The sequence below is a fragment of the Artibeus jamaicensis genome, unplaced genomic scaffold (assembly GCF_021234435.1).
Source record: "Artibeus jamaicensis isolate MK-2021 breed Jamaican fruit bat unplaced genomic scaffold, CSHL_Jam_final scaffold_1689, whole genome shotgun sequence".
Lineage (NCBI taxonomy): Eukaryota > Metazoa > Chordata > Mammalia > Chiroptera > Phyllostomidae > Artibeus > Artibeus jamaicensis.
In genome coordinates this window covers 12,728,382-12,800,224 of record NW_026522029.1, presented here as the reverse complement: position 1 = coordinate 12,800,224, position 71,843 = coordinate 12,728,382, and the positions used below count along the sequence as shown (strand labels likewise).

The 71,843-nt window shown below is 47.8% G+C and overlaps 1 protein-coding gene across 1 annotated transcript; it reads left to right on the top strand.

Annotated features, from left to right (window-relative positions):
• Nucleotides 1-33,093: 33,093 nt before the first annotated feature.
• On the top strand, nucleotides 33,094-67,165 carry PLPPR4 (phospholipid phosphatase related 4). Its single transcript, XM_037153073.2, has 7 exons — nucleotides 33,094-33,250; nucleotides 50,721-50,906; nucleotides 56,459-56,588; nucleotides 58,788-58,983; nucleotides 60,537-60,594; nucleotides 61,345-61,518; nucleotides 63,390-67,165. The coding sequence occupies exons 1-7, from the start codon at nucleotides 33,173-33,175 to the stop codon at nucleotides 64,716-64,718; spliced, it is 2,151 nt and encodes a 716-aa protein (XP_037008968.2). The 5' UTR covers nucleotides 33,094-33,172; the 3' UTR covers nucleotides 64,719-67,165.
• The last annotated feature ends 4,678 nt before the right edge of the window (nucleotides 67,166-71,843 follow it).

The window sequence follows — 71,843 nt, the reverse complement described above, 5'->3', positions numbered from 1 at the left end:
GGCAACCACACTCGCTTCGCTCCGGTCCAGAAAGGAACGGGCCGCCCCCATCCCCGGCCCCACCGTGGACGTGGCAGTGAGGGGAGCGCACGGAGCGTCAGTCCATCTCCCGCCAGAATGACGCCTTCAGGAGTGGACACGGGACGCGGCTCTGCGGAGGGAAACCCTTTGCACCCCGGAGAAAGGGACTCTATTCTGTGGGCTGTGCAGAGAGAAGCCTGGGGTTATTGGCGGTCATTTTTCCCACCGTGCACGGCCAGCTCACGATCGTTTAAGTTCACCTTTTCCTTGTGGCTGATGGCGTTGAATGTGTTTAAAACAGGCCGATTCGCCATCTTTAGGACCTCCTTGGTGAGCATCCAAGCTTCTGCCCATTTAAAACAGCCTCTTTATTTTCTTACCACTGAAAATCGAAACTTCTTCATATATCCTGGATATATGATTTTAATTTCCTTCCCACTCATAACTTAGTTTTTAATTCTCTTAAGAGTTTCTTTCACAGAGCCAAAGATTTTCATTTTGATGGGATTCCGTTTATTTTTTTCCTCCTTTTATGGTTCATGCTTTTGATGTCATCTCTGAAATTGTTTCCCTAACCCAGGTCGCAGAACATTGATGTTCTCTCCTAAACCCCTTGGGTGATTCTAAGACAGAATTAAGTCGGAGAAGCAATGCCACTGTTATCCAGGAAGCTCAGGTTCCACAAAAGTCCATGAAAAACCCCAAGACTAACCGTTGGGGGAATTCGGACGTACACAGGGTGTACGTGGCCAACCCGGGAACCAGACCTTTGCAGACAGGCCTCCACAAAGCACTGAGGAGCTTCCCAAAGCCAGACGTCTTGGCTCCCCCAGTAAAAGTCCATCCTAAGGAAAAGGGTTGATGCCTGCCTGGAACTGAAGACGAGGAGAAAATGCCAGATGTGAGCTTTTAAACGGAAGCCGCTAACGATGGCATCACAGTAATTCATACATGTAGGGAAATGACCTCACGAAAGACAGTTCCTAAATGTTTATGTGTATGAGTTCTCGCCACAGTGTAAGGGGCCAGATACTATTAACATCCACATTTATAGACAACAGAACAGGGAGACGAAGTTCAAGATCCCTCAGAGAGGAAAGAGCAGAGTAAGGACTTGAATGTAGGCACCAAAACCTCTGCTCTTAACCGCTGAACTATGTTTTTCTAACATACTCGGAAAAGGAGCAGATTCAGAAGATATTTCGGTCAACACTTAATGGTTTCTAAAAAAAGGTTCTGAGAAGGGCCAGCGCCTCGCATGGAGCTGAGCACGTCAAGGTGATGGATAAAAACTGGCTTACTGACCGAAGGGCCCTGTACCCCCAGCCCAGCTGGGCATCACCGCCCACGCTTCTGTTGCAGCCCTCCAACGGCGCTGAACTCATTTCTTACTTAGGTGCTTCGCGTGATGACTGATGACCTTGTTCGGACTGGGGACTAGCGACCTACCGCCTCATCCAGAGCTCCCAGCAGGATGCCTTGGGTGGAGCATGAGGGTGACTGATGTCAAATGAGTGAATGCAAAAGCACATTCTGAAGTACTTCGTGAGCAATGCTAGAGCTCACCGTGTGTCTAGCCGTGACCCCATCCAACATGGTCCAGCCAGCTTGCATTTCTACCCCCTCTCATCAACAAAATGAATGCAAATGTGAAACGCATCGCTAGTGATAAGAGGTGAAGAGAAATGGGCACACTTATTATAGTGCACAATTGTCAGTGTCCCATAAATTGAAATAGGACTTTGGTCCTCCCAAAACCTGCATGTTGGGGTTTTTCTGTCGTGTGGCCCCATCCTCTGAGTTCTGGTAGAGAAATAAGGTTCCCTGGGAAAGTCAGGGCTCAGGGGAGGATTCTCGGCCCGGGCAGATATTTTCACTCCCTTCGCATTGTGTCTGACAAGCAGCAGACACTGGACCTACAGTGGTGGACAAAACGTGGTGACCAGGTGGAATGAGACATCAGGGGAAATTGGGTGTCGTTGTTTCAGTTGCCATGACTGACTATTTCAGGAAGTTCGTGTAGAAGCATTTTCCCAAGGAGAGTTTGTGAACAGTACTGGTCCCAGCCATAGAACCCACCTTATGTGCGCCCACAGTAGGTGGGGCCGAGTGCTGCCCAGAGCATGTCAAGTTCAATTTCCTCAACAGCCCTAAGGGCTCCGAATTGTTCTCTCCACTTCACAGACATGGAAACTGAGGTTCCGTGCCACGCAGCTCATAGTGGAAGAGCAGGGTTCAAAGCCCTGTCTCCTGACGCCAGGGTCTGTTGGTGTAACACATCGCCTCCTTGCGGAAGGAGGACTCGCCACCGTTTTCCTAGGCGCAAAGGCCACGTGGAAGCTCTTGTCACTGTGCCTAGAACATGTGGAACAGGTGACCGAGTGTGGAAATTGCTTTCTGTTAAAATCCATGCATTTCCAGCGACTATTTCACGAATGCCTCTTGACAAGTGCTGCCTTTGGTATTTGCGTAGCGTTATGCCAGACCACGCTCTGCGGCCGAGCAAACGCATTCCCGTGAAAAACACGCATTGAACTCTCCAGAGGCAACGGAAACCGCAGGCTATTTTTATCCTTTTGCTGGTGAGTCGAACACGGAGGTTTATACTTCCGCTGATGGGCAGAGGAGCATAAATATCCTTCCCCTTTCCAGCCCTTTTCAGTGTATGCTGACATGAAATCAGGGGTGGTTCTCTGACAACGGGAGTGATTGGGTGTGCGATGTCCAGAGAAGCCTCTGTGAGCATTTTGTGGGTAATAATGAGGAACAGTCTCTGCCCCCCCTTTGTTTGTGCTGACAGTTGGAGGTACTCAGGCCACGCCGACCCCCCCCCCCCGCACTGTGTGCTTCATGCACCTGCAGCAAAACTCACCTCCCAACATGCCTGGTGGTGTTCCAGGTGTGTTTGTTACCTATTGCTGCTTAACTCATTACCCCCAAATCCCAGTCTCCCAACAACACGCGCTGTCTCCTACTTAAGGTCCAGGAATCTGGGCACGGCCGGCTGGGTCTGCCGTTTGGCATCTCTTACACACGGCTTTCAAGGTGTCATCCCGGCTGCTGTCATTTCGAGGCGAGACTGGGGACGGAATGGCTTCTAGGCTCCGTGGAGGGCTGAGGCAGGCCTCCGACAATGCCCTTCCAAGCTCACCCACGCCCTGGGGCTGCGGGCCAGCTCAGGTCCTCACTGGCTGCGGGATGGAGATGACAGTTCCTTCCCACACGCCCTTCTGCACAACAGGACAGTTTGCTTCCCCCAGTGCGAGGTCTCCAAGCAAGACAGCAAGCAGTGGTGAGCAAGATGCAAATCCTTCCTAGTCTTTGTGTGACCTGAACTTGGCAGCATCATCACATCCCTCTCACACTGCTCTTGCTCCTTCAAGTTCAGGCACTAGGTCTGTCTGGCTCCCACTCAATGGGACATCAACAATTACTTCCAAGGGCTCGAACATCTATGACCTCACAAGGTCATAGACAAATGTTATTCTCATCATCACTTTGGCCAGCAACAGCGTTAACAACTTACACTTCCAGAGTAATTTACGTTTTCCGAAGTGTTGTATCAAAGCTTTCCATGTTAAAGTCTGGAGACATTCTATCCACAGATGATAATGCGCATGTGTGAAATTCAGCCAGTGGAATCGACAGATGTCCACGAATCTGAAAATCGCTTATGTCCTGTGTCCAGGAGCGGCCAGTAAGCAGTAGTGACTTCATGCTAATATGATGCAAACGAGCGCTGGTGCTTATATACACATCTTTTGTTTAACAAATGTTTGTTTATTTTTGGAGAGAGGAGAAGGGCGGGAGAAAGAGAGGGAAACATCGAATAAATGGTTGCCTCTCACGCACACCCCAGCAGAGACCAAACCCGCACCCCGGGCCTGTGCCCTGACGGGGCGGGGGGGGGGGGTGGAACCAGCGCTTCACCCTTGGCCCACTGAGCCACACCAGTCAGGGCCCGTATATGTCTCTCTGTCATAGAGACGACTTAACTGAAAGTCTGTGACCCTGGAACTCACCTAAGCCAACTTGACCTCAAGGTGGTTAAACCAATGACCTTGACCTCATCAGCCCCAATCAACTGACTGCTTGATCCTAAAGTCAACAGTGCCTGAGGACATAGAGGTCATGTGGCCTCCGGGGTAGTGACCACTAGTACCAGGATGTAAAAATGTGAAAATGATCAAGAACAGGGTTTGTAATTATATTTTCTTCAGGAAAATATTTCCTAGGCCTCGTATGTTAAAATCACCTGGATGCTGTGGAACCCCAGATTTCATGATGAATCTGCCTGTCTCCAAGGAAACAGGACTGATAACTCATACCAATCAAGGGACCTGGACAAAGCCACCACGGTCAGCCAGGCCACCAGAGTTTTGAAGAAGTTCTGCCTGGTGACCCTGCAAGGGGGTGACGTGTCACAAGGGGTCCTGAGCCAAGGTTTTTGATGCTCTTCCACTTGTGAGCACTGTAGCCGCTGCGAGATGCAGCTTCCTCGCGGTGGAGTAAGGAGGACCCATGGGGGCCTGGGATGTGCTTCCCAGACCCCCCACCACCGGCCCGGCCAGACGCCCGGCTGCCGGGCTCTGAAACCCACAGCTGCGTGTGCCCCGGGCCGTGCCTCCGGGACGGACCCCGTTCCACTGGGTACGGTCCTGCTCCAAGGAGACACCGGTGTCCTTTGCTGGCAGGTTTGAGCTGTGACACTCCCCAGCTGCCTTGCCAAGGTTTCCTCCCTCTTTTCTTGCAGCCACAGACCCAGACGCAGCCGGTTGCCGGCTGCTGGCCTTTGCCAGCGCCCTGTGTACAAACCACATTTTTGTGCTTCTTGTAGTCGGACGTCCTGACATCTGGGACCTTGCTGACCCTGGACAGACGGCCCCTCCCAGGGTCAGCCAGTCCCTAAAGATGACAAACAACTTGCCTTTCCTATGCAATCCGACCAATCCGGAAACACACACCTAACCATCTCATCCCTGGGCTCTTATGTTCCAGGCCATGAGCCTGGGCCCGGGCACCTCCAGGCCAGGTACCAGACACATGGAGAAAACCCCCGAAAGTATTCCAACCAGCCAGAGGCAGGACTGCAAGTGCTGCCTCTGCCACTAACTCCTGTATGAACCACAATAGGCACTGTGCCCACTGACCCCTCAGCGGCTCCCTGACCAGCCCTGGGGCTCTCACCTGCGCTGTGATGCGCCCCCTGTCTCTGGGACCTGTGAGGATCGGGTCCAGGTCTGCATTTTCGACACAGCTGATTAAAACAAATCCTGGGGACCCGTCCAGCACCCTCCTATGCCCTTCCACGCAGAGATTGTCCCTACTTACACCCGTGTGTATTTAATTCCCCCCTGGCTTCTCTCTGTCTCTCGGAGGACAGGACCCGCACACTCTGCCCGCTAAGGATGTCACAAAACAGTACTCCGAGCCATCAGTGAGGGAGGGGCCTGCAGGATGGGCCAGGCCCGCACCCTACGGCCGCTGGGCAAGGGGACAGCTCCATCGTGCCTCAGCTTCAGATTGTTCCAGAATAGGAAATTGTACTTTTGTAAACGTTCACGCAAAACGGGGAAGGGCTGACCGTGGCTCCGGGCCACCACGGGCTCAGCAGAGAGCAGGAGTGTGGGATTCCAGGCCGAGGGGAAACCAAGGCCAGGCAGGCAGGCATTCAGGAACAAATTCAACCGAGGAGGTGTGAAGACCTAATCGGTTTCCTTAAGTGATGCATGAGTGGGAGCGCCCCATCCAGCACCCAGAAGGGCATTCCGAGGGGCGGTGCAAAATGGGGGGTTTTCATAGGAACAAGGGAGCTATTAACAAAGCAAAGAGGTTACTTCCGGGCTGGGCCGGCTGACTTCTCCACAATGAGAAGAGAGAAAATACAGTTTGCCAGTCCGAGCAGTGTTTGAGTTAGCATTGCACTGGTGGTGATGAGCGCCGCACTAAAGTTATATAGTTTATCATGAAGAATGGGAAGTATGGATCACTCCTTTAGTTTCGTAGAGTTACGGGGTAACGATGTTGGAAACCAAATTATGATTCCAGGTGACTGATTTTAAGGGGGCATGAGAAAGAACACATTTTTCACTTACTCTCTCTTAAACCCCCGTTAAATCAACTTCCTTGCATTCTCAAAAGCTGAAAGGGCTGGCAGTTTTACTTCCCCTCTCTGATTAAGAAAAACATCACATGTACATAGTGAGGTTACTCCCCTTAGAGCAGGGGTGGGACCAGCTGGTCTGCTTTGGCCGTTGCGACCTCTGTTTTTAAAAGCCCCCATTGGTGCATCGACTCCTGCCTAAATCAAAACTGAAAGCCAAACCAAACTCTCCTCTAAAAGCTGAATAGTTTCTGTCCTCAACAGACAGGTGCGAACACTCAAGTCAGCTACGCCGTACCGTGTTAAGTCAGGACTGCACATGAGGCATCAGCCATGTGAAATCTGAGTGAGCCCGGGTCACTGGCAGCCATTTTTTTCCTTTCTCTGTCGGCCCCCAAAGCCAGATAATAGATCTGTTAACTAATTGTATTATGTCCACGGTAGAACACGTTGCCAACCGCTCTAATAGGCTGATTTATTTTAATAAATTAATTATCTCAAAAAATTCCCATCTCAACTACCTTGATATTCAGTCTCTTTATGGGAAGGGTTCGGTGGGTGACCCGTCTCTGCCAAGGGATCCGGCACGGGCTGGGCACAGTGGTGCGGCAGACGCTGGCTGTTCTCTGTGATGGTCAGGGATGCAGAACACGCTGGTGCTTCTTTAGGAAGCTCCAAATCGGTCCGGGGATACAGCACACGGAACAGACCTGCAGTACCAGACACACGTCCCATTTTATTCCTTCTGGAACTTACCAGAGCACTGCTTCATTGCTTTAAATTAGTCATTATTTAAGGTAGAGGTAGAGGAGTCAAACATGGAAGACTAGCGAGTGATGTCTATGAAGGCTCTGAATTGCTTAGATCCTCTCAACAACAGTAAGAAGTCAAGGGTGCCTTGATTAAAAGGCCCAGTTGATATTGAGGGGGAAGGATTAATACATGAAGAGGGAGCGAAATATAATTAAATTTGGGATGGACTTTATAAATGAATAAGAATCAAAGTGGTTCACAGTCAGGAAATAAGGGGACAAATGTGCTCACATTTTCTGACGCCCCACCGAAAATAATTTGGAAATGCAATATTGTCTTTTAAGACGATTGGTAACCTAATACCCGCTCACTGCTTGAAGCTTTTGCTGAGTGAACCTGATACAGGATAGCACCAAGCAGCAGAGGCCCCGCCCTTTTCAGACGGACGTGTATCCATTTCATACTAAGAAATCCAAACCAGGTCAGAGGGCAGACCTTCACAATGGCTGCCCCCTTCAGAACAGTGTTTCCCATTCAGGGGGGCTTTGCACCCACCATTCATGCTGTAATTCCATGCAGCTGCCCCCCAGCTTCATCTCATGGGGGGGGGGGAACCAAGATTCCATGGCGGCGATAGCCAAGTCAGGCAGAGTTGGAGGTTGGGCTACGGTAACCCGATCGCGAGTTATGATACCCACACCGCCAATTATCGCTTGTCTGGTTAAATGCTTTTAACTGAGCACCCGACCCACTGGTGTCGTGCTGTGACGTGAGACAGGCAGGCCCCGGGGCAAGGCTGTCTCTGAGCTCATTTCCAGTGACCCCTGGGTTTATCCTCACAACAAGACTGGAAAAAAAAACCAACAACAACATAGAATCCCATCTAACAAGTGGCGACTTTAACACCTGTCGCCGAGGGCTCTGTGGTGTGATTGAATTGAGTTTTTAAAAAACTAGTTGGAAGAAATATCATTTTGGGGGGAAAAGAAACCTTTTTCTGAAAACAGCTTCAGAGAGTAATCACATCTGGTCCTTTTGAAATAAAAGTCATATATATTCACAAGGTACAGCCATCAAGAGTTCAAGTGAAAAGGACCCTTCCCATAGATCTAGGTTTACTCTTGTGAAAATCATACACGTACACACACACCCCTCATTAACTGATACCATTTAACTGAATCTCTTTGTGCGCAGTGAGGCCGAAGTACCTGAAATGACCTAAGATTCCAAAATGCTAAGGCAAGAAGCTGCTGCCCCCCACCCTTCTCCAGGACCCACACTTGGCTGCAGTGGGAATATGGGGCTTCCTGGCACACCCCCCAGCTGCAGCTAGGCACGCAGCCCCCCCGCCACAGACCTGAGGCTCAGCATAACCCCCAAGAGACCCCCGGACATTAGGCACCTTGAGTCCGCAGCTGTTCGCGCCAGTGTGAAAGCAAATGAAAAATCAGAGGCTTCCTTCTCGCTGCTGGGCACGGAAAAGACATTTCTGTCCCCGAGTTTTTCTTAGAGCTTTAACCTGGGAAAACTTGTCATCGTAAGCACTTTCTCCTCTTTTTGAAATACATAGAAATCCTTCCAAAGACAGACGAGCCCCTGACCAGCTCTGTGATCCAGGACCGAGTTTCGCAAGCACCTGGGGACTACCTCTGTGAGGTGTCCACATCAAGGGGGTCAGCACCCCCGTCCGCCAGTTTCTCAGGGAGGGGAGGGGCCCAACTTCAGGGGGTGCCTTGCTCCGGGTTGCAAAACTATTTATACTCATAAACACACGAGAAGTTTGTTTTTCCTCTGGATAAGCTAATTGGCAAACGCAGACGGTCACCTGGTTACCAGATAACCGAGGACAGCTGCGTGTGACCAACGCTGCGGTCAAGTCCTCTTACTTGAGGATCATGACTGCCTATCTCAGAGACCTGTTGACCGTTTCCTGCTTGGGGCAGAAGCTTTTCTATGTGACATCATCCCACTTGTCTGTGTTTCCTTCTGAGGCCTGTGACTTTGGTGCCATAGCCGAGGAATCATTGCGCAGGACAACATCAAGCTTTTCCCCTCAGGTTTTCTTCTTCTAAGGGTTTTACAGTGTCAGGTCTTACCCTTAATTCTTTAATCTGTTATGAGATGATTTTTGTGGATGGGGTAAGATGAGGGGCCAATTTTATTCTTTTGCATGTGGATACCCAATTTTCTCAACACGATTTAGTTTAAAAACTATCCCATCCCCGTTGGGCACTTTGGTCAAAGATCACTTGACCGTGCAGGCGTGGGTTTGTTGCTGGGCTCTCTATTCTAATTCACCAGCCTCTCTGTCTGTCTCCACACCATGCCAGGCCGCTTGGATGATTCCAGCTTTGGAAAATTCAGGAAGTCAGGAAATTGGAGTCCTCCAGATTCCTTGGTTGTTCTGATTTCTTTGTTGTTCCGTATGAATTTTACAATTGCTTTTTTTTATTTCTGCAAAATATGCTAGTGGGATTTCTATAAGGATTGCCTTGAATCTGTAGTTTGCTTTGAATAGTTTGAACATTTTAATAATTCTCCTCAAGCCTTTCCCAAAAAGTTGAAGAGGACCCATTTCCAAGTACCCTTCTCTGCATTACCAAGGCTGACCAAGGTATGACAAGAAAAGAAAGCTACAAGCCCCTGTCCCTGACGGACAGAGATGCAGAAGTCCCCAGAAAAGTGCCCACGAACTGAGTTTAGCAGCACAGCGGAGGAATCCGCATCATGTTAAGTGAGGTGCACGGCTGGGCTTCAGGGAGGCTCTGCCGTGTGTAGTCAGTCGGTGTGATAAACCCCAGCAGCAGAAGGAAGAGGTAAAAACCACACGATCGTTTCGACAGATGCAGAAGGAGCAGGTGGCAAAACCCAACACCATTCCCTGATAAAAATACTCCACAAACTGGCAGTAGAAGGAACTTATCCCAACACAGGAAGGTTCATCAGTGGAAAGCCTACAGCTGCTACCACACCTCCACAGTGCAAGGATGAAAGCCTTCCTTCCAGGAGCAGAAATAGGCAAGGATGCCACGCTCGCCAATTCTAGTCCACACAGCTCTGAGCGTCCTAGACAGAGCAGTTGTCAAACAAACAAACAAATAACAGCATCTCACGGAGAGAAAAAGAAACAAAATGACCTCCGGAAACAAACGGCATCGCCTTGTATTAGACCGGCTGAACATGCTACAAAAGAACCATCGGAACTCATAAACTCAGCAAAGTTGCAGGGCACAGAATCAACAACAGAAACACTTGGTTGCATTTCTATATATTAACAACACACTATCCAAAAAGGAAATTAAGAAAGCAGTCCATTCACAATAGCATCAAATATATACATAGACACACACGCATATATATGGTAATTAACTTAAGGAGGAGAAAGACTTGTACAGATGAAAACTATAAAGCGTTGCAGAAAGAAATTTAAAAAGACACAAATAACTGGGAAGATGTGATCTCCCTTCTGAATGGTGCGTGCTGGTCCCCTCTGTGCTGGTTAACCCCAATCTTCAAACATGAACTTAGCCAGTTCAGCTCTGAGCAGCCAGGTATATGTTAATGGAATCACTTTGCAGTTGCCAGTAGATCCGAAAGCAACCGCCTGCTGGGATGAAGCTGGTTAGGTGGGTGGCTTGATGTGGAACAGAGACCCGGAGGAGGCACCATGGAGACAGAGAACAGACAGGGAAATAAGGAATCTGGAGAAGGTACAGCATCTTAGCAAGAGAACTCATTGGTCGGGTTGAGGCTGCTGAACACACTGAAAAGACTGCAGAAAAGCAAGATTTTTCAGGACATTTTGGACCATGGATTCAAAGAAAGGAATAACTAATTCAGAGGTGTCAGGGGCAGGTTCTGAGAGTCCCCCAAAGTTTGAACTGGGTGTGATCACTGGAGCCAACGTGGAAACAGGCCTGAGCCACCAAGAAACAGTGACAGGCGTTGGCTAACAGCGTAAAAGGAAAACCTTACATAGTAACAGCAACCGCAAGAATACTGTCCATCAAAAAGGTGCCTGCCTCCCTGGACTTGATGCATGAGGAATCTCTACGGCCACTACACATTTCTGTCCTCTGTCCAGTTGGTTGAGGTGGTGCTGATTTCCAAAAGTCATTCCCAAGGAAGACAGAGGCCCTGCCCTCAGAGCTGAAGAAGCCAAGTGCCCTCAGTCCCAGAGTGATGCTTTGAGAAGGGACCGGCCACCAAGGCAAACACTCTCTGGGAAGGAAAGGCGATTTCAGGCCTGGTCCCCACCATCCATCACACCATATCTGTGTCCATGGTCCCCATCACCTTACAGGAATGGGGAGTGCGGGGACAGGGGATGAAAGCCAGCCTGTGCTATCACCAGTGCTGATAAGGAGGGGACACCATGTGAGACACAGTGACATGGGGACAACAGCGGCAGTCAGGATCCTTGTCTCTCCTCCTACTGCTGAAGAGGCAAACAAAACTGGTCCTGACTCTTTAGCTTCTCTCACTGCTCTTTCCAGAGGGCTCAGTGAGCCAGGGAGGAGGGCAGGGGCGTCACTTACAGAAATCCTGTCCCGCAACAGTACTTGCCCCTCAAAGTCAGACCGTTCATCTGACTTAGGAAGCTGTGGAGGTAAATACTAGATGACCAAACCAATGTTTGTTGTTTATGTTTGCGACAAACTGAAATCCACTCACAAAAGGGCTTTCTAGCTTGTTACAAAGAGCAAAAACACTGATAAGCAATTGAGTTTCTTAGGACTTACAGATATCATCTGACTTCCCAATTTCCCACAAGAAAAGGCCTTAGAGAAAACACGAGCAGTCATCCTCAAGAGTCTCCAGCTGGGCTTTAGTGCTCATTTTAGCTGCCTGCCTATTTCCAAAGTTCCCGCGGCAATGATTTATGTCCCGAGGAGACAGCCCTTGCAGTTAGGAGCTCTTGAAGCAGTGTAAGTGAGGCTGAGAAAACAGGTAACTTCTTTGGCCCGTGGGCTCGGGAACTCCGCCGGCATTTCTCACATGCTGTTCGTAGCCACGCAGAGTGGAGCGTGTAACGTGTTAAGCTCTCTGGGCCCCGGCCATGGGTCTCTGCAGAAAGAACTGCCCTCCTTTTTAGGCGTGAGAAAAAGATATCGCCGTCCTTGGAGAGGACATTTCAGTGATAGTTTCAACGTGCAGAGGAAAAGCTCCATGTTTGCCGCCTACTGCCCTGCACCATCTCAGACACTCAAACGCCCATCCTGAGCTGGATGAGCAACGGCCAGCTCCATCCTGCAGAGAATAGTCAGGAAGCAACCACGTCTCCGCAGCGCTTTCTAGATTATCACCCGCTTCCGCAGCCTCCTTCGAGACTGTTGCACACTCGTTGACGTCTCAGGTGTGCTGACAGCCACCCTGGGGCCCGAACCGGCTGCCCACACACAGGGGGTTTCCTGGTGACTGTGGTCGCTGTAGCCCCTGAAGGTGTGCCATCGTCTCCTCTGGGGATGCTCAAGGGGGTGGCAGGAATGTTTATCGGCAATGGTTCAGATAACTTCAAATCTCCTCGGAATTCTTCGCTTCAGGAAACATCATGGGACATTCCAAGGTGTGTTCCCCGAACCCACGGCCGGACAGACTGAGCACTCCCGGGGTGGATGGCAGAGTGGTCACACCTCAATACTCGGGCAGAGCTCCCCCTGGGAGCCAGCTGTTCTCTAACCTCAACACTCTGCAAACGTGTGAACCAGACAAGAGAGGCTGGCTTTCCAGCAACCTCCAGATAAAGGCCCGTCCATGGCGAAGTCCAGGGCCAGCCTAAGATTGTGGCTCACCTGTGCTTAAAATGTGAACTCCAAGAGGGGACAGGTGTATGTTCTGATTTCACAGTACAGATGTCAACACCTGTCCGAATCCCTCTGCCAACAAATGGCTGTGGCTCACCAGCTGCAGTGCCAATGCACATGAAAGATTTGAGCCTGAGTGAGACGGGATCCTTGAATTGTTACGCAGACCAAGAACGTGTATGTGGTGAAAAATACTCAGTGTGCCGTAAATACTCATCAAGCCAGCAGCTATTAAACACCACGCCTGCCCTCACAGAATATATAATCCCTAGATAAAAAAATGCTATTATTCTTATCACTACTAATTCTTATTACTACCATATTGCCATATATTGTTACTAGTGATGTTTATGATCTATTGGCAATAATCTATTTTATGTACCAATATTCAGATGAATACTCCCTTTCATCAATATTTTAAAAATAGCAATTCACAATATTTAATTCAGCATTCCCAATGTATTGGGCTGGCCAAAAAGTTCATTTAGTTTTTTTTCCGTACGATGGCTCTAGAAATGCTTAGTTGTCTTTAACTTCATTTGAAACAATTTTGTTAGATTGCATTGTGACAATTGTCATACCGGCATGTGCATTTGGGAAAAAAAAACTAACAGCCCTGGCTGGTGTAGCTCAGTGGATTGAGCGTGGGCCTGTGAAGTAAAGGATTGCAGTTCAATTTGCAGTCAGGACACATGTCTGGGTTGCAGGCCAGTTCCCAGCAGGGGACATGCGAGAGGCAACCATACATTGACATTTCTCTCCCTCTCTCCTTCTCTTCCCCTCTAAAGATAAATAAATAAAATATTTTAAAAAACTAAAAAAATTAGTGAACTTTTGTGCAGTCATTCTAATATTGAAGATGGAAGAAAATATACAACATTTTCAAGAAAGATAAAAATGCAACTGAAATGCAAAAGAAAGGTTTGTGCAGTGTACAGAGAAGGTGCTGTGACTGATCGAACGTGTCCAAAATGGTTTGCAAAGTTTCTTGATACTATTGACACTTTGGCCAAATAACCCTTTGCTGTGGGGCCGTCTTGTGCATTGGAAGGTGTTCGGCTGCATCCCTGGCCTCTGCCCACTAGAAGCCAACAGCGGGAGATAGTGACATACTCAAAGTATCCCAGTCAAGAAAGTTATTAATGACAATGAAAAATGCGCCTTTCATTTCATGGGAAAATCTAAACGGACTTTTTTGGCCAACCCAATACTAATCTAGGCCTTGAAACTGCATCCAAGGTACTAGATTTTTTTAAAATTCAAAAGCCAATACTTTTCCATGGACCCTTAGATGAATTCCCTGTTTTCAATGTTATTCTCACACTGTGTATCGTGCTGGACCTTGAAAATGCATTTATTTAATCTCTTGGCTACTGCTTGGCTGCAAAAACATCTTTCCCTGGGCGACCCAGCATGCGCTTTGGCAGACACACCAGCCGGTCAGTGTGAGGACAGTGGGGACAGGAGCAAAGAGGAAGTGTGACAGGGATGGTGGGTACACATGAGTAGGGGACGGTGTGAGGGCGAACAGCTGAGAGAAGGTGGGAAACACCACGGCCGTGTCTCCCCAAGGCCACAGGGGGGCCCAGAAAAAGACAGACGGCCAGTGACCTGATGATCGGGGAGAGCCCTGGTCTTGGACTCAAGCAGTTCGTGGGCGCAGGCCACCTCCAGCTCCGAGCCACCGCTGCCTTTCTAGCTGAATTGAGACTGACTGAGGTCCCTCCGCTTGGCCTGGTGAGCACCGTGTGAGCACAGAAGGGGGACCGGGGCAGCCACACCTCACAGGCCAATTGAAGGGCTAAAGTCCCTTTTACACCAGGCCAATTAACCTCCTACTGTACTTTCAGGTGCTCCCAAACTGTTTACAAGCCTCCATCATTCTTAACTTACTTAATAAAGAAAAATCACAGGGGACCATTTTTTAGGCACCCTCCCACCATACCAAAGCAGGGAGGCAAAACCCTTCCACCTACAGGAGACTCAGGGCCTTCTCACAGGCCAGTGGTCACCCCTCCTCCAACACACACACACACACACACCCCCGCAGGCCTTTAGTGACGAGCCAGGTGCAGGATCCCCATCTCCCCGGCTGCCCTTCTGTGACTGACAACCAAGAAAAGCCCTGCCCCTACTCCAGCTCCCAGAGCTCTAACCCCCCCTCCCCCATTTTCCTACTTACATCCACTTCTAGTCCGTCCCCTTTGGACTTGGTCCTGAGTCTGCCTTTCAGGCCATCTGACCTTGTGTGGCATTTACCTAAGTTCTAAGCTTCTATCAAACGTCCTGAATTTCTTTTGACTTGTTCTTTCTCTTTACCACTGATAAATAACCACGTCTCCACAAAACACGCGCGTGTGCACGCACAGACCAAGAGAAGTCTCCGGTTTTCCAGTCCTGGGCTCGTTTTTACGCCACTTGTGCCCCCCTCTGCCACCTGGATCTGAATGTGACCCACCTGAAGCGCGGACCGATTTCACAGCTCGGTTGCCTCACATTTTCGGCCTCATTACAGGGCCTAAAATTATTTGCTTCACCTCCCGCTCGGAAATGTAAGCTTTTTAAAAGTAAAGCCCCACTATAAATAGAACTGCTCTGAAATTACCCGTGGCACGTAATTAAGAGGCACTCATTTCAGCACTCAGCTGTTTCCTAATTCTCCGGGGCCTGCCGGGGCCACCCCGAAAATCAGAGAACACGCGGCCTCATTCTGGGCACGCCCCACCAGGCAGCGAGGCAGCCACAGGCCTCGTTGACCAGGGTGCTGTGGGGTCAGCTACCTGGGAGATGGGCCCCCTCCAAAGGGGTTTCTTTCCCCAACCCAGAAGCATGGAGCTCAATACCCAAATCTTGGCTGCACCGTCGTCCCCCTCCCCCCACAGCCAGAAACAGAGCCCAATCTTCCCCGCTATTGCTACCATACTGGCCCAGGCACCTGCCCCTGCCATCAGCCAAGTTTACAGACACCCACGTGGCGAATGGACCTTCTCCAGGGGTATTGAGTCTCTTGAATCACACATGGGGTTTTCTGTCCCTGGCAAGCCTGACCCGCGGGGACTCTCACGGGGCAAGTAACAGATAGAAGGAAAGATGTCTTAAGTCTCTTACCCGCGACGGCACCCGCAGCTCCCCTGCCTGTACGGAGTGCCAGCCGGTTACATTGGTCTGGCGCTAGCGCGAGGACATCAATATTTAAAGGGGAAGGGACGGGTAGGCGGGAGGGAGGGGGCTTGAGAAGTCTTTGTTCCCCAGGGAGGCCTGACCGTCTCTCCTTTCCGTCTCTGGTGACTAATCACCTCCGAACCTGGAGGACTGAATTTCAAGACCCAAAACAGGCCTTCTCCGTGTGAGAATAGGAATGCAAAAAGGAAGGGAGGAGAGAGGGGCCAGGAATCGAGGGGGAAAGGGGACAAAGAGAATGGGGGGGGGAGGAAAGAGGGAAGCAGAGGACATGGGTTGGTGACGGGAAAAATGAATGAGGTGAAGAGGACATAGGAGAATCGGTCCTGTCACTGGAAAAGCAGAACAGAAAACAATTATACTAACCTAAGCATAATCGAATACTTCTCTAGTGGTCGCAGGGGAAGGCTTCCCACATTCCGAAACACGGGGGAAGAGACAGATCGGACGGTCATTTACCTCCGTAAACACAACTGGACGAAGGGCACCCCGTGGATTGGACAGAATTACAGAAGCACATGATTTTAGTGCCAGAAGGGAATTTAGGGGTCCCGTAACTCAGCCTCCTGTTAATGGAGGAGTTCTCTCTGCAATTCTTCAGATCTGTGACGGTCCATCTTCTTCTGGTATGTCTCTTAAAGGGAAGCGTCTCTCCCCCCAAATGTTGTGTTCATGTTAGATAATGCTCAGATCTAGAATGTTCTTTCTTCTTTTGAACAGAGAATGGGTCCCCAAGAGCTTCCTTCCAGTGGGTTTACTTCTGCAGACCCACAGAAAAACAGCAGAAAATACAACACGTAGTAGGAGTGGGAAAGTATAGTGGAAAGTCACATGATCGCAAAAAGAAAAGGATGTATACAGAAAAATGCATGAATGTTGAAAAGGGGTGAAAATTGCGACTCTGAAGAACAAGGAAAGTTACAAATAAAAAGAGGGTAGAAGAGTTACCCGCCACAGAACCGGGAAGAATGTTTTATCATCGAATTAATTTTATTTCAGTATTTCCCTGATGGCTTTTATGTCTTCTCTAGAATGAACCTTTATTGTTCTGGAGAACAATGATCACAGCTTAATTGCCTTTTTTATGTTCTAATTCTCAAAGTATTATTTTTCCTCTAATTTTCCAAACACGGCCATAATCTCTGCGATCCTGCTTTTGATGTAGAAGCTAAATTTGTGATTCTTCTGCCTAACATGGCCATTATACGCTTGGAGATACAGTGATTGCTTTTTTTGTTTTTCAAGTGTTAGTCATTTTTGCGCTATAAATAAACTGGATGTTTTCTGGTTCATAAACAACTTCCATCTGGGGCCCAAAATTAAAATTGTTTTGGCTTGATATGTATCCATGTATTGCCAGTATCTGAAATTTATTAAAAAGGGAGGTTTTTATCAATTGTTAACTTGTTCCTAGCCACAGGTGCCTGAATTTTCAAATAATTTCAAAATGTCTTATTTACTCGTATTTCCTTAGTGCAAATATATCTTTATGGAAGCTGTTTGTTTTTTATTTCTTCCCTACACAGCAGCAAGCCAGCCATGATTATGCATTATTCGTGTGAAGAAAATCTCCTCACATAAAATACACTAGATGAAAAGAATCATGAAGACAAAAGCTGCAGTAGGGAGATGACTGCCCACTTGTGGAGTTCAAAAAAAGTATGTTTTTTCTATTGTTTGTCAGAAATCTCTGAGTTAGAGTAACATTTCAGAGCTAAAGTAGCCAATGGGGAAAAAGAGTGTCCCCAAAGTTATGTTATTGAAGGTAAATGCTTTGTTTATGAAAGCCCTCCAAGTTTTATATAAAATCCTCTTTAATCAGATTGAATAGACTCCTCATCATGAAAATTACACAGAGAGCTTCATGTGATTGCATCATTTGAATATTAATTCAATTCAGTGAGAAAATGTCTCCTGTGGTGTTTTACACTTAAAATTGTTTTACCCTGATTTTTCCATTTTATTGCTCTTCGTGAAAAAATATCAGCATATTGAGAAACCGGGAAAAAAATGTTTTTTGCATGTGAGGAGGACAGATCTGAAACCCAAGTGGACAAAAACAGGGTTTTATCACCAAACAAAAATAAAGAGCAATGAGATTTTTCTTGTTTCAAGAGATAGAGTTAACTTAATAAATGCTAACAGTACCCCAGTACTGTCGTGGATAGAGTCATTCATATACCGTGGCAGTTTTTGAGATGGTTCCTAAGATCTCACCCACGTTAGCTGCTGGAAATTTTCAAGTTCAAGAATGTCTCCAATGGCAAATGACCATTTTCAATAACAAGCCCTGAGAAAAAAGAAAAGCTCCTCCGGGATCCGTCTGTCTGCCTCTCTCTACCCCTGTGCTCCTGCTGTCCAGCGTGAAGGTCCTGTTCATGAGGTGGACAGTGATTAGTGCAGGAACTAGCTTACCCCACGTCCATAGGGCGGTTCTGGTAACCTTCCCCTCTCCCCACGAGTCCTTTCTCTCTGAGAGTCGAGTTCCGTTGAAGAACAGACCCCGCTGTTATCTCCTTCAGTTTTCTGCCTACGGCACTTGTTCCCAATGGTACAAAATCCTTGATCCTGCCCTGGCTTTGCAGCCATGACCCCTCACTTGGTGACCTCGCCCAGACTCTTCAGCTCTGAGCATCTTCCTCTTGTCTTAAAGGGACCTGCTAAGATGACACTTTGGGAGCCTCTCTGGACCTTCTGCCATGTTGTCCCTTGCTGTCTGCCTATCTTCACAATTACTCACTCATGTCTGAAAGATCCAAAAAGTGCAGGGTACCATCCATACAGGGGACCCAGGGTAGAGGGGGAGAAGAGAGAGAGAAAGTGGGGCTGTACATTCTCGCCAGGTAGCCTCTGCCCGTGGCGATGTGGAAAGGTGATTCTTATTAAAGCAGGTCACGATGCTTGTTGTCTTCAAACAGAACCACCATTCTTAAAAAAGGAAAGATATATTCTGGCATCAGTTATCATTCATTTCTTTTTCTGAGAAATAATCTAACAAAAGGAAAAGCAGTCTTTTTCATGGAAGTGCCTAGGGTTGAGATATGTGTAGGAGGGCAGACCAGCTAGGTGGCCCTTGAGGAAAAGAAGCTGTTTAAGGCATCCTGCGTCCTAGGCATTATTCTAGGAGAAGGTAAAATGATAACGAATAGGAACTAGGTCCTGGCCATTAAGTTGATTGGTATCAGTAAAAACGTTTAGAAACTGTCCAAATATTGAGGACGAGCCTAAACATAATAAAATCAGTGGGTGATAAATAAAAAAGGTTGTCGACTACCCCAGTTGCCTCCATCAAAGAGAAAACATAATTCTAAAATTCCTGGAACACAAAGCCTGAGAAAGGGTTAATCAGAGACCTTATTCTTATTGGCCCCAGCATCTCCTCACATTCCTTTCTATAAATTAAAAAAATCAAAACAAAGCAAAACCTGGGGATACTTCTGTTCTTAAACTTTAGGAAGGCCTGCCTGGTAGACAAAAAGGAGTTGCAAATTCGTTTCATCCTGTTTATATGAAGTGGGACAGACAACAGCAACTTGACCTTGGCCTATTTAACTCCCACATGTTAACAAGTGTCAAAATGGGGTTGATTTTCTGAAGCCCTCAGTGGCAGTGAAGGACCTGCAACTACTCAGCCGGAGGCCTTTGGCTCAACAACAAAATCTGGGCTTCAGATCCTGCTGCCCACTCAGCCCTGAGAAAAAGGCACAGAACTCCATGTGGAACATGAGAGATTTGGGAAAGAGCTTGAGATAAAAAGCCTGCCTTGGCAGCACTGGAAATTCGTCATTTTTCTCATGTCCCTCTTTCACTCCTTTTATCAGTATGTCCACAGACATGGTTGATATGCTGTTGTGAACTAAGCATTGTAGTTGACGCTACAAAAAAAATTAAAGATTAAAAAATTTCAGGGGACTGAGAAATAACGTGGAAAATTAGAAAGATCTGGCGGAACTAGAAAGATGTTATGATTAAGCTGAGTCTTAGAGCGTGCTTAGGAAAGAAAACCTATATCCCTGCGATGCTTCTGTAGGGATGAGGGTATCCAGTGGCCTGTTCCCATTGGCTGGAGATTCTGGGGCAGCCGGACCGCATTTGGAATTGGGCCGGAGGGGGGAGGGAATCCACACCAAAATTAGGGCAAAAGCTCTGAAATGGAAAGAGTGGAAACGCTAACTTGCTCAGCAACAGACTTTCTGAGTGACAGCCCTTTCTGATGGCAAAGAATTCAGGAAATGAGTTGGACTTTGCCCACGAAGTCCCACCCTCGCAGCTGCCCTGGTCTGTGCATCCACCCCCTGCTGCTGCTCATCCCTACCAGCTCCTGTGGGAGCAGAGCGCCAACCCACTAGCTCAGCTGCAAGTTGAAGCGTTCTTCTCTGATTCCGGGTGCATTCCAACCACCCAGGGCCTGTCCCCGCAGAGAGGCCCTGACCAGGGCTGTGTCCACACGCTGCCCATCAGTCAGGGCTGGGCCCGATGGGCAAGCAGGCCCCTGGGTGCCCATCAGGTGCCGTGTGTCCGATGCCCCGGAAGGACACCTGGTGAAGGGGTAGCTCTCCACTACAATTCCAACGACAAAACAGCGAGTCCAGACCCAGCAGAAAAGCAATTGATCCCAACGAGCAAACATCAAGTTCATAACATCTGGGTATAAAGCTGATTTCTAAATACACTTGGTGTAAAAGCCAAAGCTAGATATGTAGTCTCAGGGAAACGTCCAAGGTTATTACTGAGTGAGACCAGCAGCATACACGGCAGTATGGGAACAGTATTTGGGGGGAAGCTGCACGTGTACAGAGTTCGACAAAAGCGGGTTTAAAGTTGTGGGTATGCAAAAGCTCATACTTGTATTACTGTTGACTGATTGCTGTATTATTCTCCATACCAACCACCGCAAACCTCCTTTTACCTTATTGCTGAAGTGTGAAAACCATGTGATTCCAGGACTCGTCCAATTGTTGACCTTCTGGCAACAGGGACAAAGGTATTTTTCCTTTGTGATTCTCTGTGTTCTCCAGCAGTTCTCGCTGTTACATTAAGGATTTTATATCAAAATGTTACACACATAAATAATTCAATAGAGTTAAACAACCCAAGATTGGATCATGACCGAGAGACACGTGTATAGCTGCATTTGGGCAATCGTTACAAAAAGTAGTTCCTTCACACTTTTGGACTCATAATTTCATTGGAAATTACATTTCCCACCACTAAAAATTAAAATGGATATCTAGAAACAACGTATTTGCCTCTATTGAGGACAGCGACTCTAAAATCTACTTTAGGCAAAATAGAGGTATATCCTGTTCAGTGTGGCGTCTCTTGCTGATAGGTGCTGTAATAAAGCCAAGACTATGAATATGCATCATCTTCCAATTTTCGCACTCTCCGGTGTGCCGGCGGCATATTCTGTGGCCCTCCCCGGCTTCTCCTATTTCAGAGCAGCAGATGGATGTGGAGGCAGAATGTGCTCTGAAGCATTCACGCCTCCCACTCACGGTGTGTGCCCACGGTCCCCTGCTCCTGCACGGCTTCCCCTCGATGGGTCGTTGAGCCAAGACCGGGATGCAGTCAACCTGCTGTGGGCAGGTGCGGTGGTTGGTCACTTTCATTTCAAGGGGGATCATGAGATTGAAACCAAGTCAGATTCCGAATGCTAATTTGGGTCCATTTGGAACCTTCTTGTATTTTCTGCTCTTAAGAACCCGATGAAATAAATTGCCATTGCCCCCCAGAATGTCAATCTGACTCAGAAAAAGGGCGGAGTTAACGGCATGGCATTCTTGCCCAGGTCCACCTACGGCATGTTACCGGTGCAGGCTGTTGTTGGAAATGCTCACACCACGCTGCAGATTTTAGCCCTAGTGATCTTGCTCTGTGGCTCTTTCGGATGTTGTGAAGATGCTTTTCTGCTCTCATGGGACTTTCTTTTATACTTGTAATGCAAAATCACACATTGAAGAGTCCAAAAGTACTTTTTTATTTAATTCATTTGCAATCAACGCACTGTTCTGGGAAACGAGGTCTGAAAGGACCCTGACACAGTCATCTGTCCCTGGAGAAGTACAGAATTTTAACCTCAGGGTTAATTCTCAGCTGTGGCTGATGCAAAATACTTCGAGCGTCCTTGCCTTCAAAATGAACAATAACAGCAACAAGCATGGCGATGATTTAAAGAATGGAGCCATTATTATGTGTCTACTGTAAACATTGCCTGAGTAATTGCTGATGCTTTTTATGGGGGAGCTGAGGGTGGTATAGACAAAAAATAAACTTTAAAAAAAACCTCACTCTAAATTTCTTTCCTATTCCAAGAACTGCTTTTGGGGATCACTGCAGTGTATTTCATCTGGTCTCCAAAACAGTTAGCATATCATACAGGGTCAGGCAAAAGTAGGCCTACAGTTATGAGTTCACAAAACACTGCTCATTCTTGTATCATTAGTTATTCATTGTTGTCTTGTTTTCTGTACAAACAACTGTAAACCTGCATTTGCCCCACCCTGCAAACTGGCTACTTTGAATAGAAGAAAGGATCATGAAATGATGTAAATTACTGGAAATAAAGCTGCATTAGGACATGTCTCATTGCAGCGTATCAGTCTGACTGCTCAGTACAGGTGACAGGAAACAGAGCTTAAGCTGATTTCAGCAGGAAAGGAACTGGTATAAAGGTTGTTTGAAAATCTCATAGCATCACCGGATAAGCTGAAAAACAGGCTTGAGAAAGAAGAACGGATTTTTACAGGCAAAATCATTTCAACAGAAACAGCTTTCGCTGTCTAATAAGTCACTCCAAAATGCAGTGGCAACCATTTACTCAGCTTACACTTTTGTGGTCTGACAGTCGGACGGGCTCCCTCTCGGGCTGTCCTCGGTGCCAGGGAGCTGGGTAGCTCTGCCTCTGGGGGTTGGCTGACCCAGAAGGGCTGGGATTCTCATCCACCAGCTGGCTCACCCAGGACCGTCCGTACTCCCTACGCAGGGCTGCTCCACCCCAGCTTCCTCCCAGAGAGTGAGAAATGTGCTACTGTTTCCATTTCACATAAAACAGGTACAACTTTGCACCCACCTCGACTCTCATGGTGGTATATCAGATCCCAAAGGGCAACCTAAGATACAATACGCAAAATTTAAACAGCTGGCTTTAATTATTGGCATTAAGTGATCCCCCTTAGGTGGAGGTACACTGTTGTAGTTCATCCTTGTAAATGGGATCAATATTAACCATAAAAAATATTAAGTGATTTATGTGCAATAATTCTAAGTGTCCATTTCTCTTCTCACTTATTTCGTATTTTAAAGTACTTTGGTCTTTAAAATGGTTAGCACAAACATATAAGTTTTTACTTAATGGGCAATCTCCAAAACCAAATAATCCAAATTTGATAAAGTTCCTTTTGCTCCAAGTAAAATAAATTTTACTCAATAAACAAAGTGCTTCCACGTGAATTAAATAAGGTGTGGTTTATGTCTTTACATCTTGATATAGGTGGAAGAAACAGAAGCAAATAATGTCTAATTAACGAATTATTTTTAAGGCGGACAAAATTATTTCCATAGAAAGTTTAGAAGCAGAGTGTCAAGTTCCCCCAAGGAAATACTTTGGAATTTTTATTGGCGCTACTTTGGATTTGTAGAGAGAATTGACAATTCCCATATTATTGAGTGTCCCCCTCCATGAACATGGTATAACTCTCCATTTATGTAGGACTTCCATTTTCCCATGAGAGTGTTTTATCTTTTACTGTAGAGGTCTTGTAAAACTTTGGATTAATCTCTGTAGGAACTTACTACCTCTTCATTCCATTAAAAGTTAATAGCACCTACAACACTTTCTTCTGGTTAAATCTTTGTACGGTGTACTGCTTTTTTCCTTCACACTTTAAAATTTTTTGAATCTTCTGAAAATAGGATGTAATTAATTTTTAATCTTATGTATTAGTTCCTATATTTTAACTAAATAACTTGGTCAATTTGAAGACAAAATCATAAGTATATAATGTACTATATACATAACGCATTAGTATTATGCTTATACCTTCCATTTTCCTATGTGCTTTTTTTGTTCCGCCTGAAATTTTTTCCTTCATTTGACATATTTTTCTTCCCTTTTGTTTCTTCCTTTGATACAATTAAAGAACCTTAGACTACTGCAGGTCAACTGGATGCTTTTCTGACTTACATGCTGTTTTTATCATGTTTTTAAATCCTTACATTTTCATTAGGGCCAAACCTGCAGCTATTTAAACATGTCTAGATAATTTTTCACTTATACAACTTTTAGATAGTTTGCCTTCAAATCTGCCAACCCAGCTTCCCTGATACAGTTGAGGTTTGACTCTGCGTCCAGGAAGAGAACTTGTTTTACCCCAGCCCGCGTGAGTCCGATACACCCGGTGTCTGGAGCTCATTAGTACTGTTCCCGTGTACTGCTTCTGCTGGTTCTGGCTCCTGTAAATTTATCTCATGACATGCCTTATCATTTTAAATTATTGGCTAGCCAATTTTATCTTTAAAAATACCCTTAGACAGAGTCTGTCACTTAGCATACCATTGTCTTCTTCAGAAAGAACTTTGCTTCCTGCTTCAGGACACCCGTGGACACCAGCAGCGTGGGGTGATGGTCCGAGGGTTCTCCAAGCTGCCTGGGTGAGCCCCAAAGTGATGCTACATCCTCCATCCTCAGTTCAGCCCTCCATGGTGCGCACCCCTGGCAGGGGGGTGACGCTGGGTTACTGTTAGGCAGTCACTGGATTCAGGCCCAGTCTGCCCTCGCCACAAGCCAGTCCCAAAGCTGTCTCCTGGGGAGTTCCACCCAGGTCCCCAGGACCCCCTCACTGGGGTGTGAGTGGCTTCCACTATGTGAGCAAATGGCTGTGGGGTCAACAGCTCCGGTCACTTCTTTGCAGTGCTCACTCTTGCTGGTCTGAGACTGGTCGTTTCCCACTAAATCTCTGGGTGCTTGATGCTATTCAAAGGGTATTTTCTGATACTGAATAGTATCAGTGTATTTTCTGCAATACTATAGTATACTTTGATACTATTCAGAGGACACTTATTACGTCTAGCATTTTTTACTAGCACTTTGCAGCAGTGTTCGTCCGAATCACTCACACGACCATTCCTGGGAGCACCTCTGTTTCGTCTACATATTAATGAATGAAGATGGGTATCCAATCACAATGGTGTTGAGATTCCATCGGACACACGCTCTAAAGTGACCGAACAGATTTACCTACGATTAACAATATTTACAACATGCCAAAATTACACCATCTGCAATAATTCAAACGTATGTTACAATTTAAGACGCTGATGTAAAAGGGACAAGGACAAGCATTTTGATGATACTTTATGGGATACGTGAGGAAAGTTTTGGAAGGCCGGGGTCCGTTTTCTGAGCATGGGGTTTTTTCACGTAACTTCCCTCCGCGCAGTGGACTCATTGAGGACAGAACTTGGCTCGCTGTTCCCGCAGCCTCAGTGCCTGGCACAGCGGGGCCCTCAGTGAACACTTGTTAAAGTGGTGCATTTCTATCTTAGCCCCAACTTGATTCATCCCATGGGGGCGGATATGTGCCAAACTGCAGCTGTGACGTCTCCCTTGTACATGTAGGCATGTGTGTGTACCGATATACTCACTGTCTTCCCCATGTATATATTCAATATAGATATTTTATTTATTTATTTATTTATTTATTTATTTATTTATTTATTTATAGAGAGAAGGGGAGAGAGGGAGAGAAACATCAATGTGTGGTTGCCTCTCATGCGCCCCCTGCTGGGGATCTGGCCAACAACCCAGGCTTGTGCCCTGACTGGGAATTGAACTGGCCACCCTTTGGTTCACAGGCCAGCACTCAACCCACTGAGCCACACCAGCCAGGGCTCAATACATATACTTATAAAAAGTGTGTTGTGTGTGTGTTGGCAATGAGCGACCGGTCAACAATGGAAACACTATTATTTCCATTAAATCAAGTCATTTTCCTTTGTCATCAATACCACAGCTGGTGGCAGTGTTTACATGACATCCAGATCAAGCTTCCATCTGTTTTTCCTGAAATATTGGTTAATTGACTCTAATTTTCATGTCATCCTAAATAACTTTGGAAAGAATTTAGCACAGATTGAACAAATGAAAGATATTCGTGTGATGTGGTTTTTGCCATTTTATGACATTTTTAAAGTTTAAACTTTTCTCTGAGTAACATTTGCAAAGACAACTGGGTGTCTGAAATTTAAATGTGGTATTAAAATATTACTCTGCTGCATTGTATGGCGTGTTGGGGGGCTATTTTTAATTTCTGTCAAATCGAGGGTAAAAATAAACTTCAGACTCCAGTTCGTGTTTGGGTTACTCCTGCACGGCTGAGGTCACGTCGGAAAATCTCTGCTCAGTCAGCTCCTGCCCCTAGAATGCGACGTTGACCAGTCAGGCCCCAGACGTCACGGCAGGCAGAACGTGTAGCACGTGTCTGGGAGACCCCGGTGAGGGACAGTGCAGACACCGCACGAGCATCCCCGTCCGGGCCCACGCGGGGGCTGCAGCTGCGGGTAGTGAGAATCGGGGGGCGCACAGCCAAGGGCCAGCGTGGAAGCTGCTGGAGGGCAGGGACCAATGGGATGTTCTGTGAAGAGCCTGAGTGTGCACGGTGTGCGTTCCCTGAGCCGTACACTCTACGTCACAGCTCCTCGGCTGCCACCCCCACGGCCAAGCTGCCCTGAGCCCGCAGGGAGACACGGCGAGATTGTGTGCCAGCCACAGCCTGCGCTGGGCCAACCCCTGCTCTAGACGGTCCACAAGCCCCGGGCCTAACGGCTGCCCAGAGGGTCCCCCCGACACCCAAGGCCAGAAGGGAGAGACTCGAAAGCTTCACTTCTCCAGGGGCGTGGTGGCTTCAGGTGATGCCACACCTGGTCCTCCAGTGGGTGCCACTTGTCCCGAGGCTGCTACGGAGAGGGCCTGGTGACTGGGAACCAGTGGGCAGCAGCAGCTCCCCCAGGGGACCACCACCAGGCCAGGACCAAGGGGTCCCCCTCAGTTATACGTTCCTCCAGAACTGGTCCTTCCTGAACACCTCGTGGGTCCTTTTATTGTGGGTCTGGGTCACCAAACCTGAAAACTTGTCCTCCCAGCAGGTTCCTCCTGTGAGTTTACCTGTCTCCTACCACAAAGAGATGTCTTACCTAGGGCCCCCCTGGTCCCCTTGAGAGACCCCCTGAACTCCCATCCACCCAAACAGGGCTCAGCTGTGGTCTCTTTCTCCCATAAACACCCTAGCTTTCTTGAGAAAACTGACTCATCTCTCAATACACCAGCAAAAGATGCCCCAAATTCTCACGTTGGACTAATTATTATATAAAGGCTACGTGATCAGTGGATAATCACAGAAGAATTGAGAGAACAGGAGTCACCCTGGACTCATGAAAACAGGTTCCCATTCGTGTGTGGCCAATGCCCTTCACTCCTCTCGTGAAAGTTGCAGGTGTTCCCAAAGCTCCGGGAGGAAGGCACGAGCGTTTATCCCGACAGACCCGTGAATCACAGAGCCCTCACCTAGTGGGTGTTTATTCAGAATCTCAGAATCTCTTGGTGTCCAGGGCTATCCCAACCCACTGTAAGAGAGAGCAGAAATTATCAGACGTATCTACTCAGTAAATAATCACCGATCTCTTCGTGTATACAAAATACTATGCGGGGGTTGAAAAGATTAAAGGAAGATGCGTTACCCATGGCTCCTACTTCCGAGAAGCAAAATACCACCAGAGAAGAAAAACTACGACAATCAAGGCAGAACGCAACGCGAGCTACGAAGTCCGAAGAGGACTAGTCCTCAAGAACCACAGAGGTGGGCAAGATCAAAGAAGCCCCACCAGGAAGTTGCTGTTTGTTGGAAACTTCGAGAACAGGACAAGGAAGCAGATACCAAAGGCTCCAGCGCAGGAGAGAGAACGTGGTTTGTGCACTGTCTCATGGGCTGGGGTATATGGGGTGAGGCGTGTGTGGGGGAGAATGGAAAGCAAGGCAGACAGATCGGTAAGGCCAAACCGTGGGAGCCCTACACGCCACGCCCGAGCCTGAATGCAAACTAGCTTTCTAGGCAATGGAGAGACCCAAGGGGAGCTTTGGAGCAAACAAGTAGCGTGATCAAAATTGTGCTTTACTAGGAATCCCCTAATTCAGGGCAAATTAAAGCAGTGATCAGAAAGGGAAGGTTCAGAACCAGGAAAAATGTCCAGCGGGTTGTTATCATGTCCCAGAGGTAACGAGGAAATAAAGAAAATGGTGAGAGCAGAGATGGAAAGTGGTGGGGGCGGGCGGGGCAGAAGAGAAATGACCTATGTCATCTCCCAAGTCACTCTGACAGTTGGGAGGCCAAGGTCAGCATAGAGCCAATGAAACAGACAGCTCCTACCCCGGTGTGAAGGGGTGCAGTGCAGCAGAAGGATTGCGGGGGCTCAGAGAGAGGCCCCCGAAGGTTGAGGAACATGAGCAGGACTCAGGGACGTGAGGTGAGGACACATCCCCAGAGAGGGTACAGCACAGGAGGGCCCTGGCGCCAAATGAACATGGGGCAAGTGCAGTAGATGAGGCCATTGGAGGCGAGGACAGTCCACAATGAGCCGCGACATCATCGGTGATGAGGCCGGAACCAGAACATCACCTTCCCTCTTCCAGAACTTCCCTTATTTCAGTATTTTGCTACTTCCCACACCTACACATTCAGGTTTTTAAGCCACTCTCTTTTTAGAAAAATGCAATGAAATCTTATGTTGTCTCCTCAAAAGGCTGTGGGGTGGGCTGATATCTGCAAAAAAAATGTGACTAAATCAAATGCACATTTTTTTAGAATCTTAATAATAAATGCCAAACAAATACCCTGAGGATGACTAGTTGCCAGGAAGCTGGAAAAGAGTTCGCATTGGCCTGACAACATGCAGAATAAACCCAAACGCACATGTAGGAAGACGACTTCTTTGTTATCCCAGGGGTCTGACAGGTTTAATGATGATGTCAAGTGCGTTTTCAGGCCTGGCGTTTCCGGATTGTCTGCACCGTGAAGTTCTGTGTCTTGTGAAATGTCAGCGTGCTCTTCCGTGGGTGCCGTTCTCATTTGAATGCACAGATGCAGGGTTTCCGTGGAAAGCGTTCTGGTTCTGTGAGGCGCATGAAGTTGCTTTTAATGCCACCGTTCTCGTGGGGACCTGCCAGGAGCACATGTGAAGAAACACTCAACCCTCGAGCTCTGCCCTTGGCCTTGCTGAGGATTCCACGGTGAAGGTGGGATGGAGCAGGTCTCTACTGCAGAGATGTCTCCGGGAGCCACAGGGGGCTTGGACGGCAGCTTTGCCCAGGCCCTCCTGGGCCACCGTCACAGCAGTGACAATGGCATCCTCGCTGGTCCTTCAGCCGTGTGGACCCTAAGACAGTAGCAGATGCGTGCCAGAGAGACAGAGTGTGTAGCCCCCGGGATCACGCACTCGGAGCAGCCTGCTGGCCTCAAGCTCTCAGCAGCTCTAATCCCGGCTGCTGCCCTTGTGTACATGACCCAACTGCCCTGAGCTCGGATTTCCAGCTGAGAAATGGGACCACCGCTGCTCGCTTCTTAAGGAGGTAATAAGGATTCAATGAGGTTTGATTGTTTTTTGTTTGTTTTTTTGAGACAGAGAGAGGGGAAGGGGTGGAGAGAGAGAGGGAGAGAAATGTTGATTATCTGCCTCTTGCACATGCCCCGACCAGGGACCCAACCAGCAACCCAGGCCTGTGCCCTGACCAGGAATCAAACCCATGACCTTTCTGTCTGTGAGATGGCTGTCAGCCAACTGAGCCGCACCGGCCGGGACATGCCAACCATGTGTAACGGGGCCGTGTCCACAGGGGTCCTCATGGCAGTGTTTTCTGTTGTCGGGACTGACCCAGTTGCGGGTCCCTCCCCCAGCACCTGCGAGGGCCAGAACCGTGCCTCCTGTAACGGGGGATCACTCAGCATTTGGGGGTTGAATGGACGGGGAACAGAAGGACCAGACTGACCCTTGGCCAGGGCTGCCATGTACGCTGTGACCTTTGGTCTACAGAGCGCTGCTGACAGCTGGTACCGTGCTCCTCCCGTTTTACACGTTAGGAAAACGGCAGTCACCGAAGTGACTCGCTGCAGGCAGGGTTCCAACACAGCGGAGCCCCCGTCTGGACTCGGTCGTCAGGCCCCAGGCCTCGCTCTCCCCGGACTCAAACTTCTGTTTCCTTCTTTCCCCCTCTGAATCCTGTCTGCAGTATTTTCCGTATGACAGGTAAACCCCGTGGCCTATTTGTCTCACCGTTTGCGGCGTCAAAAGTCAAAGCAGGTAGAGCACATGGAAGAGTTACCCCGGCGTAAGCTGTTACCTTGTGCTCAGTATTCAGTGGAGTGCAGGCAGTAGCCTGGTTGCTCTGTGAAATTATTTTAAATGGGGAAAAACTAAAGGAAAAAGGAGAGAAGGAAAATCTGGACAAGGGAGGGATAGAAGATGTATAGTCATAATTGGTTCTGAAATCCGAGGTGTTTCCTGACCCCGACCACCCAGGAAGGCAAGGAGACCCCCCTGGGATGTTCGACCATTTCCTGAATTTCTGAGGTGTGGTCAGCATACATCTTGATATTTTATCATATATTTTCAGCTCTTGGCTAACAAAATTAGGGAGCTATAGTTTTAGCCTTTTGTTTTACCTCCCCTTTCTATCAGAATCCTGAGTTCCTAGGATAAGAGACTCAGAAATTTTATAGCTTATTTTTTTTTACAAGAACTGTAAATTCTATTGCGCTAGTAAGAAAGTTGAGAAAAAGAAAACAAGCAAAAAGTAACTTTGGTAGTAATAAAAATACAGTTATTGATAAACAGCATAATTAACCAGCAGAATCAACTAACGTCTACTGAACATTTAGTATGTGGACAAACCTATGTGACATGATTTTATATGCAATATTTCATTTATTGATTCATGTCTTTCTTCAACAATGTTTACTGTATACCCACTATTTGTGAGGCACATTTCATTTACTCGACTTGTAAGGATGGAGAAGTGCTGGACTTAGCAAAGCTTTCCTTCTAGTAAAGGAGGAGAGCAATGAAAACCCGACCAAGAAATACTGGACAAACTATCAGACTGTGATAAGTTCTCTAAAGAAACATAATGGGAAAGATGAACAGTGATGAAGGCTTGGGCTAATTGATGCTGCTTAGATGAACAGACTGGTCCAAGAACCATCCCTGCTGAGTTAAACTTGAGCAAACGTGTGTCTTAAGTGAGAGGTTAGAGGAACAGTGTCCCTAGAGAGAGGAACAGTAAGTGCAAAGTCCCTGAGGCAGTCAAAAGCTCGACAGGGCTGCTCAGGCAGAGCTCCGAGGACCTGTCTAGCTTTGCAGGTGGTGGGCGTTTTGACTTTCTCCCAAAGGGGACAGGAAGCTCTTGGAGGGTTTGGGCTGAGAGATGACACACTTGGACTTACTTTTCAAATGATCCTTCTGGCCACTCTACAGGGGGTACTTTGTCCTTATGGGGTTGGCGAGGTGGAAGCTGGTAGAGCAGTTAGGTGAAATAAGAGTTGAAGGCATTACCCTTAAAGAGAGAGGAGCAGGGGTGAGCCGCCCTCAGAGAATCAGAGAGCAAATGGACTGTGGACAAACACTGGGACTGGGGACCAGAGAGGCAAGTATGAATCTAATGTGAGACAAGCCCACGGAGTTGCGTGTTTTCTGCAAACACTTTCAGCTGCTCTGGCCAGGGCACAGAACGGGGTTTCACCGCAGGTGTGCTAGACAGTCGGGCAATGAGGAGTGAGGCTGCTGGATTAATTCTGGACCGCAAGCCCAGTAGACAGAGAGAGCAGGAGGTGGGCTGGCGGTGAAATGTGGGCGTTGGTGGCTCTACTGGAGTCTGCTGTGGACTGTGTCCCTGTCCCCAAATTCGTGTGTTGGAGCCCTAGTCCCTGAGTGACAGCTTTCAGAGTAGGGGGCCTTCCTGTGAGAGATACTTAGGTTCAGAGAAAGTCATGGGGTGGGGAGCCTCATGATGGGATTCATGCCCTTCTAAGAAGACACCAGAAAAGTAGCTCGCTCCGTCTCCTTCTCCACCACTTGAGAACAGAAGGCCACCACCTGCAAGCCGAGAAGAGAGACCACGCCACGACCTGACCACACCGGCACCCTGCTCTCGGACTTTGGCCTCCAGAACTGTGAGAAACACTGCCCGTGGTCGAAAGTGCCTCGTGCACGGTTCTGTTACAGCAGCAGCAGCTTAGAGGGAGCAGGGAGTGAAGAAGTGAGCTAGGAAGGGGCTGGGACCTGGCCGAACTGGCTGTCACAGGCTTAAAATGGAGAACTTGGAGATGCTGACCATGACTCCGGTGTGTGATTATGAGAAATGCATCATCTTCGTTAGGGTAGAAAACCACTCCAGCTTTGCTGGCTCTTTCCTCCTCACATCACTTGGGGGTCGCCAAAATAACCACCAAGACCAGGTCAGCCATGCACCCTACCAAAAAGGTGGGACCTCCTGGCCCTGCACACCTCTCACGTGGGGTCCTGGGACTGTGGGGGTGAGGATGGACCAGTCCTAGCCTCCGCCCAGCTCACTGAACACGCTCACACACCTGCCTCGCTCAATGCAGGCGACTCTCCCCACTCCCCACTCTCCAACAGCAGTGGCTGGTGTCATGGGGAGTCCTCCGGGCACAGAATCCTCAGAAGGGGCTGTCATTTCCGGGGAGCAGCCAGCTCTCCAGGAGTCCCCGCCACGGCCTACTTCTCAGGATGGGACCTGGGAAAGGGCTGCTTTTCAGACCGCGGGGCAGGACGCTGCAGGAGCCAGGCTGCCCAGCAATCCTGCAGTTCGCGTTCCTAGAAGGACCCTGGAAGCTTCTCGGGGGCGCGGGAGCCCTAGGTCGCCAAGGGGCAGTGCTGCGGCATCCGGGGGTGCGCCCTCCTTTCCGATTCTCGGCCCCCAGGCCTCACAGGGGGGGTAGAGAGGGAGGGAGAGAAGGAGGGCGGCGGGGGGCGGAGACCATCCTTGCAGCAACAGTTTGGAGGGGCAGCTGCAGGTCTCTCCGCAGAAACGGAAAACCGGGGCGCACGAGCAGAGCAGGGAGGGAGAGGACGGCGGGCGGCGCACCGAGGGGCGGGGACAGGCGCGAACGGCGGGGGCGCTGCACGGTGCCTGCGGGAATGTGACATCAGCGCGCGCGGGCGCAGGCGGCCGGAGGAGGCAGCTCGCTCGGCTGCGCTGTGCTCACCTCGCCCGGGCAGGACGCGGACCCTGGCTGGCGGCGGGATGTCGGCGAAGGAGCGGCCGAAGGGCAAAGTGATCAAGGACAGTGTCACCCTCCTGCCCTGCTTCTACTTTGTCGAGGTAGGTTGGCCCGGCGCCTTGGCACAATGCGGATCCTGCGGGCAGCTGGGGGACTCGGGTCCTGGACTGGATGCCAGGGTGCGCGCCCCAGCCCTGTGTCCCCGACCCTTGCCTTCCCCAGCCTTTGGGGAGCTCCCCTGAGCGGGCCTGGGGCCGCCTGCCAGCCCGGGGTGGCCCGGGGTGACCACCACTAGCCCTGTCGCTGCCCTGCTGGAGGCCCGCAGGGAAGAGATACCTGTGTGAGTGAGCGTCGGGCCAGTTCCCGGGCCCTCCTGCTGTGCGTGCCGTGAGCACCGCGTCAGTGGCCCAGGGGGGCCATGATGCCGGTATTTCGGGATTTGTGTCTTCAGTTTGAGAGTGTGTCATCTAGAATTCAACTAGCGTTTATTAAGAACTCAAATGCACACAGCCATGCCTGGTTGGGGGAGGGGGTAAGGACAGGGGATGTGTATATAGTGTTGGGATTATTGATGGCTTTATTCTAAAAAAAAATGCCCTCCTGTCATAATTACTACGGTGTTCACGTCTGCTTCTAAATCTGGGTCTGCACCTCTAGGCGTCAATCTATTGGCCTTTCTACATGGTTAGCAAAAAATGTTGTGTGTACACATGCACAGGCAGAGACCCATGTACGGGTACATGCATGGATGTGTGTGTGTGTGTGTGTGTGTGTGTGTGTGTGTGTAAAATAAGTGACATCACCTGATTTATGTGATTTGTGCATGTGTGTTTGTCTGGTGCTGAACAGGGTTGCAGATGAGCAGTGAACCTGCAGATGTGCCCATAACGAGTCTCTAACTCGCCAAAATGCAGCGTTGGAGGAGGCACCGTGTGTGGGAGGGCTCTGCAGATGGACAGGTACCGCGACGGGGTTCACTGTGGTCCGGCACAGTAGGAAGACATTTTTAAGCGAGAGGTTTACTATATCACAGGTAGAAAAGAACCGGACTGGCTAGGCTGAGTGAGATCAGATGGTCTCAGGCTTGAAACTATGTCCTGTGCAGTCGGAGCTGGGATTGCACAGAAAATGCTAAGACTGTTGCTGAATTATAAATGCCCTTCCTGGGCTGTCTTTTCAGCCAAATATGGAGGCTGAGGGCTGGCAAGTGCAGAGAGTAGATTCTGTATTTTCTGGTGGCAAAGCTTCTCTGTGCTGAGGGACGTCCGCTGCCTTGCAACTTGTAGAGGGTCACGGGCAGATAGACTTCACTGGCACCCGTATATCTGCGAGTTCCTCTTCAGAGTCACAGATTTTCCTACCTGGTTTCAGTTTGAAGAAAGATGAGTGTGGTTTGCATGAGTCTCAGAGAAATGAAGGCTGGCTGCCTCGTCCATGACCCACAGAAAAGGAGCAAAGAGATTGTCCTATTTATTTAAGTTAATTAATAGAGTCACATATTGTTGCCTGTCCCCTTTTCATAAGGGGTTTTGAGGCCATGGTTTAGGCAATTTTGCTGAAAGATAATGAGGAGTTTTCTGAGGAAAAATGTGGGCGGCAGAAGAGTCCATGATGAAAAGGGTCAAGGAACAGGAGACGGGGTACCTGCTTCCAAGTCCACTCCTCTCGGGCCATTTGTCACACTGCTGACCTGCTGCTCCCTCTGTCTGGGAGGAATCAGTGAATGGCTTGGGTCCACCTCAAGGACAGGGCACAGCTGAGCTCAGCTGGAAGCTGACTACACAGACCACAGTCACTTGGCTTCAAGGAAAATACTTCCCCAGAGAGGGTACAAACCAGAGAATAAGGCTGTGCCTTCAAAGAACCCATGTCTGCCCTTCCGGGGTTCCTTTAACGGGAGTTCACTTCCCTTAGTGTAAAATTTTAAAAGCAAAAATTCCTCATAATGCATTTGAAAGGCATCTCTGGGAACAAACGTGTCACCATGCATGGGAATGGCCCAGAATCATGACATTCCCTCTGCCCCAGTCAGAAAGCTTCCAAGAACTCCTCAGCAGGGCCAGCTCTCCGATCATCCCTTGAAGACAAGTCGCAGAGCTTGTCTTGGGGGTAGCAGCCACCAATGACCTGCCTGAAACTTACGGGCATGATGAAGGAGTAAAGACCCTCTAGGGAGCAGGGGACAGGAGAAGACATCAGCACACTGACTAGCAAAGGGGTTGGCAGGCTGTGTCCCCAAGCCCCCTTGGAATGACTCATTAGGAAGGCGCTGAGAGTGAGCGCCGCCTCCCCTTCGGAGGACGAACAAACACAGCATGAATTAACACTTGAGAAAGAAGCAGAGACGCTGCTTTCCAACATGGTTTCCCAAGACCTTGGTACTTCAGATGGAAACGGGGAAATACGGGCGAATCTTCCATCACGTATGGGCCCAGGACACACGCATGAGGCCTTCTCTGTTACTTTGGGTGGTGAATTTCAGTAGCCAAATGAGGCCCAGAGGACCAGGCGTTGAGGAGAAAGTCTCTGAGTCTCAACTCAGAGACCATTGACATTGCCGTTCATGGTAGGAATGAGGTATGAAGAGACTTTAACCAGGAAACTGAGGGCCAACTCTGAGCCAGCCGAGATCAGGAGGGACCAAATCATGGCAGGAAAAACAGCGGCAAGGCCTGCCGGGAGCAGCCTGGGCCTTGCAGATGGGGAGTGCCCAGGCACCACCCACGCCACCTCCCACGCGGGTCATTCTGGCCAAGTCTCTTCTCTCAGCCTGTTCCTGCAGAGACGATAGAAACTATATGCTAGACTGTGAATATGCACATATAAAAGAAATTGTAATAAATTAGAAAACCAGGCATGGAAGACACCATGTGCCAGCCCCGGGCAGGGTAGGCCCTCTGGGGCGCTAGTGCCTCTCCTGTCTCCTAACTGCCCGCCAGTGGGTGGCTTTACTTCTAGGGGGTCAAGTCCGGGCAACACCCAGTTCAGGCCTTCCCACCGTTGGGGAGAACCTCCTCCCCCACCTGTGGTGTCTAGAAATGGCTTGGGTTCCAGAACATTCCTGACACTGACCTGCATTCGTGGGGCTGAGTGGGGGCGTAAACAGCAGTGCAGTTACTATTCACACAATAACAATGGCACCGCTTCCGAAGCGCTTAGTAGGTAGTAGAAGTAAAACTAAACCCGTTGCCTGCCCCGTCTTGCTCAGCCCGCAAAGGTTCTCGCGCAGAAAGAGGCCGTTGTTAATGTACCTGTCTCCAGGAAGAAAAAACTGCAACTCCTAGAAGTGAAGCAACATGCTCAGTCCACAAGGCCAGGCCCGGGGTGCAGCCGAAATAGTGCAGGTTCTTACCCAAGGCTGCGCCTGCCTCCCAGCCCAAGGGCAAAATGTCACCCGGGCGGTCACTTCCTGTGGCTTCCCACTGGTAACAACAGGGAGATGCGGTCCAGATGGGGACGCACTGACCAGCCCGTGGGCTTGGCCGGACCGCAGCCTCCTTCCCGGCGAGTTCCTCCTACCCGGCGCACAGAGCACAGAGTAGGTGGACAGCTTCCACTCCCCAGGAGTCACGAGTTAGCAGCCAGTGTCCCCTCAGTACGGCCCCATGGCCGGGTGCTGGGGCACAGCGGAGACGCTGAGGCCCAGGTGCAGGGTGTCAGGGTCTCTCTAATTAAATGCCTGTGGCCACGAAGCTGACACATCCAGCCACTGACGTCGAGTGCTCTTGTCCTAATTCACCACCGTACTTGATGTTAAGTAAGCATTAGGTTAATGGAGCCCTGGCCAGGCGGCTCAGTTGTCTGGAGCATCGCCCCACACACCCAAACAGTGCAGGTTCCATCCCTGGTTGGGGCCGTCCCTAGGCTGTGGGTTTGATCCCCAGTGGGGGCAACCGACTCATGTTTCTCTCTCACATCCACGTTTCTCTCTCTCATTCCCTCCCCCGTCCTCTCTCTCTCAAAGCAATAGAAACGCATCCTCAAATGGGGATTTAAAAAAAAAAAGCATGAAGTTAATGGACAGAATTCACTTTCCTTACATTTGGTTTATGCCGACTGCTTACAAAGAGGTCTGCGGTCGCCGGTCATTAAATACATCGGTGTCACACGGGGACCTGGAAACCACAGGGGTCCTTCTGGCACAGCCCCTCACTCTGGGCGCGCGGTTGGCAATTTGCTTTGTGCTGCTTCGCTTGGGCAGGGCAAGGGCAGGGCATGAAAGGGATTCTCAAGACGGGCACATTCAAGGCCTTATCAGGTTGGTCAGAGAAGCAGGTGAAAAGGAATGTTCCACTGAAGGAAAAGCGTCTCTCGCCTTCCAGTTCCACAGCGCTCCCCACGTGACGGGCGTATCACTTACAGTGGCAGCGGCGGCTGGCTTGCTCACCAGGCTCGGCGAAGGCCAAGCTGCCTGACCCTGAGTTCTCTGGCGTCTGTGCGCCTGGGCGAGCGTCCTCCGGGCCCACATCCCCTGGGCTCACACTCCCGCTTCCACTCCCATCAGTCACCCTGTCCAGAGACAGGACAGCACATCACCTCGGTGTGCAATACAAACAGGTGATAAGCTACCATTTAACACACTAGCAAGGACAGAGATCCTGTCCATTTAAACCGTGCTCTGTGACAGGCATTTCATTGCTAATCTCACAATCACCTTATGGAGCTAGACGCCTGACCTGTATGCAAAGGTATTTTTATACGGCTATAGATGCAGACAGTATCTATCTTTTACACACACACACACCCTCCAGTTACAGGCATGCACACACTCGGAGGGAGGAGACAGATCATAGCCCTCCCCGGTAAACATAAACAACACCATTTGAGGCATTGCAGATTCACACTATTCTATTCACAACAGACTTGAAATCACATGGGAATTTTCACTAATTTGAACGTGGTACTTAACAGTGGGTGTGCTTCTGGTGTTGCCAAGGCAGGGTGCTCACGACGGGGTCAGCGGCTAGACGGTGTGTTCGGGCGTGGTTGCCATTGCTTCACTGTTAGCGACCTTCCTGGAGAAACTCGGAGAACCTTTGATGGGGCAAAGGTGCCCGGGTGGTTCAGTGTCTGGTTACTGGGGTATCTTCACAAGACCTTCACACAATTTTTGTTTCCTCCCCAGGGGAACGTGTCTCCAGATTCCTCCTTAGCAAACCTTCAGTGCACAAACTTGCTATTCTAGCTCATGTTCTATGTGCAAATTACACAACTCATTTGATCTTCCTGCTGAGGAATATAACTAGCTTATTTCCTGTTACATAAACTTCAGCATCAGTAGGAAGCACACAAGGCTAAGATTTCTGCACTGCACACCCCCAAACAGAGGCTGCAGATTTCTCTAGACGGCATAGAGAGAGACTCTGCTCAGCATTCCCACCCGGCCAGCACAGCTGATGACCCTCACTCCTCTTTTTACAGTCATGATGCACAAAGTCTTTTGATGAAAAAGAAAAAAAATAGAGAACAGAACAGACTCCTAAGTTTTAGAGAGACCAAAGGGGAACACCGGCACAAATACCCATAACCAAATACTGAACATCAACCCTGCCACCAGGGACTGTGACAGTATTCCTGGGTGCTACCACCAAGGCCCTCAAAATGCTCTCTGCCCTACTTTTCTCAAATGACAAACAAATACTGGCTTCTCCCAACCTCCAATCGAGATGAATGACAATGATGAAGACGGTAATAAAAAAGGAGAGTCTATTTCAAGCCTCCTTTGTGTGGCGGACCCTGTGGACACCTTGCCTCTGACCTCGAGAACCAGCCTAGAAGGTGCAATTAGTGTTGGGTTAATGTGGCACCAAGGAGGCATTATTGTCCTTATATTTTTAATCATCCAAGTGTAACTCAGAGAGGACACAGCGCAATTATGTGAAGGAGCCAGGATCTGAGTGCTTGTCCGCCTCACCCTTGATGAGCACAGCATGCCCTGGAGATCCTGTGGGACTCAGTGACCAAGTGGGTGGGACATCGTCCCTGCCAGGGCTTGGTGAGCTCCGTGGAAGCGAGGAATGTGCTTGGAGGACGTCTGCTTGGGCGCCATCTGAGCTGCGAAATGCAGTTTTTCTCTTCACTCAGCTACTGAACTTGACTTTGGTACCATCACCCCCTCTTTAGAGTGACTGATTGACGTCTGCCATGGACCTGTAGATGGCGTGATGACCGCCTCCTAACAGGGGCTTCCTTGGGGACGGACAGCGCGGAGGGAGAAGAGTTGGAACTGAAATCTCGGGTAGGACAGTCGATGCCACAGGTCCAGGAGAATGATAGAGCCTGGAGGGAAAGTTCCAGAAAGATTCCAGAAACCTAGAGGGGCCGGGCCTGGCAGGACTGGGAGGAGAAGCCAGAGATGACAGACACATGAGTGGGCACATGGAGGGGTGGGTGGCAGGGACCCAATCTAGGAGCAAGCCAAGGAGACGGCTCTAGCACTGGGTGGCCCCGACTGGCTTGTTCAATGACAGGCATTTGAGGCACAGTTGTCACTGTTAATGCTGGAAATGCGTTACAACTCTCGCAAGAGGTTCCCTCTCAGTAAACGTATCCTGCACAAACTGTTTCTCAAGCAACCTCTCCTTAAAAAACTGAGGAACTGTCTCCTTCGTTAGAATGAAGTCTAATAAAATCGCATACTCCAGGAACATCTGGTTTGACTCTTTCTTCCATCACGAATGAGCAAATAATGGCCTGACAAGGTTAACACGTCACTTAGGACCCGTGGTGAACATCTCAGATGAGAGCTGGCCCTTGTTACAGAACTCCTTATGTTAGGAAGCTTCCCGCTGGACGGCAGCAGTGAAAACGCCGGTCCCCCTCCTCCTGCCTGTGACCGGACTGTGCCGGCTGTGTGAGGCTGTGTCTCAGTGCCTAGGACACACATCTGGTGACGCCACAGGTTACATAGAACAACACGTTACAGCTCGCGGGGTTGACCTACTTTTCCCAATCGTCAGCCCCTTTGCAAAGCATGGGTACAGCTAAAGGGCAGATTGGAAGCAGCATTTTTCTTTCTCATGCTAATGTCTTGTCCCGATCGTTTTGCAGTCTCTTCCTTTGACATGAGGTCCCGGACAGACAAGGAGGGAAAGAGGACACGTTGCAAAGGTTAGAATAGAGTGCAGAGCTTTGGTTAACAAAATCACTTTGAGTTTTCCATGACAGGTTCCCACAACCTGTTCACATACACGATCTTCCTTGATCTTCACGTACAACTGAGGGGCAGATAGGAACTCTACGAACTGAGACTCTAGAAGGCCCCCAAACCTGCCCCAAACCCAAGTGGTACCATTCTCCCCTGTTGGCCACAAGAAAAAAAATGTACGTGGACTGCGAAGTGCCTCGTTATCAGCACCCCAGCTTTCTATGGTTTCTCCTGGAATAAACGAGCTGAGAAATGTGATTCCGGGTAACTGCGGCGTGGAAGGATATCCTCATGGCCAAGTGGACTTTCGGAGGTGGGAACCAAAGGCAAAAACAATCCTTGTGACGCAGTTAATGTTGAGGCCTTTCTCCTCCCGGTGACTAGACGCTCATTTATGTTCATTGGCATAAAGAAGGGTAATTGCCTCCGCCTTTACTGTAAGAAGACGGCTTCCGTACGTTCTTCTAAAACTGATATTCGACCCGCTAGGGAGGTGTAAACTAAAAGGAAGAGAAAAGAGGGCCCGCGAAGATAGATGTATGTTCAGGAAAAATTAAATGAGGTGCCTCTGGGGATGTGGTGTCCTCACCATGAGCCCCTGCCCCCCACCCCACCCCCCGCCAACTGTCTTCCAATAAAAGGGCTGCCTCGCAAAGCCTGGACTGCCTCGGACACCGCCTCCTGATGGTCGGAGTCCAGAAACGAGCAATCCTCCCTGAGCGCTCTCCCAAAATAACTACAGTCGGCGGCTACTGTCCCGACAGTTCATTTATCCAAGGAATAAACATTTGTTGGTTGCTCATTGTGTGCCTCTTGGTAAATGAATGGAGATCATTCCTGGCTGGCTTCCTGGTCCATGGCGGGATGTCAATGAAGTTTCTGTGAATGGATAGCATAGAACAGGACGAATAACGAAGATCATAAATTTCCCTTAACTTTCCTTCTCCCGCTAGTGGAGACACTTTTATTTGTAAAGTAAGTGATGATGAATGCCCCATCAAAGACGCCGCTCTGCCTCGGGGACGAGAGAACAACTGAACGGTAAATCCGTCTCCAAGGTCGATGGGTCGCTGTGTCTTAGTTATATTACGCTCCCGCGTGATCCAGGCCACCCACCGTGGATTCTCTGAGATGTGAGGCTGCAAAGGAGAAGCCTCCTTGAAATAAACGAGTCAGAGTTTCTGTTTTCTTACAGAACTACTTTAGTTACGCAAGGCACACTTGCCCACTAAGGGCATATTTTATGCAGCGATAGGACAGACTATTAGATACCTACTTTGCACTCTTACCAGATAATATAAATTTGCACCTGGTCTAATTATTACCTTGGTAATCCTGGACACATAACTCCCTTCCTCCAAGCCTCAGTTTCCCCACTTGTAAAATGGTGAAAATATTGTAAGCATGTCAGTCTTTATGACCCTCCAATTGTATAAACATCACATAACGTGGCTAATGGTTTCTAAGGCGAACCGAGTACCTGGTAGGTGAGGTTCATCTTTCCTTTTCCCAACTTTCCCTTCTTGTCTAAAGTAAACTTTCTGTGTGGCCTTAAACATCACCGGGATCCCTGGATAGGAGTTTGCTTTCCTGATTTTATTTTTGTAATGCATTTAGGTTTGTTTTGTGAACTACATGCAGTGAAGAAGTAATTCATTATACTATCATCTATAAATATATAAAAATAAATGCTCTTTGGGATGCATGCTCATCTTTGATAGCGGAGCACACACATCCTCACAAAATGGGGATCACTTACCTTGGGGCCAATCACTGGACTTTTTCAGTGGGAGAGAATTCTCACCTTTTATAGATAGAAGATGCGGTATCTATATTCTCCAAAAAAATTCAACTGATCTAATCTTTGGGAATAAGCGGTCTCATTTAGACTACTAGGAAGAGGTCATTAGAATCTCTCTCAGGCAGCTGGATGTGCCCTACAGAATTTCAGGTGTCTGCCCACTGGGTGATGATCAGGAGGTGCTTGTATTGTAGCAACTGAGATTTGAATGATTAAAACAAGGAGACCTTCCAGCTGAAGATTTGGGTGTGGGTCATCTATCTTTCTCATGGGAAAAACTTATAAAAAATGAACAGGAATCTGTTATAAACTCCATTACAGAGAGAGACGAACTTTTGAAAATCTTCTACCCTAAGTTCTCATTGGGTTTCTGGAGCACTCCCCATGTGTGAAGAAAAAGGAGGTCATGGAGCTGGATTCTTGCGTAGTTGAGCCTCGGATGACTGTTTCAGGTCCTCTCCCTGGGCCTCAGTCCCTCACCTGTAGGATGGGATGGTGCCATCAAAGAGGAGCTGTAGCCCTGGCTGGTGTGGCTCGAAACGAGGGAGAAAATAATTGATGTTTTTTCCCTTCTTCCCTCTGAAGATAAATAAATAAAAAAAAAAAAGAGGAGCTGTAAAGACTGTATGAATTCAGGCAGGTAAGGTACTTTAAATGGTCCCTGGCAAATAAGCAGCATTCAGTTGCTGTTAGTGCCCATATTTTTAAAAGGCAGGTGTCTATTCTAAAGGAAAATGAGTGATGGCTGGAAAAAAGCTATACAAGCAGTTGGTTCTAGCAGCTGAAATACAGGACCCTCGCCACAGGTGTCTGTCTGCAATGTGGTTTAAAGAACAACATGCTTTCTAAGACGAAGCGTGTACGTCAGCATCTAATTCTGTAAAACGAACGTATCCCTGGGACCTGAGCGGGAGGCTGGGGATGGCAAAGCTGACTGTGTGGAGCCTAATGCCGGGTCAAATCTGGCTGTAAACCAGCCACAGACGATTGTGTAGGGCTTCACCCTCATGTCACCGAGGGCCTGGAATCAGCCATCTCTCAGAGCTGTGAAGATGCAGCTCCTGTTCGGGCCGAAAGACGCAGAACGGGTTTTTGCCACTGAACCTCACACATGCGCTGCACATAAGGTCCAACCGCTCTTCCCTGGTAATTACCACTGCGATTGGAAAGTGTTTCTTGTGCCCTTTCATGGCTTTCAAAGAAGTCATTAAAATTTCAGAAATGCACAATAGGAGCACTTTCTGGTAGGCGTAAACAAGGATTTTTAACTCGGGGGATTTAGTTTTGGCCTATTGTTAAAAGAACGAAATTCATCGGAGAAAATGGGAAGATTAACTGGCTTCATTAAGCCATTCACAGGGGGAGCGCCCATCCAGCACCCAGCAGGACGCTCCTAGGAATGGTGGTGCCAAGTGGAAGGTTTTCACAGGAAGAAAGGAGGGCCACGGATACTGTTGACAAAGAAAAGAAAGGGCTATTTGGGGGCCAGACGCCTTTTCTTTGGGGGATGGAGAGGGCCCACGTGGCAGATAACCCTGCTGTTGCTTGTCCAGACAATTCTAGACTGGTTGATAAAGATCATGTTTCCGGGAGAGGCTGAAACTGCAGTTTGCTCAGGGATTAGGTCTGAGTTGGGATCACGGGCTTATAGCGCGAGTGAGGCCATTTTGGGCCTGGACCAATAGTAGCCTCTCTACAAAAGCTGTCTAAACATCCACACCTCTGTTCACGTAATTCACCCCCATCATTAACGTCCTCCGCATTGCAGACACCCAGTGGGTTGGGCCCTTCCCTAGATGAGGCCCTGGGCTGGCGTGGGCAGGTGACGAGACAGGGTGTACTTTCCAGGACCTTGTCCTTGGACAACACAGGAGAGGAACCCCCGCCATCCCTGGTGACAGCTGGATGACAGAGGCCTGTGTCAGGTCACATCTGTGCCCTCAGAGAAAGGGGGCCAAAGACATCCACCAGCTGGGGCTTCAAATGCATCTCACCCAGACTGTTTACATCCAAAGGCATTCAGTAGAGAGGGCAGAAGCAAAGTACAAGCAGACTCATCTCAGATATAAGGAAGGGTTCTTCAGATAGGGCTAATAATAATAATAATAATAATAATAATATGGAAAAGCCCGCTCAGGGAAGAATGGAGACCTTGGGAGATCGGGTCTCCGAGCATAGGATTTGAAAGTGCCTGCTGCCCCCCACCCCTGGCACCACAGAGATCCCTGGCGCAGATGGCCCCCCTCACGTCTGTCCTTCCAGCTGGCACGTCCACTGAAGCCCAGGGCTACTCATTCCTGGAAAGCGCCAACTGGTGCCAGATGGCAACGTGTGCCTGAGGCAGCAGATGGAGGGGGGCCATGCTCCAGGATTTAACAGGTCAGTTACTGGCCTCGACCTAGCAACCAGGCGGGCGGTTCACTCCTCTGGATCAGAGTCTGCGTCTTAACATTGATGTTAAAAGGCCTAACGAGGTTGTGACTATTAAATAGTTTAGGGGGGGTGTCTAAATAACAACTCGATGACTGCTCTTCTTTTTAGGTAGGAGTAGGGCTCAAAACTGACAGTGAAATGAGCCCAGGAAGGGAGACAAACGTTTGAGCAACAGAAGCCTGTTTAAGTGATGAGCACGAGGTCCATAGGAAAACCGAGTGTATTTAAGAGTTAACAGCACCCAAGCTCCGACAGGCTCTTCCTGTTTGGGGGCGGCAGCCATGGTAGGGATGTCGCAAGGAGAGCTGGCTGGGACCCTGAGTAAAGCAGTTCAGAGCATGTTTCCCGGGTTCTGACAAGTGGGTACGAATGTGGGTGCTCCCACCCGTTGCCTTGGTGACCCTTGCACAATTTAGGTAACAACCTATTTCTGTCTCAGCTTTTGCATCTATACATTGGGGACACCCACCGGGACCTGATAAGGTGGGGACCGCGGCAGATGGTTACAGAACCAGCCCCGGCTCTGGCGCCTAAACCTGCGGCACATGCCGGCTTTGTGAAGGCATCGTCCATGGACTCTGTCTGTTCATTTTTTAACAGTAATATCCTGATTTCTTTGGATTACATTTAGCCAATATTTACTGACCACCTAAAACATTCCAAGCGCCATGTGAGTTTCACAGGTCTCACTTTTAACTCCTCAATCTCAAGACGAGGACTGGTAACACCCAAATGACCCCGACCCACGGCCCAGGAACAGGGAGGACCCACGAAGACGTGTGTGGAGACCATGAGGCAGGTCTTCGGTTCTGGACAGAGTGCACAGGGAGGCTTTCAGAGAGAAAACATTACGGGACCTTTGCGAGGACAATTTCCGTGAGAAACAAGGGTGACAATGTAAAGCAAAGCAGAGACTGGGACCTGCCTTTGGAGATGTCAGGGTAATGGCACAGCCGTGTGCAGGTTGGGGGAGGGGACAGCGGGGTCAGAGCAAAGTTAAACAAGGAAAGGCAGATCGAGGCTCTAGCATCAAAGGTCCCGGGTGCCCTTTGAGAAGATTGGCATTTTATTTTGTAAGAGGCAGACACCAGGAGACACTGATCGGATGTGGATTCCAGGAAATTGGCCTGAAGGCATTGAGAAGTCTGGAATGACGCTGGGAGGGGAGAGGTGGCGAACCTCGCACGGGACAGGTGGCAGTGAGGGTGAGAGACAATCACTGCACACGGGGAACTATTTCAGGACTCGGTGGCAGCAGAAGAGGTTTCACTGGTGCTGAAGGAGGCCCAGGAAGGCAAAGTACCTGGCTCCTGTCCCAGACACTAGTGGAATAAATGAGGGGAGATGATGCGTCCCCTTGCGTCACACTGTCCTGCTTAATTTGTGTCCATGGGCATCACCTAAGCCTCAGCCCTGCAGTCTGTGAAAACTCGACCTAAACTAGCAATCCAGGCCCTTGATGACCACAGCCCTCTGCTTTCCCTTCTTTAGAGTAGACAGACTAATATTATAACTTTAAAACTTGTGTCTTCCTCAGCAGGAATGAGACCTCCAGGAGAATAAGGGCTTGGTTTTATCACGGCTCTCGTCCAGCACACAGATCAATGCTGGGCGCTAGGAGGCTCGAGGTAGACGTTTGTTGAATGAATAAATAAACAAGCTGTGAATATCCTGGATGCTAATTGGCCCCTTGTGACAATGACCTCTCCCGTCGAGGAGGGTCTCAGACACTCTGAATACACAGTGGCCATGAAAAAGGAAAAAAGTGGAGCTGACCTGTATTATTCTAGACCAAGAGCAGAGTGAATTTTCTCCGAGAAGAAGATAAGTCTTTCTTATCACCAACAGGCTAAAGATAAGCAAGCATCTGACCCGGGTAAAAAGTCATAATAGATTCCATAAAATGTTTCACTATTATTGATATGCACTGTAGGTTTGGCTTTTTAAACTTGGTATAAAAAAAAATGAGTACTATCTAGCAAATGTAATCTTTTGGAGCACATTTCTTTTATTCACTCTGTTCTCTAAAACTGTTATCATTTTCTCTTTTAAAAATGCCCTATGATTATTACTCACAGGTTCCTTAGCAGATGGTAATTACAAGAATCAATCTTTTCTCTGTGAAATCATTTTTTCTAATCTTCAGGTAATTTCCCTCCTCTGTATTAATGCATAAAAATAGCATGGCTCATACTTTTTTCTTCCCTACAACATAACTAGAGAATTCCTAATTCATGATTATATAAACCTTTTTAAATCTTTTAAAATCTCATTTTAAGTGCATTCAAAAGATGTCTGTGTGATTTTACTATGTATATATCTATACCAAAATTAGCACATACCATCTGTTAAATTTCTTACATTCAAAAGAAAAACTCTGTCTTTGAACATTTCAAAGATGGAAGGTATTTTTGAAGATAAACATGTTCCAAGTAAATTAAACATTGTCATTTAATCCATTACATTGTCCAGTATAGGAAAATAATGTATAAGATTATCTTTCCTATATATATAAATATTTTGTTCAAATAACTCTTAAAAACAAAATTGAGGCCCTGGCTGGTATAGCTCAGTGGATTGAGCACAGGCCTGTGAACGAAAAGGTCACTGGTTCAATTCCCAGTCAGGGCACTTGTCTGTCTCTTTCTCCTTTCCTTCTCCTGTGTCTAAAAATAAATATATAAAATCTTTTAAAAATCGATATAAAAGACAGAGTAAAAGACACTTTTTAAAAAGTCAGAGAAACCAACATCAAAAAGGAAGAAAACACGATTCTTAGCTTGAAAACAAAGAAAAAGATATTAATGTATGGACAGAAAAATGGTGTAACTGGAATAGTTGTCAGTGTGAAGAAACTATTGTCTAAAAGGATGAAGATGCGTAAAATCAGTGAAGGAAATCCTTTGCACTCACGTGTTAATTTATTATATGTATATGTGCATATTTGGAAGTCGCTCTGATGTATATTATTAATAGTAGAAATGCAGAACTGAGCCAGATCAGACCCATGCCTCCAGGAGATTTTTTCAGTTGGGAAGCAAAGACTGTAACTAATCTATAACAGGGAATGCTAATAAAGAACAGTGTACAATAATTTCCTTAAAGGAAATTCTGGGGGATTAGGAGGCAGAAATAACCCTCAGAAAGAAGTGCCAGGTGAGGCACCATGAAACCGCGGGCATTTGACAGATCCGTTAATGTTAACAGTTACAAAAACAGCAACAACTATTGTAACACCAACACTGATAAACTAGTCTTCCTTCCTGGCACTGTTGAGTGTTGCCTGTAATACTTTATTTATTCCTTCCAAACACCTGTGAGGATGGTACCAGCAATGCACCCACGTCACAGATGAGAAAACTGAGACCTAAAGAACACATTCCCTCCATCACACTGGAGATAGCGACTAGAAAAGCTGATATCAGAACCTGCAGGGCCATGAAAACCGTGTCACCCACGGGCTTTTCTGCAGCATTAGATTCTGTCACCTCATTGTGCAAGGTCCCCCTGGGGACAGAAGGCACAACATTATCTCATCAATCTATTTTTAAAACCACACCACCAGGAATCACGGACGGTCAAGAATGTCTTTACCTAAACCAACAAACAAAAGTGCTCTCTTTAAAGTGTTCCATGTTGTATCCTCCCCAAGTAACAAGGCCTTAAACTAAATGACATTTTCAGGGTCCTGTAAGTCTGTTCCTCCAGAGGCTGCAAGGCTCAAAAACAGCGGACGATGTGTTTGTGGAATTTTCTCTGTCGCTGGAAGCGTATCTCTCACTAAAGTTTATGCTGCTTGGTGGCCAAGCCCTTGTCCTGTTTCCCACATTAAAATTAGCACCCACAGAGCAACCAGAATGTGGTAGGTTGACTGGATGAATCATTGAATCCATAACACAAAGCGTAGAAAGTTAAGTCGTGTCTAGTTTAAGTTTACCACCTAAACTACAGAACATCCAGTGAAATTAGAATTTCAGGATAAACAACAACAAACCGTTTTTAGTATTAAGTATCTCCCAAATAGGACACACTTACACTAAAAATTATTCCCTGCTTATCTTAAATTCTAATCTCACTCAATGACCGGCGTTTTCATTTGCTAAACCTGGTAACTCTAGTGTAGTTATTGTTATACATGAAGATTTACTCATTTGTTCAATCAGTCACTTGTCAATAAGTATTTGTTATTTCTTGAAGTTATTGAATGATGTGCCGCATGGCTACCACGTGCCTGGAAAAGCCCTGTGCCTGGGGACTCGGCCCCCAATCACACGAGCAGACTGTCACTTTACAGGGCCTGCAGGTCAGTGGGGGGACAAGAGGAAAGGAGAAATGAGGAAGCGAGGCATTCCATCGACAAGCCGTTTTCATTAACGATAAGAGCCAAGAAGAAAATGGAGCGAGATGATGAGGAAAGAGAGGAATGGACCAAGGGCCACCTTGGAGAGAAAGTGGGGAAGGGTCCCACTCAGTGATGAGAGAAGCCATCCCACAAAGAGGCAGGAGAAGCACAGCCAAGGAAGAGCGAACAGCGAACACCAAGGCTCCCGGGCCAAAGTGAGTTTGCCTGTTACAGGAAAAGAGGACAGACCAGGAGATGGCATCAGGTATTCCAAAAATCTCTGCACAGGAGACATATTTGTAAATCCAGATCTGATCGGGGTTCATATCCAGAAGGTACCATGAACACATACAACTCAACCGCAAAAAGCAACCCAGTTGGAAAATGCGCAGAGAACCTGAGCGTGTTTCCAAAGAAGACACACAGATGATCAAAAGGCACATGAAAAAGATGCTCAACACCCCTCCCCGTCGGGGAACTGCAAATCAAAACCACACCCAGAGACCACCTCGCACCTGTCGGAATGGCTAGTGTCAGAGAAGAAATAAGTGTCGGTGAAGATGCGGAGCAGAGGGAACCCTTGTGTGCTCTTGGTGGAGATGCAAACTGGTGCAGCCGCTGTGGAGAAAGTATGGGGGGTTCTCAAAGCATTAAAAATAGCACTATGATAAATGATCCAGCAACCCCGTGTGTAGGTATAGACCAAAGAGAAATGAAAATACCAACTGGAAAGGAATTATACACCAGCATCTTCATGGCGGCATATTTACAATAAAGAAGATGTGAAAACAACCCAAGGGTTTATTGATAGATACAGAAATAAAGGAAATGTGGTACACACATGTAATGGAATGTTATTAAGCCCTGAAAAAGAAGGAAATTCCGCCATTTGCAGCAATGCAGATGGAACCCGAGGCATTACTGTGAGTGAAATGAGTGAGGCCGACAAAGACAAGTGGTGCGTGATGCTACTTATACGTGGAATCCGCAACAACAACGACAACTACAAACCAGACTCACACACAGAGAGAACAGATTGCTGGTTGCCTGTGATGGGTCGGGGGCAAAGTGGGTGAAGGGAGTCCAAAGTTAGCAACTTCCCATTATAAGATAAATAAATCCTGAGGATGTAATGCACAGCATGGAGACTATAGTTAATAACACTGTATTTTATATTTAAGGGAGTAGATCTTAAAAGTACTCATCGTACAGAAAAAAAGATTTATAACTGTTTAGTGATGGGTGCTAGCTAAACTTACAGTGGTAATCATTTTGCAATATATACAAATATCAATCATTAGGGTGCATGCCTGAAACTGATATAATGTTATGTGTCAATTGTATCTTGATATAAAAAAAGAGCAAAGACCACTTGGACTGCAGTGGGCAGGGGACCGGGGCCTGGTATAAACAGGGGGCATGAGGGTGGAAGAAAGTGAAGCCAGACCGTGCAGAAACTGGCACTCCACAGAGAGACGTCTTGGCCGCAATGGGAACCACTGGAGGGGCTAAGACAGGAAGTGACTCTTCTGCAATAGTGTCAGAAGGTCCCTTGGGACGACGGGCAGGAATGGGTGGCCTGGGAGGGTAAGAGCGGAGGTGGCAGACCAGACAGGAGCACTTCCAGAGCAAAGGTGGGCAAACGCATAGCAACCTGGTGACTGAGGGGGGCGAACCGGAGGTGTGTTTCGAAGGTGGAAGCAAGAGTGCTTACGAGTGATTCTAACTCTGAAACTGGCAAGAAGTGGGAGAGCAGGGGGGAAACATGCTCCTTGCCCGCCCCGCGGTGGGTGGGTCCTGTGTCGGGCGTAGGAGACTGAATCGCTCTCCCGTGTGTCTCCTCCTCAGCTGCCTATTCTGGCGTCGTCCGTGGTCAGCCTGTATTTCCTCGAGCTCACAGATGTCTTCAAGCCCGTGCACTCGGGGTTCAGCTGCTACGACCGCAGCCTCAGCATGCCCTACATCGAGCCCACGCAGGAGGCCGTCCCGTTTCTCATGTTGCTCAGCCTGGCCTTCGCCGGGCCTGCGATTACGGTAAGAACTGCCCCCCTCATTGTGCTTCCCTGTCAGGCCCTGAAAACTGGGGAGGACGGCATCGGTGTCGTAAACGGGTTAAAAGCAAACGAGGTGGACTCTGAATCTTGGCCCAGAAAGATCCTATCTTTGAGACACTTTGACAGCGTCACCTGGGATTACTTAACAGCTTAAAATTGCCGGCGTGGATAGTTAAAGATGATATGAGCGTAAAAATGATGGTTCTCTAACATTGACTTTTATAAATCATTCTGAAAAAAGTTTCTGGCTGTGTGATATTTGGTGGCTTGTAGGACGTTCATGGTCTGCTTCCTCACGAGCACAGTTCCCACGGGCTCTCGAGGTGTCTGAGTGTGGCAAACCACGAGGGAAAAAACTGGGATTACTTAACAGCTTAAAACAGCCTTTTTGATCAAAAGTGCGCGTTGCTATCTCTTAGTGTTTCATTTCTTACTAGATTAGCGCTTTGTATTGATTCGGAGCACTGCGTATCAACAACTATAAAGAGAGCATAACTTATACACACACACAGAATACTTTCAATTCACAAAAGGCACTTGCATTTTAAAAAACGTAACAAAGAAACGCCCTCCCCTACTAGAACTGAATTGAAACTATAGTTCTTTATAGTTTGCTAGGAGAAATGGCCTAAAGAACACACTTGGGGATAAATTCATTAATAAATTAGACTGGCCCACCCTTTCCACCATCTCTCGTGCCCCGTGAATCCTCAAGGACAATATACCTGTTCAAGGTCAGTGCTATTTATTTCTAATGGGAGGAACTCTATTCTGCTTTTCTCAAGCCCCTGAATGTCAGAAGTGGTTATTCATCAAAAAGCTGTATCTGAACGGTGTGTTTACAAGACTCCCTGATGAACCTGCCTGTTTGGGGTCGACATCAGCGGCTACAGAAAAGTCTGCGTGGAAACCTTCTAAAGTCCATACTTGTAGGAGCTGGGGATTTCTTTTTTAAATTCTCCCCTCTGTTAAATAATCACAACATGCTATTTGTGCTACAAATACATCACACCACGTGCTCTCAGAAGATTAAATTTGAGCTTAATTTTCCAATGAACTTTATCACGCTCACAAGATCTCAAAATACTTTGAGAATTCATGAGTGATGTGCGCTGCAGCTACTCCAGGGCGGGGGAAACCATTCCTGCTGTGTCCTCAGAAGCAGCCGAGGCTCAGAGCAACACAGCACACTCGAAGGGCCATCTCGCTGGGAGTAACAGTCCTTTCCTGCCATTTCTTTGAAGACTTATGAAAAATCCATACCATCCAGCCCTTGTGCAAGAGTCAAATGAATGTATGCTTGCAATCTGTTGCACTAGAAAGCCTTTCTCCTAGTTGGCGTGCAGTGGGCAGAATTATTGGTTTGTTTGAAACAAAATAAGATACAGCACGTGTCCACAAAGCTGCTGAACAGACCGGTTGATAGTAACCATTTAAGCAGCTGGTTGTTATGTGTCCATAACCCCTTCCTCCCCGGGGTATTGTATTAAGTGGCTAGGAAAGCAGGGCTGACTGCCTCGCTATTCATTTCACGTCGATCCCTTCGCTGACTCCTCCATGTCCTGGGACAATGACCTTGGTTGGCCTCATCACTGTGTTCCTGCCTCACTGACCCCCTCATTCCCGGTAACAAAGTCTAAACACGCAGCTCAGTGATATTTCCTGGGAAGTTTTGGGCCCGAGGTTGTTTTTTTTTTCCTGGAGCCCTAAGAAACAAAAGAAGGAGTCTGCCATGGCCCCCTTACACCAACCGGACCTGGGGGGCTGCCCCGGTCAGCTCCTGGTGCGGAGACCCCCTTGAATGCATGCCTGGGTCCCTGCAGGGCCCCTTCCTGGAACAAGAGGGACCCTCAGGAAATATTTGCCCTCAGGGTCTCTAATTTCCCCCGTGTCAGCGGAAGCGCCACTGCGACCCACACTGGCTTCACAGGTTTGGGGTAAATAACTTGAAAGCAAAACAAATTCTGACTTGTGCTGATGTTAAATCCTGCTTTCACTCCAACCGTATATCACACATCTTCTAGATTTCTCTCCGATCTCACCTTTCCCTATGTGAAGGCCTTCTCCCGACACGTGCATTTCCTCAGCACGGGCCCTGCGGTCTGCGGTCCTCCTGTTCCAGATTCACATTCTGTGTCTGATGTTACTGCACAGGTTACTGCTCCAGGTTACTGCTCCAGCCCCTCCCCCCCCCAACACACACACTTCCGGAAGGAGGAGATAATAGACTGATCCTCTTGGGAGCACTACTGCCCTGTTCCCAAATGGAGAGGGAGGGAGGTGGAAAGAGGCCAGGTGAGCCCTTCATTTGGAAATAGCGCTCAGGGCTCAGGTGGGGGAAGAGAGGCCCTCCCTGCATTGGCCTGGCCACATGGAGACCTCTCTGCAGCGATGTCCTTTAAGAGGACCTGTACAGGGGCAAAAGGAAGACCAGCTGGTTGTTTTGTGCAGGTATTTACACATCCATCATTTAGCGTTTGCTTCCCAGATTGGTTTCTGTGCTTTGGGAGATGTTTTAAAAATAGCTCGTCTCTGTGATATTGCAGGAAAAACTGTACAAATTCTTTCCATGTCTGTAAAGTGCAGGTTCCTATCTCTCTAAAATCACCCTTAAAATTTCATGCTGAATGTTCCATTTTCCATTTACTTCAGAACAGTAACGAAACGAGCATTTGGTTCAGTCCTCTGGGGATTATTCACAGGAATAATAAGGCAGCCTCTCTGGGTCGAGCAAGACTTTATGAAATCTATGTGAACAGAAAAGAAAATGTGCATTTTTTTGCCCCGGAAGTAAAATTTTATTGTATGTTATTAAAGGACAAGTATATCTAATTTTAGAGGAGAACTCGGTCAGAATTTGATTACAGTTCCTAGCTGGTAACCTTAGCATTCGGAGTTTATACAATCGAAATGTAGAATACTTACATGTGTTAGATTGTCCAAAGGCATTCGTTGCAACTTTCACACTAAAGGTACTCTGATAAATACAACACTTTTTGTTGCCTTCTTCTGGTGTATTCAGAAGAAAGACTTTGTGTGTTGTGAGACCTCCCACTGGTGGCCGCTCCCGGGGCGGGACCTGTATAAGATGAGCTGACTAGTCCCGGCTTCACCTGCCCCAAGACAGAGTCACTTTGGACTCTCTCCAAGAAACCTGTCCATGACACTGGACAAGCAAAAAGGATCGTATTGTTTCTTTGCTGCTGTGGACAGCATAGATAGAATATGGTAGAAAGGTCCTTATCATAAACGGTTTCTCCTTACCCCTGATGACGGCAACAGATTGTTGGCTCATCAAGCGCACTCCCTGAGCCCCTCCCACAGATGAGCCACATGCCATTCCAAGCGAGGAGACCATGGGCACATCTTTAAATACCCCAGGAGCACCTCCCCTCCCCCCGAGGAGATGCTGTCCTCAAACCAAATTGCAGCCTTTTGAAAATTCATGCAGCGACCTGGCGATCAGGGTTGAAAGAGTAAGAAGTGTGGGTGAGAAAAGTGATGTGCCCCCTAGAGGTGGATACTCAGGGGCAGTCAAAATACTGACCCGTAAAACCCTCAGCCTAGAGTGAAGCCAGACAGTGAGAGAACACTCTTGTCAACATAACCATCTGCAGCGTGTTGAGTGACTAAGAGAAAATTCCTGACATCCCAAGGTCATCTGAGGTAACCACTGCTGTGCTGGGTGATAACACATTTTCCCAATGACGCTGTGCAAATAAATTTCTATATAACACAGCATTCACTGATGAGGAGGAAATTAATTAGCCAATTAATTAATTAAGAAGGAGGAAACAAAGTCATTCACAGAACTGTTACTGAGGATGTAAAGAGGAACTCAGTCCCTTTCAGCCACACAGAACTGCATTTCAGAAAGGAGGAGCCAAGTTTCTTAGAACTAGCAACTCGGGAGAGCATTACACTATTCTGTGCGTGTGGTGTGTCGGGCCGAATAAAGAACCTACTGTGTTTCCACACCCAACTGAGAGTGATAGTGTAGAATATTTTTCAAGGTACATAATTAACTCGATGTTCCATAATTTGGGGGAAAAATCTTTTTGATTACTCTACAATTGATCTTAAAAGTTCATCGTGTGCGCCACATGATTTTCAACATGTACGATCATTGGTAGAGTTTCATTAAGGAAGTCATTCTTTATACAAATTAGGATTCTTTATAATTGTGCATGTACCCTACTACCTACAGACTACATACAGCAGATGGAACATGTGAAATAGAAGGTCATAGGATCCTGCCATAAGTTTCTAAAAGTCTATCATTTTAAATGCTTCGTAAGATAAATGTTAAACCAGTACTGAGAACTGGGAGGTTTTCCCTGGAAAATCTGTTTTGGCCCTGAGCATGGCTATCATCTTGAAAAGTGACGTGGCCGCGTCTGTCGAAGGGACTGCCAGCATCTCTGTCACCCTCCCTCCCTCCTTTCCACATGTCCGTACCAATCAATTCTAATTTCACAACGACCTCGCAGGCATGGTAACCCCAAATATTTTAGATTTTTTTGCATAAATAAAACCCATGCTTTCAGATCTTGCTTCTTTTACCCAGAGTGACTCACAGCCCGGACACCCAGGGCGATCGGCCAATGACAGCCCCGCAGCGATGGCAGCAGCTGCAAGTCCTGCAGTGCCAGGTGCTGTACCTCACAGTGAGGATAACCGTGGCCTCAGAGGGTCATGGTGAGTGAGAGAAAATGAGGTAGAGAAGTGGCCTGCATTCTGATCAGCCATGCTAGAGGGAAGGACCAGTGCCCAGGGAGCCTCGAACAAGGGGACATAATTTAATTTCGGCCTAACTGCACTGAGTTCCCTCCCTGGTGCCCTGTGCCATAGAATCCTCCAGCAAGTGCACGGTCCCTCATCTTAGGAGAGTCTCTCCAACACCGCAGTCTGGATCTCCGTCCACTGCAAACACATTTTCTCCGTAGCTGATGCCAGGAAAACACTAGCCGGTACGAACAGGTAACTCCTCAGAAATGACCTCAGCCATGTCGGTGATTCCGTTTTGATCGCCCGGAACTGTCTCACCCCCCTAGTTCCTGCGCACCCTGACTCTCTCATAAGACTCTCTCAGTAAGATGGTTACTAGCCACATGTAGGGCTACTTCACTTTAAATCTAGATTGATATCCATTTTAAAATTGAGCACCATGAAAGGAGATAGACATTTAGCTTCTTAACCGAAGCAGCTGAATTTCAAGTACCCAGTGGGCACCCGTGGGTTGTGGCTCCCACACAGGAGGCAGATGGGGGCAGAGAGGCAGAGGGCCAGACGCTGGCAGCTGCCACCCTGTGAAAACCCCCGATGCCATCATGCCCTTGACCAAGGGGTAGACCCTCCCAAGAGCCCAACCCATCCCCTTTCTGGTGTCCTGTCTGCTTAGGAAAAATGGATTGCCTCTCTAACGCTGTGAAGGAAATACATCTTCACTTGTCGACTTGGCGGTGTGTTAAGAAATAACCTATAACTCATTTGAACCCACTGAGCCCATTGTGACCCCTCTTGTCTTTGCAGATCATGGTAGGGGAAGGCATCCTCTACTGTTGCCTCTCCAAACGAAGAAACGGGGTGGGACTGGAGCCCCACATTAACGCCGGAGGCTGCAACTTCAACTCCTTCCTTCGAAGAGCCGTCAGATTCGTGGGTGGGTCTGGGAACCGCAAAGAAAGGGGCTGTGTTTTTCAAACAGAAATGTTCTGTTTAATTACAGAGATTAAGTCTTCAAAGCTATAATTTAGATGTGTGGTTTCAGGTACATGATGAGTTTTACATTATACTAAAAATAAAAGAGAGAAGAAGAAGAGGAAGAAGAAGAGAAATCTGGGTGTTTCTACACCCAGATTGGGGCACTGTATCTGCACTGTTATTTGCGGTAATAGTCCTTGTTTTGAGAGCTAACACACCATGCATTTCAGTAGCTCTAGTTGGAAGCATAAATCCACTTTAAAATGGTTTCATTGGATCGATGTTCACTTTTTAAAGTGGAGAATAAATGTCAGCAGGCCAGTAGGAATGGATAACTCTTCAGAAATGATTTAGTCACATCCGTGGTTCCATTTCAATTGTCCCGGAATGTTCCCGTCCGGAAATTACGGCCCATAAAATGTCACTAGATAGCACTACATTCTGGTCATTTCTCCTGGGCTCTCTCCTCTCAGTTTACCTCCCACACTTTATGGAGCTGCAGGAAATCATAGGCCTGCTAACCAGCATCTGAATCAACCAGTATCTGAACCTTCACCTCTTCTGGTCGGCATGGAGACGTCTTAATGTTCTTGGAGCCACAGGCCTGTTTTGTTCAGTGAGTTCAGAAGGCCAGGGCATCCCACCAACCTGAGTGTTTTCCGTTCACTCCCAACAAGTCAGTAAAAAGGAACCCCAGCTGTCATCTCCAAGAAATGGGTAGTTTCACCCAGTACCCAGTGGGTAGTTAAACATAACCATCTCTCCCGCCAGAGGAAAAGTCTGGTCTAAATCACGGCCTAGACTCTGCTCTCTCAGCACGGCACAGCGGGATGGTAAGATGAGAATTGGCCCCTTGGCAGGGTCATGAACGGAGGCAAGGAAATAAATCTTCAGGACATAGAGCTGACCTCAGAGACAGTTGCCCCCAATGGAACCAAATGCCATGGGAAGGGGCATGCACGCTCCCTGAACAGCCTCTGACCGGAAGGACGGTCCACCTCCCCCTGGGAGCAGGTCCCAGAGCCAGTGAGCCCAGCCTCCATGGGTCTGGAGGGTGTCACCCTCCAAAGGTAAAAATGGTGCATCTCCCACTTTTCCACACTCCTCTCTAAGACCTCGCATGCAGACAGGGACTGGGATGTAGAAACAAAAGTCCTGTGTCCAGAACACCAGGTGAGTGTGTGGAAAAGGACTGGGCAGAGTGGTTGCTAGGCGACAGAAAGCAGAGAAGGAAAATTCAAAGCGTGGCCACGTGCAGGTGGGCAACATGGGGCCGGGCGAGTCCCCCAGTGAACCACCGTGGTCCCTCTCCGATCCTGAGAGCCCGGGCTGGTGAGTCAGTGCAAACCCAGGATGCTGAGACCCAATGAGACGTGCAGAGGAAGCAGGGGGGTTCAGATCGTACCTGTGTGCACAGAGCCAGACTCCCACGGTGAAACCAGGGAAGGGACTAGAAGCGGGCGTGGTGTCGAGAATGTGAGTGTGCATCGGGGTTTGTGAGATGTGCTTTGAGTCTGGCCCTAGGAGACGAAAGAAAGGTAGAATCCAGACGGGAAGATACAAGAACATTATCTCTGAATTCCAAACGTGCGGGAAGACTCCCCCGGCCCCACGCCCAGGATGTCATCACTGTGTCCACGACAGGCACCTCCTGCCTTCTTCTCTGCTTCAATCAGCATTCCTGGTGTGACCACAGCTTGCAGGGAGTTAGAACCGATTCTGTGGGGTCTGGCGACTGTGATTAGAATTTGGAGCTGCTGGGGAGACAGAGCCCTGGCCGCTCCAACAGGCTGAGCATTATAAAATTGTCGCTAACTTTGCTACCACGTTTAATCCAACTGGTCACCTTAACAGGTCCCAGGTGTTTGACAAGTGCCTTGTGGTTACTAATTTTGCAAACTGGCCTCATTTAACCAAACTGACCGAAATACCTGAAACTACCACTTTGAAGACACTTGTGGCCATGATATTGACCCTAGGTATCTGTTTAGAAGTTTGGGGATTTTCTCTGTCGTCTTCTGGAGGTAAACTCAGAGAAGAGGATCGCAGCAGGCTGGGGGGGCCGTCCTGCCACCATGTGGTGAGCAGGGTGGGTGGTGGCCCAGTGTCCGCCGTGGGCCCTGGTGTGGTAACAGCTCCCCCCCCACCTTGCTTGCAGGTGTGCACGTGTTTGGACTCTGCTCCACCGCCCTCATCACGGACATCATCCAGCTGTGCACTGGGTACCAGGCGCCGTACTTCCTGACGGTGTGCAAGCCCAACTACACCTCCCTGAACGTGTCCTGCAAAGAAAACTCCTACATCGTGGAAGACATCTGCTCAGGATCCGACCTCACAGTGATCAACAGCAGCAGGTTGGACACCGAGGTTTCAGAACGCTCGATGTCCGTGTTTGCATTGTTCATGGATGGCGGAGGTGTCCCCTTAGGCAGAGATGTCTTTTGGTCATAATGATTTTGGTTTTTTGTTTCTTCTCAATGCCGTGATCTCTCTAGGAATTACACCACTGGTGGCTCATTCCAAATCTTCCTCTCCGTCTCCAAATTTCAGCCTCACATTCTGCCTCTAATCTTCCTACCACCAAACCTGACTCGTATTTTGCAATCCACCCCATACTCCTTATGGTTTTAGGTTACCACCGTTGGTTTGTTTTAGGATATTCATAGTCAGCCATGGCTTCCAGTCAGTGGGTACCCCTCTACTGACTGAAGTGGAAGACTTACTATCTGTGATATTCACCTCTCCATTATACGTTTCAGTTTTTTAAATCCTGTGTGTGAATAAGCCCTAAGATCTGTAGAGCTTCTACCCTTGCAGTTCAAAGAATAGGAGACCAAAAAACTCAAGAAACTGCCAACGCATGAAATTACTTTTGATCAATAAACGATAAATTTGTATGGCAAGAGGTATCTTAAAAGTTCAAGATAGATTATAGGAAGGTGAAGGGCAGTACGTGGTTGTTCTAAGAGTTTACTTGTCATTCAATGACTTTCCAGAGATCAATTTGAGAGTCAAAAATAAGTTAGTAAGTACACTTAAAGAAAATCAGAGCCTGATACTATGTAACTATACACATTCAAGCTCTCGTGGTCCATTCAATAACCTTTAACCTACAGTTATGACCTCTGTCCTCTATTCTTTCTCAATCCTTTTACGTTATCTTGTCTTTATTAAATAGTAACGCTTTTTATTGGATACCAAATAGTCAGGAGGACATCATTATAACTGAATTTTATTTTTCCATTTTTTTATCCATTAAAAAAATCTCCATTCTCCTTTGGTCTGCCTTTTCCAGTGTCTCCCTATCCTGAGTTCCTCTCTCTCCCTGCTTCTTAAATTATTTAACTGAACGAGAAGCTCTGAGATCTTCGAGATCACATTTTACAGGGGCATACGCAGAGAAACACTTTGTTAAAATTAGATTTTTCTTATGCTCGATAGAGTGCGAAAGACACATTCAGACCTATTGCTGTGAGAAAATGATTTTGCCTTAAAATTTTATGTAGATGAAGCCATCTATTTAGGAGCATAGAAAAAAATGGAAAGCTCTAAAATCCTGGGTTTTGTGAAATTTTACTTTAAACTGGCGTAATTCCTGCACCAAAGAACAATCCGAGTGTCTTCCGGCCTGTCCGTCCTTCAGCCATCACTCCATGGCTGTCTCGAAGGGGTGCCTTACAAGGTTGGCATTTGCTATTGCAAAGCCCATCGCTGCTAGGCTCTAACACGAATGGTGGTTAGCTTGCTTATTTTACCCCTCAGCGAATTCTCCAGAAAAGAAACCAGAAGCTAGTTACTGCCCATTGCCTTGTGGCATTTCTGCGGAAGACTTTGGGCACGCCGTTGCCCCTGATTGTCAGCAATGTGTCTGAAACAGAGTCCTAATGTGACTGTCTTCCTTTGGCAGAAAATCATTCCCTTCTCAGCACGCCACCCTCGCTGCCTTTGCTGCTGTGTACGTCTCGGTGAGTAGCTGGGTCTTTCTCATCAGTCTGTGTTCTAGAGGAAGTCGGGGATGAGTCTTGTCTCCGACCAATTCCATCATATAACCGGGTAATGACAGAGCAGTGAACTTGAGCACAGTGGCCCTTCAATACCAGGCATCAGAAGAAGGGAGCAGATGCTACCATACACACTGTAACAGTAAAATAATTTTTCTACACAGTCATGCACTCATTTAGTCTGGTAACCCCTTCATGTAATAGTATACTTCACGAGAGGGTATTGTGAACCACGCAAATGGTATAAATTCTGAAACCAGCAGAATTGTGTTAGGTACACACATTCGTAAACGCACAAGCTTTACTTTCAGTGACTCAGTAACTGTGAGTCCTAAGTCAGCGTCGATTTGATAAATTCCGTACAATGAACTGTCATCATGCCCGATCAATGCAACCATTCATGAGGTCTCAGGTGAGAGAAATGAGCTGAAATTATGACAAAGAGCACAGGGACTGAGCAGTTGTCTGCCTAATCGTTCTGCGTCCGTTTTTTCAAACTTTCATGGAATTAAATGAGGTTATTTATTTGATGAGCTCTGTCTTGCATTTCCTTTTTCTTGAGCAGAGAATGTAGAACTAGCCAGGGGAATGGAACAGTAAACTTGTCATAGAGTTGGGTCAGTGAGACAGCTGAGTTCAACTTTTTATTTGATGATGACTTAATAGTAAGGTGAGCTTTCTAACGGACTCCACCTGTCTCTTTCCGTCTGTAAGATGTACTTCAACTCCACGCTAACGGACTCCTCCAAGCTCCTGAAACCCCTCCTGGTCTTCACGTTCATCATCTGCGGCATTATCTGCGGGCTGACCCGGATCACGCAGTACAAGAACCACCCTGTGGACGTCTACTGCGGCTTTCTGATCGGAGGCGGGATCGCTCTGTACTTGGTAACTGAGTTACTGTCACTAGTCGATGGACCACAGTGTAAAGTGGAAAACACACACAGGATATTCTGCACCGTAACCATTCACTTAAAATGTAATCTGTATTTGCGAGAAAATCTCTGGCTGCCTCTTCGTCCTAAGCCAAAGCACATATCCCACTTTCGGTAAAAATAACTTAGTAAACTCTTACCATAAGCTAGAAACTGTGATTTTAGAAGGATTATTGCATTTTATCCTCAACCACACACGGCCCAAAAGAGCCAGGGACGAGTGCAATTTTACAGATGAGGAAAGTGGATGTCAGTGGAAGTAAAGGTAGGGAAAGCGAAGCTTTCGTGGAAGAGCGTATAACCTGCCCAGCAACACGAATAGGCACCTGAATACAGCAGACCCAGCCAATGTGGGTTCTCAGGCCTGGTCTCTGCTGTCCATTCCATTCGTTCCTTTTACATTTGCACACTATCCTGTCTGTACCAGGTACGACACTGAAAATCAGAAAGGTGAGAAATAAGACAGATCCTCAAGGCGTTTACGGCGCAAAGACCAATAAAACTACCGGGGCGGGCAAAAGTAGGTTTACAGTTGTGAGTCTGTGAGACAGAGTTTATTTATTCTTGTATTATTAGGTATTCATTATTATATTATTTCCCATGCAAACAACTGGAAATTACTTTTGCCCCACCCTCTGCATTTGCTTGCAGTCTGGTGGAGGAGTTTCCTAAACTGACAAATGTAAATACGGTTGTGAAGGGGACGTCGAGGGGGAACTGCTTATCCTGGGAACTAAGAGTGTAGATGGACATTATTTAGAAGATTTGAACCAGACAGCAAAGTAGCTGGAGAGGCAGAGGCTTGACTCCGCCCCATTCCCATCTGCACCCTGTGCCCTGAAATTGGAAATGTGTCTGTCCTGAGCTGATGCCGTTGGGAATTGTTGGGCTCTAAACGCGTTAAACCCAGGGGACTCTTCTGGTGTGACTGGGAAAGGACACAGGGGCTGCCACCTACTGAACTGGCACGCAGATGGGACGCCACGCTTGTTCTCCTCTCTCAGCGTGGCACCTGGAACACTGACGGCCCAGCAGGGGTCGGATCCTCCACGTGGAAAGGGTGGAGATTCCGAATCTGAATTTCAGCCTTTCCCAGACTTTGAGCCCCCAGATCAAAAACAAGAAACCTGAATGTGAAGACGAGATTAAATAAAATGTGGCTCCGAGGTCACGTGATAGCACTAAATTGATCAGATGTTCTTTCCCCACCTCAGAGCCAGTGTAAATCGGGGAAGAACGTGCCCCCCCCCCTTCTAGCATAGCCTCCGCCCTGGCTTCCGAGGACGCTCTGTCCGAAGCTGAACGCGTGGAGCTGTGCTTGGTGGGAGGTGCAACAACACGTTTCTGACCTGTTGCAAAACCTGGCATCGTGTTTCGTGCATGGCGTGTTGTTCTGTATTGCCCACAGGTCTTCCGCCATCCACCCTGAGGGACGATTGAAAATTTGAGGTGTCGCTCAAGAAGAGAGCCCCAAACCCAGAAAGCGGACCTGCTCTGAAAAGCAGAAGGATGTTTCCATATCTCTCATTGTCCAACTTTTCTTTGAAAACGTTCAGGGGATTAAATGTACAAAAAGCATCCCGTGGGATGGAGAAAGGAGAAAAAAATCCAGCTAATAATAAAAAATCGCGGGCTCCGAATTCCCCAACGGTCAGGACGGTGACTTGTGATGTAACTTACAAACTATCTCCCCAGTCCTGGAGGTTCTCCGGGTTTTGTTATGTGGTTTAGTGAGCTCTCACCTTATTAATGGGGGGCGCGGTGCAGGGTCCTGGGGGTGAGGCCAGGGCGAGCGCGGTACTCATGGTCTGTCTTCCGCACCAGGGCCTGTACGCAGTGGGGAATTTCCTGCCCAGCGAGGAGAGCCTGTTCCAGCACAGAGAGGCCCTCCGGTCCCTGTCCGACCTCAACCAGGACCCCAGCCGGGTGCTGGCTGCCAAAAACAGCAGCAGCAGCGACGGCATCGCTCACACCGAAGGCATCCTCGCCCGAAACCCCCGGGACGCCAGCTCGCTGACCAACCTCAAGAGGGCGAACGCCGACGTGGAGATCATCACCCCGCGCAGCCCCATGGGCAAGGAGAACATGGTCACTTTCAGCAACACGCTGCCCCGAGCCAGCACGCCCTCGGTGGAGGACCCCGTCCGCAGAAACGCCAGCATCCACGCCTCCATGGACTCCGCCCGCTCCAAGCAGCTGCTCACCCAGTGGAAGAGCAAGAACGAAAGCCGCAAGCTGTCCCTGCAAGTCATAGAGACGGAGCCTGGGCAGTCGCCGCCCAGATCCATAGAAATGAGGTCCAGCTCCGAGCCCTCCAGGGTGGGGGTCAACGGAGAGCCCCATGGCCCCGGTGGTCAGTACCTCAAGCTGCAGCCTGGCACTGTTCCCAGCTGCAACAACAGCATGCCGGGGGGGCCCAGGGTGTCCATCCAGCCCCGGCCTGGGTCCTCGCAGCTAGTGCACATCCCCGAGGAGACCCAGGAGACCGTGGGCGCCTCGCCCAAAAGCAGCTCCGCCCGCGCCAAGTGGCTGAAAGCGGCGGAGAAGACGGTGGCCTGCAACCGGAGCAACAGCCAGCCGCGCATCATGCAAGTCATCGCCATGTCCAAGCAGCAGGGCGTGCTTCAGAGCAGCCCCAAGAACACGGAGGGCAGCACCGTCTCCTGCACCGGCTCCATCCGCTACAAGACCCTGAGCGACCACGAGCCCGGCGGCATCGTCCGCGTGGAGGCTCATCCGGAGAACAGCCGGCCCGTCATCCAGATCCCGTCCACCGAGGGCGAGGGCAGCGGCTCCTGGAAGTGGAAGGCGCCCGAGAAGGGCAGCCTCCGCCAGACCTACGAGCTCAACGACCTCAACCGGGACTCGGAGAGCTGCGAGCCCCTGAAAGACGGCTTTGGCTCTGGAGACCGCAAGAGAAGCAACATCGACGGCAGCGAGCACCACCACCACCACGGCATCGCCACCATCCGCGTCACCCCGGTGGAGGGCAGCGAGATGGGCTCCGAGACGCTGTCCGTGTCTTCCTCGCGCGACTCCACGCTTCGCAGGAAAGGCAACATCATCCTGATTCCCGAGCGAAGCAGCAGCCCCGAAAACACTAGGAATATCTTCTATAAGGGGACCTCCCCGACTCGGGCTTATAAGGATTGAACGGTGTCTGTTCAACCATTTGGGTGCGCGCCCTCCCCCAAAAGACCAGGGGTTGATTCTCCCTGTGTCTTTTTCCAACAAACTGGGGGGGAACCTCTTATCCAACCAGATCACCCACCCATTAGCCCAGGACTCAATGACTCCTGCGAATTGTGACCATCAAGCTTGTACATTTCACACCAAGGGGAGGGAAAAGCACAATGCAAGAACCCAACTAATATGACACCCGGGAAGTCTCCTCTTAAGACCTGTCCTCAAACTCAAAAGGTTGGCCGAGGGCGGTCTCGAAAGACAGTGGTTTCCTTCCATGTATACTCCTTTGCTTCCTGAATGTGCCAATGTGAGGGATGTTTCTTTCTAATTAGCCGCGGGGATCCAGAACAGGGGCCCCCCCGGCAGAGGCCATGCGGTTTTATATCTCCATTCTGCAGAATCGTGTGTGCCTGGCACTCCATGTGGGTGGTGCTGGTCAGCACAGTTCATCCCCCATGTAAACTCTCCGGTTCTATCTCGCTGTGAACTAGTGGTGTGTGCAATCCCTTGTCAGAGAAATGCTACCGTGTTCAGACGACTCTGGCTGCTTTTTGGCAGAATAGGGCCCCCTGCGGCTTCTTCATAGTGGCTCTGTTGTGGCCCAAACTTGAAAAGGTTTTGTGTGGGGGTTTGGGATATTTTTTTTTCAAAAACAATTCTTTCTTCCACAACAAAAATTGCGTAGGAATCTTTTCAGTCCAAGGGAACAAGCTGGTGCTTTTCTGCAGTTCTTGTTTTCTGCTTACTTTTTATTTACGCATAAGCACTGCTCATCAAGAATCTGGTTTTTAGTGGGTCTGCGTAACTTAAAAACTAGGTTGTTTTAAGAGAATCTTTTGAAACGGTTGCGATTACCTTTTGTATTTTATGGCTTCTACTTTATTTATGGAATTTTAAATTTGTTTGATGTTACAGATATGTTCTTCTATTTTTTAAGTGAAAATAGTAGTCAATATTCCTCGAGCAAAATATATTGCTGTGAATCTATAAACAAGAAATGTGAACCAAAACTTGACCATCGTGGGTTACATCACCAGCTTGCTTAGTTGCTCTCTTCACAAGTGATCCAAAAGGTTCATTTAGTTCCACATCATTAACTTTTTTTTGACATGCCAATAACTGGTAAATTAGAGCCACTGCAAGTGGGTTTCACCTTCCTCCCTATTTTTGTTCATTGGACACCAACAGGTAGAATCTGAAAAGTATGCAAATTAATTATAAAAGTATCTCACAGAATAAACAAAGAATGTATTTCTTCAAAATATCTAACTAGGCACCGTTTTAGTGCTTCGTGTGCAAATGACAGTTTTTTGCTGTCTGTCCCGAGTGAAGCTTTGAGCCTAGATCAAAGGAAACAATATTTTCAAAAAGAAGATGAAAACGAAACATTTTGAGGTGTTTCCAATGTAAAAATTTAGTTTAAGTATAAAGAAGTATTTGGTTCTTGGAATTTAACACGAGACCTCTCCTACACCATTTCTTAAGACTTCTTATCTGTACTTGAGGGTGGCCAAAGGACCCAAGGTCACGATGCAGCTGGTTGACCCGGGTCTCGGTGTGCTTTTCAGAGGGAACAGAAAGCGCCATTTAGAGATGAGGGCACCCCATCATTATCACTCCCGCAGGTGAAGGGGCTTTCTAGAGCAACCCACCTCCTCATGAGGGATTCGGGTTTCAGCTGAAACCAGCAGAATTGAAAACTGGCAATAAAACACAGATTCACCCACATTCCTTGTGGCAGTTTCCTTCTCAGAGAGGGGGTGGGACCGAAATGCCGCCTTCACCAGCTCCCACGCCGCCACCATTCTGCCACGCCACCGAGGCGCTGGCCGCCCCCAGAGAAAGGTGGGCTGGTTTTAGTTCTCCGAAGAAAAACAATACAGCTGCAACATTACAGGTGCAGTGTGATATTTCCTAGTCTTTCCTATTTCTTAACAAGAGATTTTAAAGTACTTCTCTATCATTGACTTTCTTTTTCTTTACATAAATATTGATATATTCTTTTTCTACTCAAAAGTGCCAAAGGTTATGGTTTTTAAAGACTTCAATTGTACCACATTGTTAAGGAAATAAAAAACGATAGTGGCTAGAACTCAGACCTCTGCATGTGTATTTGATAACACATCTTTTGTAAAAAAAAAAGTAATGATGAAAAATTTGTTTACATTCCACTGGTACCTTAATTTAAACTTCAGTGAGACTAATGGGTGGTATCTCTTCTTAGGGTTCTATTGACCTTATTTGCTGACGAGGGCACTTTTCCCTGTGTTAGGCTGTGCTTTACTGAGAAAACCAAGTATTGAATAGAGAGAGTTAATTATCTTTTTAAAGTACATAAAATGATGAAAGTATATATAATATATATAAAGTATCATGTTTAATAAAATGTTACGCAATGTTTTCCAAACTGATAAAGTTTGTACAGTGCTATAATGTATTTTGTTAAGTACAGATCACAATCTTGTGTGAGCATATTGTGCTAACATCATAGAAATAAAGATTAGATTTCTTCACCAAAGTTGGAACATTTTGGGTTTTTTTTTTAAACTTCATAGTATGTATGAGTGGATAATAATTTGGCTTAGAGGAAAACAGGTGAAGAAATAAGAATGAACCAGAACCAATTATAGAAGAAACCAATAGTTTAGAAGAAAGATTTTTGTGCTCGGAAAAAAAGTTTGTCACACCAGGATGTAATATTTCATTATTCAGAATTTTTATTACATGCAGATTAAAGTTCTTTTAGGTTTATTCAGACATAAATTATTGACATAGCAACACTGTAGAGTATAAGAAATGAAAATATGGGTGCATCGTGGTTCATTTTCCTGAGTCAATATTTTACTAAGAGTAGTTGATGTTTGAATCTTCCCAAACATTGTCACCCTCTGTGCTGGGCTTTCCTCAAAAGAACGCGCCACAGTCAACCCCAGGGCCACTTCCCAACACAGGGACCCCTGTCGTGTGAGGGCTGATGCCGATGCTTCATGCAGCTCCCTCAAAGGTGCCAATGCACGTCTTTAGACCACAGCCAGGACTTGACGTGTGACTCAGAAGATCTTTAAGTGGTTTGCTGACTGGAACATGAAATCACGGTTTGAGCAGTAAAGCCGCCGAGTTCATAAGATCACCCAACAGCGGCCAAGTTCACGATCCCAGGCAACTGCATCATGACAGCCACCTGGCCAGAACCACTATAAGATGCCATGAACTGAGCAAAATATACAGGTTTTAGGGACATTCGCAAGTGAGAAAGCCGTGTGTATCTGATAGTGGCTGAAATACAATGTTCAGCCTCTCTGGGTCTTGAATTTCTGTCTCTAAAATGGGGCCAGTCAGCTATATTATCCTTTCTAAAGGGCGTCCTCCAGTCTTTTCCAAATGTCTGTGGGTTACTATCACGTCTTTCATGCAGAGAATGAAATTGATGTCGAGTGAGCTGTGATTCCTGGTGTCCCCGTGAACAAGCAGTGTCCACAATGTCCTGTCCTCCTCCCCGCTCAGACTCGCCCTGTGGCTTCCTTTTTGAGGTCAATCCGTCTTATAGTTGGTCTTTTTCTTTCCCAGCTGCTTTCTGGTTTTCCCAACAAAAACTCACAGGTCTAAAATGAGTCTTGTCATCTTTGACCACAGAGATAATGTGAGCAAGGCAATGGGGTTGCTCAAAACCTGCATCGGCCATGTCGCCACAGGTTCTATCCAAACAGGTGACTGTACCCAAGCACCCTGGCCCCAGTGCCTTTGTTGTGCTGTGTCAGGTGAGTGGACTCTGGATACAAACACAAGGGTCTATCATTGGGGGCTGTGTTATTTTTTTTACAAGTCAAGTTCTTTACTCAATATATGTGGGTCACTTCATATTATAGTTCAAAGGGGATATGCAAATCTATGCATGGTTCAGAGAGTAATTTAATTCAAACACTATAATTGAAGCACATCAAAAGAAAAGAAATGGTTTGATCTGCAGGGAATGTGTGGCCTGGAAATCAGGTTGTGGTTTGTTTGTGATGGGATATTTTGTTTCCTCTGCTCATTCAATGTGTGCCCTGACTTGATTCCGCAGAAATCATCTAAAATGCGCTCGATCCCATGCTCCAGTTTGAAGAACATGTAGACATTTGTAATAGTAGAAGTTATTCCAGGTGAGACCCAACTGGAGGAAATCCCTAGTGATCATGCTTGTTAATTATGAAAAAATATCTAGATGAGCCCTCTGATGTTGAAATGGCTCGGTAGCTTAGTGGGTGAGAGCGTCATCCCAATACACCAAGGTTGAGGGTTCAATCCCTGGGCAGGGCACATGCAAGAATCAACCAATGAACGCATCAATAAGTGGGAACAGCACAGCTTTCTCTCTCTCTCTCTCTCTGTGTCTCCAGGCCCCCACTTTTCCTTCCTCTCTAAAATCAATAAGCCAATTTAAAATATTTTGTAAAAAGAAGTGAGTTTGATTTCTGTCCATACAATTGTAAGTTGATGAAAGCCCCTAATTGTGTGCGTTTGTGCAGTGCAAGGAGAGGAGAGAACTAAGCAAAATGATAGTTCTGCCACCAGTTCTACCTGCCAAACCCGCCAAGAGCCCACTCTGTCTCCCTGCCCCCCCTTCCTTCAAACTTCAGTCATTGCCCACCAGAAAAATCCACCTAGATTCTGATGTGAGCTTTCAAAATAGTCCAGCCAACAAGCAGACTAGTGAGTTTGAAGCAAAAACTATGGCAGTTGTGCGTATATAGCATCTCCCTGTCTCAGGGTCACCTCAGAACACTTTGTCCCCTGGAGACATCTTCCATCCCAGACACTCGTCACCCCAGTGTTATAATTCGTATCTTCTAGACTTCAGCGTCCTCTGAGAAAAAAATGTCATCTTTGAGTGTCAGGAAAACCAAATTCACTCCATCCCCAGCTCAACCTTTCTCATTCTGCATCTAAATTATTTAATGAAAGATATTTTTACAGATATTTCTGAAGGTATAAAAAGCAGTATTTTCAAAAAATAAAGTCAAAATGAGTCAAGGACTTAAATGTAAAGTGTAAAACTGCAATTTTTAGTAAAAAAAAACAGAAGAGAAAATCTGTGGGGCATAGAACAGGGACTAGTTATGAGTCCTTGACTGAATCTGTGGTTTTTAATTTTTTTCCTATTTGTAGTTTATCCTTTCATCCTAGTAACAGGGTCTTGCAAAGAGCAAATTTTAAAAATTTTGATGAGGACCAATTTATCTTTTCCCTTTACAGGCCACATTTTTAAAGTTAGATTTAAAATATATTTTAAAATCCTCAAAACTCAACAGTAAAAAAAACACACAGTAAACAGTAAAGACTGAAATAGTAGGACAAAAAAATGGACAACAATAGGAACAGATATTTTATCAAAATAGGCAAACAGTACAAAGGCCCATGGATAGCGACATCGTTAGCTATTTCGGAAATACAAATAAAAAGCACAAGGAGATCTTACTGTACACCTACAAGAATGACTAAAATAAAAAAAGACTGATCCTACCAAATGCTAGCAAGAATGTGAAGAAACTGGACCACTCATACACTGCTGGTAAGAACAGAAAATGCTATAACCACCCGGAAAAACAGGCTGGCAATTTCTTATTTAGAAAAGAAAAGTAAACATACTCATATCTTTGACCCAGGAATTGCAGCCTTGGACACTTATCCCACAGAAATGAAAACTTATGTCTACACAAGAAGTGGTATCTATGGAGTCATCTCAGTTTTATTAATAATGGGCAAAAACTGGGAACAATCGTAGTGTCCCTCGTCGGGGGGGACGCAGGAGGGGGATGGCTGAGCAAACTCTTCCCCAACCGGGCAGTGATACTACTCTGCCCCCAAAGTGGACATAAGCCATTGATACATACGCACAACCGCAGTAGCTCGCCAGGGGCTGGTGCTGAGTGAAAAGGCCACCAAGGAAAAGGGGACACACTCTGTGATTCCATTTCACATCACAGCACAGCCAGAAGCAGCCCATGGCCAGGGCAGTGGCATGACCACGTTTAACTCACATTTTTCTAGTTGTCACCGTTTCCCAGCAGGAGTAGGGGTGGGAGGGAGGAAGCTGAGGATGAAGCAGCTTTATCTTCAATGCACTCGACTGGCCCAAACCACAGGGTGTGGCAGAAGTAAGGCCTGCTTGAGCGTGACTGGTCCCATTATAATATGGGTGTAATGATTTATAGTTGCAATTTGAACATTTCACCTAAAATGTCAGATGGTGTGCTTGAGTGTGATATTGGTAGGTTATAGGACTACGTGCTTTTGTAATGCACAGGGGGCATTATTGGTGCTGGACCCTGTAGACAGCCTGGTTGCAGAGAAGCTAGGATGTCACCTCAGCTGAGGGGGCCCAGCCTGGCTGAGATGTGGCATCTTCTCCAACTGGGTGGAGAGGTGGGGATGGCCCCCCAGGGCCGCCAACCAGTGTCTTTCATGCCAGCCTCAAGGCCTTCACCATGCGACCCCCAGACCCTGACATCCCACGACCTCCCCATCCAAACCGGCTGCTGCAGCTATGCTTCTTCATGTGTCTGTGTGCGTGGTTTACTTTTAACTCTCTTTCTGGAAAGTCTTCACACCCCGTTCTCAATCCCCATTGTCTCTCAAGGCTAAATCTCCATCTATCACTACACGGCTCCAGAGTTGGAAGGCTTCAAGATACCGCACATCCGTTCAGGAATAATCACTGCAGTTACTTATGTTTCACACACGAGACGTGGTTCACGCAGAGTCACACAGTTGGTGGGTGTCAGGAGGGCACAGGTGGCCTTAAAGAACTGCCCTCGGTTCATTTTTAAACCCCTAACACTGAGCACATCACCCACCACAGCGGTTGGAAATTCAATATACATTCGGAATGAGCGAATGAATGAATAATATTCTGACACCAAATGGCTACGCTTTTCATAAAAGGCTAATGTCACTCTCCCTTTTGAGAATATTTATAGATCTTTGTTCTGTAGGACCAAAGTATTCACTTAATCATAAAGTCTGGACTCTGTAGCCACTTGATTAACAAGGCGTTGAATATTTAACCCACACCAAATGGCAAGTTCTATATAAACAGCTCCTAGCCTAGTA

Coding starts and splice junctions, on each gene's coding strand:
- PLPPR4 (XM_037153073.2), top strand. CDS start 33,173: ATGTCGGCGAAGGAGCGGCCGAAGGGCAAAGTGATCAAGGACAGTGTC. Junction 33,251..50,720: donor CCTGCTTCTACTTTGTCGAG/GTAGGTTGGCCC, acceptor TCTCCTCCTCAG/CTGCCTATTCTGGCGTCGTC. Junction 60,595..61,344: donor TTGCTGCTGTGTACGTCTCG/GTGAGTAGCTGG, acceptor TCCGTCTGTAAG/ATGTACTTCAACTCCACGCT.